This window comes from Pristiophorus japonicus, chromosome 7, assembly GCF_044704955.1.
Source record: "Pristiophorus japonicus isolate sPriJap1 chromosome 7, sPriJap1.hap1, whole genome shotgun sequence".
Lineage (NCBI taxonomy): Eukaryota > Metazoa > Chordata > Chondrichthyes > Pristiophoridae > Pristiophorus > Pristiophorus japonicus.
Genome location: NC_091983.1, coordinates 110,561,552 through 110,633,640, shown reverse-complemented (window position 1 = coordinate 110,633,640; position 72,089 = coordinate 110,561,552). Strand labels below are relative to the sequence as shown.

At 46.5% G+C, this 72,089-nt stretch overlaps 3 pseudogenes; all 3 read right to left on the bottom strand.

Annotated features, from left to right (window-relative positions):
* Window positions 1-6,554, bottom strand: part of LOC139266610 (trace amine-associated receptor 4-like) — a 7,761-nt pseudogene extending 1,207 nt beyond the window's left edge.
* Window positions 6,555-27,333: 20,779 nt separating this feature from the next.
* Window positions 27,334-44,601, bottom strand: LOC139266609 (trace amine-associated receptor 13c-like; annotated as a pseudogene).
* Window positions 44,602-52,701: 8,100 nt separating this feature from the next.
* LOC139266608 (trace amine-associated receptor 4-like) lies at window positions 52,702-53,673 on the bottom strand (annotated as a pseudogene).
* Between the last annotated feature and the right edge of the window lie 18,416 nt (window positions 53,674-72,089).

The following is a 72,089-nucleotide window of genomic DNA, read 5'->3' as shown; positions in this document are numbered from 1 at the left end:
TGGCAAATGGAATTTAATTCAGCGAAGTGTGAGGTAATGCACTTTGGGAGGGCTAATAAGGAAAGGGTATACATATTAAGCAGTAGGCCACTTAATAGTGTAAATGAACAAAGGGACCTTGGAGTGCTTGTCCTCAGATCCCTGACAGTTGCAGACCAGATGGATAAGGTGGTAAAGAAGGCATACAGAATGCTTGCCTTTATTGACCGAGGCATAGAATTTAAGAGCAGGGAGGTTATGCTTAGGATACTTTGGTTAGGCCACAGCTGGAGTACTGTGTGCAGTTCTGGTTGCCGTATTATAGGAAGGACGTGATTGCACGAGAGAGGGTGCAGAGGAGATTTACTAGGATTCTGCCTGGAATGGAGAATCTTAGTTATGAGGACAGATTAGATAGGCTGGGTTTGTTCTCATTGGATCAGAGGAAGTTGAGAGGAGACCTCATTGAGATGTACAAAATATTGAGCGGCCTGGACATTGTGGATAGTAAGGGCCTATTTCCATTGGTGGAGGCGTCTATTACAAGGGGGCACGGTTTTAAGGTAGTTGGTGGAAGGTTTAGAGGGGATTTGAGGGGGATCCTTCTTTACGCAGAGGGTTGTGGCGATCTGGAACTCGCTGCCTGGAAGAGTGATGGATGCAGAAACCCTCACCACTTTTAAGAGATGGTTGGATGGGCACTTAAAGTGCCATAACCTGCAGGGTTACTGACCTAGAGCTGGTAATTGGGATTAGACTGGATAACCTTTTGTTGGCCGGTACAGATATAATGGTAAGTACTGCAAGGAATTGAATATGGCGAGGGTGATCTTCTGGACTAGTTTCGATCGGCTGGATGGGTCGGTGAGGAATTTTCCCAAATTTTTTTCTCCCTAAATTGGTCTGGGTTTTTATCTGGTTTTTGCCTCTCCCAGGAGATCACATAGCTCCGGTTGGGGTGGAGTGTAGAATGTTTCAGTATAAGGGCTGTCATAGTTGTGTGAGGTGGACTGGTTGAGCTGGGTGCTCTTTGCCTTTCCATGGGTTTATATGTAACCTTCAGGGCTGCTGACCAATGGCTGTGTGGCTCTTTGTTGGCCGGCGCGGACACGATGGGCCGTAATGGCCTCCTTCTGCGCTGTAAATTTCTATGTTTCTATATTTCTATGCTGAATTCATTATTTTCCTATTTTTGACTAAAATCCTTGGATCAAACTGATATGAGAGGAAACAGTTCTTAATTCTCTTTTCGTTATGGTTGGTCTGCAGCTCCTGTGGAGAGAATTTTTTAAAAAGCCTCTCACTATCTATTGTGGAGCCTGGCATTGTTGTACTTACCAAATAATACAATTAAACATAGAAACATAGAAAACAGGTGCAGGAGTAGGTCATTTGGCCCTTCAAGCCTGCACCACCATTCAATAAGATCATGGGAGATCATTCACCTCAGTACCCCTTTTCTGCTTTCTCTCCATACCCCTTGATCCCTTTAGACATAAGGGCCACATCCAACTCCCTCTTGAATGTACCTAATGAACTGGCATCAACAACTCTCTGCGGAAGAGAATTTCACAGTTTGACAACTCTCTGAGTGAAGACATTTCTCGTCATCTCGGTCCTAAATGGCTTCGCAATTATCCTTAGACTGTGACCCCTGGTTCTGGACTCCCCCAACATTGGGAACATTCTTCCTGCATCTAGCCTGTCCAGTCACGTCAGAATTTTATATGTTTCTATGAGATCCCCTCTCATTCTTTTAAACTCCAGTGAATACAGGCCCAGTCGATCCAGTCTCTCCTCATATGTCAGTCATGCCATCCCGGGCATCAGTCTGGTGAACCTTTGCTGCACTCCCTCAAGAGCAAGAACGTCGTTCCTCAGATTAGGAGACCAAAACTGAACACAATATTCCAGGTGAGGCCTCACCAAGGCCCTGTACAGCTGCAGCAAGACCTCCCTGCTCCTATACTGAAATCCCCTCGCTATGAAGGCCAACATGCCATTTGCCTTCTTCACCGACTGCTGTACCTGCATGCCAACGTTCAGTGACTAATGTACCATGACACCCAGGTCTCGTTGCACCTCCCCTTTTCCTAATCTGTCACCATTCAGATAATATTCTGTCTTCGCGTTTTTGCCACCAAAGTGGATAACCTCACACTTATCCATATTATACTGTATCTGCCATGCATTTGCCCACTCACCTAACCTGTCCAGGTCACCCTGCAGCCTCTTAGCATCCTCCTCACAGCTCACACCGCCACCCAGCTTAGTGTCATCTGCAAACTTGGAGATATTACTCTCAATGCCTTCATCTAAATCATTGATGTACATTGTAAATAGCTGGGGTCCCAGCACTGAGCCTTGCAGCACCCCACTAGTCACTGCCTGCCATTCTGAAAAGGACCTGTTTATCCCGACTCTCTGCTTCCTGTCTGCCAACCAGTTCTCTATCCACGTCGATACATTACCCCCAATACCATGTGCTTTAATTTTGCACACCAATCTCTTGTGTGGGACCTTGTCAAAAGCCTTTTGAAAGTCCAAATACACCACATCCACTGGTTCTCCCTTGCCCACTCTACTAGTTACATTCTCAAAAATTCTAGAAGATTTGTCAAGCATGATTTCCCTTTCATAAATCCATGCTGACTTGGATCGATCCTGTCACTGCTTTCCAAATGCGCTGCTTTCATCTTTATAATTGATTCCAACATTTTCTCCACTACCGATGTCAGGCTGACGGGTCTATAATTCCCCATTTGCTCTCTCCCTCCTTTTTTAAAAAGTGGTGTTACATTAGCTACCCTCCAGTCCATAGGAACTGATCCAGAGTCGATAGACTTTTGGAAAATGATCACCAATGCATCGACTATTTCTAGGGCCACTTCCTTAAGTACTCTGGGATGCAGACTATCAGGCCCTGGGGATTTATTGGCCTTCAATCCCATCAATTTCCCTAACACAATTTCCTGGCCAATTAAGGAATTCCTTCAGTTCCTCCTTCTCGCTAGACCCTCGGTCCCCTCGTATTTCCGGAACATTATTTCTGTCTTCCTTAGTGAAGACAGAACCAAAGTATTTGTTCAATTGGTCTGCCATTTCTTTGTTCTCCATTATAAATTCACCTCATTCTGACTGCAAGGGACCTACATTTGTCTTCACTAATATTTTCCTCTTCACATATGTATAGAAGCTTTTGCAGTCAGTTTTTATGTTCCCAGCAAGCTTCCTCTCATACTCTATTTTCCCCCTCCTAATTAAACCTTTGTTCTCCTCTGCTGAATTCTAAATTTCTCCCAGTCCTCAGGTTTGCTGCTTTTTCTGGCCAATTTATATGCCTCTTCCTTCGATTGAACACTATCCTTAATTTCCCTTGTTAGCCACGGTTGAGCCACCTTCCCCATTTTATTTTTACTCCAGACAGTAATGTACAATTATTGAAGTTCATCCATGTGATCTTTAAATGTTTGCCATTGCCTATCCACCGTCAACCCTTTAAGTATAATTCGGCAGTCTATTTTAGCCAAATCACGTCTCATACCATCGAAGTTACCTTTCCTTAAGTTAAGGAACCTAGTCTCTGAATTAACTGAGTCACTCTCCATCTTAATAAAGAATTCTACCATATTATGGTCACTCTTCCCCAAGGCACCTGTCATAACAAAATTGCTAATTCGTCCTTTCTCATTACACATCACCCAGTCGAGGATGGCCAGCCCTCTAGTTGGTTCCTCGACATATTAGTCTAGAAAACCATCCCTAATACACTCCCGGAAATCCTCCTCCACTGTACTGCTACCAGTTTGGTTAGCCCAATCTATATGTAGATTAAAGTCATCCATGATAACTGCTGTACCTTTATTGCACGTAATATATCCTTTCTACACAGTACAAATGCACACGAGGCCCATACTTGAGAGAAGGTCACTCTGTGACCAGTAACCTTTATTAGCCAGCACTGAAGTGGAGAAGATGGGTGGAGCTTCCCTTTTTATACCTGAAAGTCCAGGTTAGGAATGTCTCCCACAAGTTCATCACCTAGTGGTCAGTGTTCTCCCGGTGTACAACTTAGGTCAGTTTAAGTCTCTCTGGTGGTTTACGCTCCCTTGCAGAGCGTCTGAGTTGTGGCTCCAGTTGTTGAGCACTGGCCAGCTGTTTGTGGTACCTCAGGCCTGTCCGGACTGCCCACAGTGACTGGGCTCTCCTCCACTTGGTTCCGGTGTTCGGTCACCTATGGTGGAGTGAACTCTACATCGTGTTCTTCCTCTGCTTCTTCTATGGGGTTGTTGAATCTCATTTTTGTTTGATCCACATGTTTGCGGCAGATTTGTCCATTGGTAAGTTTAACTACCAGAATCCTATTCCTCTCTTTGGCAATCACAGTGCCTGCGAGCCATTTAGGCCCTGCAGCATAGTTGAGGACAAAGATAGGGTCATTGACATCAATACATCGCGCCCTCGCAGTCCCGTCATGGTAGTCACATTGTGACCGGTGCCTGCTCTCATCAATTTCTTTCATGGTAGGGTGTATAAGGGATAAGCTGGTTTTGAGCATCCTTTTCATTAGCAGCTCTGCGGGTGGAACCCCTGTGAGCGAGTGTGGTCAGGATCTATTGGTCAACAGGAGGCGTGATAAGCGGCTTTGTAAGGAACCCCCTTGGATTCTGAGCATCCCCTGTTTGATTATCTGCACTGCTTGTTCCACCTGGCCATTTGAGGCCGGCTTGAACGGTGCCGTTTTGACATGGTTGATACCATTTCCTGCCATGAAGTCCTGGAATTCAATGCTTGTAAAGCACGGGCCATTGTCACTGACCAAGACGTCGAGTAGACCATGGGTGGCGAACATTGCCTGTAGACTTTCTACCGTGGCAGAAGATGTGCTTGAATTGAGAATGTCACACTCGATCCATTTGGAGTAGGCGTCCACTACAACCAAGAACATTTTTCCCATGAAAGGACCTGCGTAGTCCACATGAATGCGTGACCATGGCTTGGCGGGCCAGGACCAGGGGCTAAGGGGGGCTTCCCTGGGCACATTGCCCAGCTGGGCACACGAGTTGCACCTGCGAACACAAAGTTCCAGGTCTGCATCTATCCCTGGCCACCAAATGTGTGACCTGGCAATTGCCTTCATCATGACAATGCCCGGGTGCTCATTGTGGAGTTCTCAGATGAACGCCTCTCTGCCCATCTGGGGCATGACAACTCAGTTTCCCCATAGTAGGCAATCGGCCTGAATTGAGAGTTCATTCTTGCGCCTGTGAAATGGTTTAAATTCCTCAGGGCATGCCCCGTACGTGGCTGCCCAGTCCCCATTCAGGACACATTTCTTGACTAAAGACAGTAGCGGGTCTCTATTTGTCCAGACTTTGATCTGACGGGCTGTCACAGGTGAGCCTTCGCTTTCGAAAGCTTCAACAGCCATGACCATCACAGCAGCATGGTCAGTTGCCCCCCTTGGTGGTGGCTAGTGGGAGCCTGATGAGTGCATCGGCGCAGTTTTCAGTGCCCGGTCTGTGCCGAATTATATAGTCATAGGCGGCTAACGTGAATGCCCACCTCTTTATGCGGGCTGACGCATTTGCATTGATGGCTTTGTTGTCGGCCAAAAGGGACATTAGGGGTTTGTAATCTGTCTCCAGCTCAAATTTCCTGCCAAACAGGTACTGGTGCATTTTTTTTTACTGCATATACACATGCAAGCACTTCCTTTCCTACCATCTCGTAGCCCCTTTCTGCCTGTGACAGACTTCTGGAGGCATAAGCTACCGGCTGTAACTGACCCTTGGCATTAATATGCTGCAACACACACCCGACCTCATAGGATGACGCATCGCACGTTAACACAAGTTTCTTACATGGGTCATATAGCGTTAACAGATTGTTGGAGCATAACAAATCGCTCTATCAAAAGCCCTTTCCTGGCTGTCCCCCCAGACCCATTCACGACCTTTGCGTAGGAGCACGTGTAGCGCCTCTAACAGCGTGCTCAATTTGGGAAGAAAGTTTCCAAAATAGTTCAGGCGCCCCAGGAACGAACGCAGCTCCATCGTGTTACGGGGTCTGGGTGCTCTCTGGATCGCTTCCGTTTTGGATGCAGTAGGTCTGATTCCGTAGGTGCTGCTACCCTCATCCCCAGGAATTCTACCTCTGGAGCTAGGAAGATGCACTTCGCCTTTTTCAGTCGCAGACCTACCCGATCCAGTCTGTGTAGCACCCCCTCCAGGCTGTGGAGGTGTTCTTCAGTATTGCAACCCGTGATGAGGATGTCATCTTGAAAAACCACCGTCCTTGGAATCGACTTGAGGAGACTTTCCATATTTCGTTGAAAGATCGCGACAGCCGAGCGAATCCCGAATGGACATCTGTTGTACTCATGGTGGCCTTGAAATCACCACATATCGTGACCGACCCATCCATCTTGAGCACCAGCACAATCTCGCTCGCCCAGTCACTGAATTCGACTGGCGAGATGATGCCTTCCCTCAGCAGGCGGTCCAATTCGCCTTCTATCTTTTCCCGCATCACGTACGGCACCGCTCTGGTCTTGTGGTGTACTGGCCTGGCATCCGGGCTTATGTGAATCACTACCTTCGTCCCCATGAAAGTATCAATGCCGGGTTGAAATAGTGAGTCAAATTTGTCCAGGACCTGTGAGCATGATATTCGCTCCACAGAAGAAATTGCATTGACATCGCCCCATTTCCAGTTCATGACAGCCAGCCAACTCCTCCCCTGCAGTGCGGGACCATCCCCTGGGAAAATCCAGAGTGGCAACCTGTTCTCCGAGTCTTTGTCGGTCACGACTACCGTGGCGCTGCCGAGCACCGGAATGATCTCCTTTGTATATGTCCGTAGCTGTACGTCAATCGGAAATAATTTTGGGCTCCTGGCCTTGGACGCCCACAATTTGTCAAACTGTTTGATACTCATCAGGGACTGGCTGGCCCCCTTGTCTAGCTCCATTGATACTGGGATGTCATTGAGGAGCACTTTCATCATTATCGGTGGCGTCCTGGTGTATGAACTGTATATGTGCTCCACATGAACTCGCTGAACTTCAGCTTCCAACGATTTCCCCCAGTTTCCATTTGGCCTCGTAGGGCTTGCATCGGGCCCGTCCTCCTCGTACATCAACCTGGCTGCAGGCTTCCTGCACATATGCGCCAAGTGACCGCTGACGTTGCAATTTCTGCAGGTATATTGCTGATACCTGCAAGCTCTGGCTGTGTGTTTGCCTCCACACCTCCAACATGAGCCGTTGTTGGAAACAAAAGCTCCATTACCAGTCGATCATCTCTGACCGTCTCTGTGACTGTCCTTAAGTGCACCATTGACAGGTGTTGATGGCCCCATTACTGGCCGCATTGTCCCTTGCGATGGCATGAATCGCCATTCAGCTCGCCATTGTCTCTGTTGAATTCCCCCTTTGGGTTCGACTACATGCTCAGGCATGTCTGATTGCCCCTGTCTGCCTTGAGAACTGTGTATCGCGTTAACAATGTTGACTGTCCATTTGCTGCATTTAAACCAAGATTTTTGTCAAGCATCATTCTGGTCTCTTCCTCCCCTGAGATAAATGTCTGAGCCATCAAAGCCGCCGTTTCCAGGGTCAAGTCTTTGGTCTCAATCATTTTCCTGAAAACACCAGTTTGCCCGATGGCCTCAATAAAAAAGTCTCGCAGCATTTCCGCTCTGCAAGCATCTGGGAACTTACATTGGCTCGCTAGTCGCCAGAGGTCTGCCACGAAGTCTGGAACGCTTTGCCCTTCTCGCTGCCATGTGTCTCACCATGTGCATACTGCTCGCCAGTTTAAAGTGTTCCCCGATCAACTTACTGAGCTCTTCAAAAGTCTTGTCCGCCGACTTCTCTGGCGCTAGAAGGTCCTTCATCAGGGATCCATAAACCGTCAGGAGATGAGCCCTGCGTTTGTCGGCCGAATCCTGTCCCAGCCATTCCTTAGTGACGAAACTTTGCTGTAGTCTCTCAATAAAATCGCCCCAATCATCACCAACACAGTACCTCTCGTCTATGCTGCTGGTGGCCATGCTTGCGTGGTTTAAATCCCAGTTTCTTGTCGCCAACAATATGTCCTTTCTATACAGTTCAAATGCACACGAGGCCCATACTAGAGAGAAGGTCACTCTGTGACCAATAACCTTTATTCCAGCACTGAAGTGAGGAAGATGGGTGGAGCTTCCCCTTTTATACCTGAAAGTCCAGGTTAGGAGTGTCTCCCAGAAGTTCACCACCTAGTGGTCAGTGTTCTCATGGTGTACAACTTAGGTCAGTTTATACATGGATTACAATGATCGTTGAATACATGACAGCATGCATTCCTAATTTCTTGTTTGATGCTGTCCCCAACCTCACTACTATTGTTTGGTGGTCTGTACACAACTCCCACTTGTGTTTTCTGCCCTTTGGTATTCCGCAGCTCTACCAATATAGATTCCACATCATCCAAGCTAATGTCCTTCCTTAACATTGCGTTAATTTCTTCTTTAACCAGCAACGCTACCCCACCTCCTTTTACTTTCTGTCTATCCTTCCTGAGTGTTGAATACCCTTGGATGTTGAGTTCCCATCCTTGGTTACCCTGGAGCCATGTCTCCGTAATCCCAATTATATCATATTCGTTAATAGCTGCCTGCGCAGTTAATTCGTCCACCTTATTACGAATACGCCTCGCATTGAGGCACAGAGCCTTCAGACTTGTCTTTTTGACACACTTTGTCGCTTTAGAATTTTGCTGTAATGTGGCCCTTTTTGATTTTTGCCTTGGGTTTCTCTTCTTTCTATCTTTTGCTTCTGCCTCCATTTTCCTTCCCTCTGTCTCCCTGGATAGGTTCCCATACCCCTGCCATATTAGTTTAACCCCTCCCCAACAGCACTAGCAAACACTCTCCCTCGGACATTGGTTCCGGTCCTGCCCAGCTGCAGACTGTCCGGTTTGTATTGGTCCCACCTCCCCCAGAACTGGTTCCAACGTCCCAGGAATTTGAATCCCTACCTCCTGCACCACTCCTCAAGCCACATATTCATCTTAGCTATCCTGCAATTCCTACTCTGACTAGCATGTGGCACTGGTAGCAATCATGAGATTACTACTTTTGAGGTCCTGCTTTATAATTTAACTCCTAGCTCCCTAAATTCAGCTTGTCGGACCTCACCCCGTTTTTTACCTATATCGTTGGTACCTATATGCGCCACGACAACTGGCTGTTCACCCTCCTCCTCCAAAATGTCCTCCAAAGCAGCCGCTCCAAGACATCCTTGAACCTTGCACCAGGGAGGCAACATTTAAAACATTAATAGCCAGTACACGTGTTTGTTTGCCCTGCTTATGCTGCCTTTTATGAACAGACCTTATTCAATTTCTGTCATAATACAGCTTTCATTGAAATATCTCAGCAGCAACAGTATGGACTCTTCACAAAACAGATCTGCAATTATTGTTAGTCTGCTAGAAGCTGATTCCAAGAACTGACATTTATCTGGATCCCAAACATCAGAGGCAGTATAAATATGGACCTACTTAAATAATGTCATCTACATTTTATTTTGTGCCCTGAATTTGCAGTCATACTCTCAGAGTACGGTGCCATACCGCCTTTGAAACTGACCGCTTGCGCATGTGCTGAATTCCAAACTTGCAATCTGTCAAGTTCCGACTGCACATCGGTTTCGCTGCGTCTTACACCTCCTCGTACAACTCAACCTGCTGGCGAGAAGTTGGGCTAATTGCCCAGCTACTGCAGTAATTATGCTGAAAATGTTTGAGTCTGGTGCACAGTGTGAAATGGACTGGATGAGAAAATTGTAATAGCAAAAGATCTGTAACAAGACAATGCTATAATGGGAGATTTGTTTTAAGAGGTTATCATAATGAAGTGTTTGCAAGCACATTGAATAAAGCATTAAATGATTGGTTTGTAACCTTTTTTTAATGAGAAGTTAATAATCAGAGTGTAAAGTAATGAGAGACTTGCATTGTCAGCATACGTTATAAGACGTTTGTAACAACTGATGTTTGTGAATTTTGAATAAACATACTTTGTTCTAATGAGAGATTTATAATAATAAATTATTACCATGGAAAGGTTACAGATACAGGGCTGCATTTTCAGTTCTGCTCATTTCGGGGCAGTAATGGTGGTGGGGCGGGTAACGTTTGTGCCTGGAACAATTTGCGCCTCAGTCTGGAAAATTAATCAACTGGGCCCTGAATGTGGAGCAGAGCGCTTAGGGAGGTGTTACACATCTCTCTTAGGACGCTAGCCTGACAGAGCAAGTGAAAATCCTGAGCTAAAAATGTTTCTGTGAGAGCTTGATGGGTTTTATTACCTTGGTGAGGTGTTCGGGCATAGAAGGTATCTCATACCTCAAATGTGTAATGTACTGCTGCGGGTTCGGTACCATGTTAACTGCCGTGAAGTGTATTGTGGATGGCTCTACAATGGGAAGGATGCACTCTTGTGCCACCTGAACTTCTGCGTGGGGTTTGAAGCAGAAAGTCGTATCGGTGACCGGGCACCAAGTGTTGTTGTGTACCCGGTACTGGTCCATGCTTGTCGGGCCAGGTTGCCCGCATATGCTACCTGAGGTGGAACGTGGCTCTGGGCCATCACCTCCATGGTGCAATTAATGGGCTCTGCACTTTGTGATTCAAACCTGCACATTGGCCGAGCTTTATTACAAACGGTGGAGCCCCATAATACCGCACATGCACCCTGTCCCGTAAGACGCCAATGTTCTCCACCCGGCTGTGGTGGCCCGCCCATTACCGGCATACGTAATACAATCCCCATTATTGTGTAATTGGACCGGCCGCAATCAACTGGGACTAGGTAGGCTTCGGAAGCAAATTGGAGCTGGCATGGACTCATCAAATTATCATATGGGCTGAGCGCTGCGAGGTGCCGGTTGCTAACCCACAATGGGACGCGACCTTGCTGTAGGTCCTCCAGATTACTGCATCCCTCGTTTAGCAACCAGGCCCCATATAACATGCACACATTATTCCTGGCTGCCTGTGCCAAGCCACTCCTGTCCTCATGTATTAACTCATTGACTGTTTTTGCATGTGTCTCCAGCTCAGCAAATACCTCCTTTAAATGAATGGTCATTGCCTGGTCCTCTTTTAGCTCCGAACTTACCACTTTGTTCCCTTCCCCCAGTATCTTTTGCAGCTGGTTTCTTAAACTATTAACCTGCATCTGCAGCTGGAAATCATCCAAACTATTGACGAGGGACGTGCCCATGCTAAAAGTTGTGGCCATGTCATTAAAGGTCCCTCGCCTCTGCCTACCTGGATTACTTCTATCGTACGCCCCCATGTCATACAGTTTCTCCTGACTCACATCTCAGTAACTGAGTTTGAAAACTGGGTTTTGAGCCACATGCCATTTCCCCTCTATTCCCAAAATCTTCAAGCTGGCCTGCATTACCTGCCCCGTGAAGTGGCTCCCCTGATCAGACTCCATGATCTGTGGCAGTCCCCAACTGGAGAACACTTCCCTTACTAAAATCCTCGCCGTCGCCAACGCCATGGCTGCTCAGCAAGGAAAGGCTTCCACTTACTTTGAAAACACATCCACGAGGACCAGGCAGTACTTGTGATCCCCCTTTGTGGTGGGCAGTGGCCCGATATAATCTACCTGGACGGACTGCCATGGTCTCTCTACCCTCCTCGTGTGATCTATGGGGGCCTTCCTTCATTGAAGATCGGGGTTATTCGCCGCACACATCAGACAATCTGCGCAAAAGTCGCGGAAATCCTCAGTTGTGGCCACCACCCTGCCTGTTCTACCCTCTGCCAGGTAGTTTCCGGCCTGGGTGTCCCGCTCCTGGGCCCCCATGGGCCAACTGGAGGAATTCCCTCTGGTGCAACTCGGGAACTACCCACCAATTCCCTTTAAACAACATCCCCTCTTTTACGGTAACGTCCGCTGCCCCGAATGGACCCTCTATCTGCTCGCCTTTCTCTTTCTTCCCCAGGATGTCCCTAAGGACATATCTTAGGTTTGGACTTGCCTTAAGTCCGGGGCCAAAGTTACCCCTAGTACCCCTTGTGATCCTCCCTTGTCAAAGATCACTGCTACCGGGCCTGACCCGTGTGGATCCCAGAACTCTCCTGCCCTGGCCCCCTCTTTTGCCAATTCGTCTGCCCTTTGGTTGCCTTCCTCTCTGGGCTCTGTCATTCAATTTTCCCGAGTATTTGCTCTGTTTTTTTTGGAGTAGGCTGCTTTTTCTGGCCTAACTTAAAAATCCCCAGTTTCCCCAATCAATTTTGCACCAGTGTAACTGACTTAGTTATGCTTTTTTTAGGTAAGTTTTTTTTTGCTCAAAAGGGGGCATTACCAGCCACCTATGCCAGTTCTGGCCATTTAGGAAACTTTGGCTAGCTAATAGTTACTCCATTACTCAAGGAGCAGCGAGGTCAGGGCGAAGGAGCGCCGAGAGATTGTAGAGGGACGTGATCGGAGCCCAGGAGAGGCGTGAGTCCGGGACCCAGAACAGGCAAGAGCCCAGGGGAAGCACGGGCCAGCCCACAATGCGATATGTGTGTGCACTAGGTCCGTGCAGCAGAGCTGGTCTCCAGTCGTCTTGGTTAATCCTTGCTACTGGACCAAGACCTAGCTCTGTCAAGCCCGTGTGGTGGCTGGTGTGCAACGGTCACCAAACGTTAAAAAAATCCAAGCACAGGCATCTTCCACCTTCAAGATTTAGTTCGGACCTGGAATTTTAGGTCCATCATTGAAACACTTGTGAACCTTTTGACGTGGAAGCAAATCTTCCTCGATTCGAGGAACTGCCTATGATGATGACTCCATTTCTACTTAGGCCAGTGTATGTGGCCACTCGAGAAAACCCTTGCGGACAGTTAAAGAAATCGTCGCAGGTAAGTACATCGGAGGCCATTCAGCCTGTGATAGGGGCGGGAAGCGGAGAGGATCTGGACCTGAACCAACCAAGCCTTAGCGATGTTAAATAAATCCACGAACAGTGCATTTGCAAACAAAAACTACAACAAGACATTGAAAAATAAAATCCATTCACTAGAAACACCATTTCTCAGAGGGAATGGATTTGCAAAACCATCCTTCGCAGAATTAAAATAATCAAGAAATAATCATTACCGCAATTTATAAGAAATAAAAAATTGAAATTGTACCTTCAGGATCAAACTCCAATTCACCTTTCTGCACTCGGCCCGGGAAGGCAGCGAGCCGGTGCGAGAGGCCACTCGGCCTGGGTTAAGGGTGGGAGAACGCACCGGGAGGCCACTCGGCCAGGGCTAAGGGCGGGACAACGCACCGGGAGGCTACGCGGCCTGGGCTAGGGGCGGGACAACGCACCGGGAGGCCACTCGGCCTGGGCTAGGGGCGGGAGAACGCACCGGGAGGCCACTCGGCCTGGGCTAGGGACAGGATAATGCAGCAGGAGGCCACTCGGCCTGGGTTAGGGGCGGGACAACGCACCGGGAGGCCACTCGGCCTGGGCTAGGGGCGGGAGAACGCACCAGGAGGCCACTCGGCCTGGGCTAGGGGCGGGACAACGCACCGGGAGGCCACGCGGCCTGAGCTAGGGGCAGGACAACGCACCGGGAGGCCACTCGGCCTGGGCTAGGGGCGGGACAACGCACCAGGAGGCTACGCGGCCTGGGCTAGGGGCGGGAGAACGCACCAGGAGGCTACGCGGCCTGGGCTAGGGGCGGGAGAACGCACTGGGAGGCCACTCGGCCTGGGCTAGGGGCGGGAGAACGCACCGGGAGGCCACTCGGCCTGGGCTAGGGGCAGGACAACGCACCGGGAGGCCACTCGGCCTGGGCTAGAGGCGGGACAACGCACCGGGAGGTCACTCGGCCTGGGCTAGGGGCGGGAGAACGCACTGGGAGGCTACGTGGCCTGGGCTAGGGGTGGGACAACGCACCGGGAGGCCACTCGGCCTGGGCTAGGGGCGGGACAACGCACCGGGAGGCCACGCGGCCTGGGCTAGGGCCGGGAGAATGCACCGGGAGGCCACTCGGCCTGGGCTAGGGACGGGAGAACGCACCGGGAGGCCACTCGGCCTGGGCTAGGGGCGGGACAACGCACTGGGAGGCCACGCGGCCTGGGCTAGGGGCGGAAGGGAGCGAACTGGCTGGCATCGGGGGTCACAGGGTGGCTGCAACTCAACGGAGAGGCTGGGCGGGGTTTGTAGGGGGGTGGGATGGGAGGGAGGGAGCGAACCCACCGGCATCGGGGGCCACAGAGTGGCTGCAACTCAACGGAGAGGCTGGGGGGTGGGCTGGGAGGGAGGTACTCACCGCAGCGGGCCAGAAAGTCACCTCACTCCTTTTGGCACGCAGACACAAGTAGCTCTTTAAAAATGCGCGACCATTTCAGAGACGTCAGGAAGTTCACTTTTTTCCACCGCACATGCGCAGACATCCCGGCACATTTTCCAACGCAGAACGCAGGCTCCACCCCCCAAGGCAACTGGCCACGCTGCGCGGCTGCAGAGAAGAGGCCAAACAGCATCTCCTGACATACCTCCCTCCCAGCCCACCCCCCGGCCTCTCCGTTGAGTTGCAGCCACTCTGTGGCCCCCGATGCCAATGAGTTCGCTCCCTCCCTCCCTCCCTCCCTCCCATCCCCAACCCCCACCCCCCCGCCCAGCCTCTCCGTTGAGTTGCAGCCACCCGGTGGCCCCTGATGCTGGCCAGTTTGCTCCCTTCCACCCCTAGCCCAGGCCGAGTGGCCTCCCGGTGCATTCTCCCGCCCCTCGCCCAACTCAAGTAAATATGCTAGAAAACGGGCTCAAGGGAAACTGAGCCCTTAGAGTCGGCCTTAACCTTGTGAATGTAAAAGTCCCTGTGTGACCTCCAGGATTTTCCTTAACAACAGTGCTGTTGCTAGGGGCTTCCCGTTTGCAGATTTGAAACTGCGCCGGACCCAGATGGCCAAGTATTCGGTGCACAAATTGCATATAAACATGGAATCCGAACAGATGGTATATGCATGGGTGGGAAACTCGCCGGGTTGAGTAACCACATACACCACCGCCAACAGTTTGCCGTGCTCAGCGCTCAGGGTGCTGGGGAGTTTAATGGCCCTCGCTATACTAGCCATAGGGTCATAAATCCCGCACCGGGTGAGACGCTCCCCGTTCACGACTGAACTGGACCCGTCTACATAAATCCCCTGGCCAGTCGGGTGTATCCAGGCCTGGAATCCTACGTCTACGTCCCACACCCCTTCCACCGTACATTTGTGAGCCATCCCTGGGTAGATCATATTGGCGGCCAACTTGGGCTCGGTCAGGCCCTGCACTCTCAGATTCATCTGCGAGAGCAATAAAGTTCAGTGAGCAATGTGGGCACTGCTCACTGTCCCGTCCTTTATTCTCCCATCTAACAACATCTGAGTGGGTCAGGATAACTACCAGGGATAATCCTGTAAAAAGCTGGGAGCATTTTATGGTCCAATGTGTGGCCAAGGGATGCCTCTCGGAATTGGCGTATCCCCGTTCTACATCCGTGAGAATCCTTGAGGAGTAGACCACGGGTCGCAGCTTGCCGTGCCACTCCTGGAGCAGCACCGCGCTCAAGTTGTCCCCACTGGCTGCTACCTCCAAAAATAATTCTTCCCCACCATTTATCGCCCCTAGTGTGGGTGCCTTCTGCAGGTCTTCTTTGAGGTGGATAAACGCTGCCTTGCAGTTCTCATCCCACTCCCATCCGACTCCCTTACGGAGGAGCCGAAGTAAAGGGGCTGCCATGGCTGCGTGATCCTCAATGAAATCCCTGCAGTACCCCGTGAGCCCTAGGGAGAATCTCACCCCGGTCACACTTGTGGGGGCTGGTAACTTCTGTACAGCCCTCCTGTTGACCTCATCAATAGCCCTTTCTCCAGCCCTCACGGTCAGCCCAAAGAATTTTACTTCCTCGTGTCCGATCTGAGCTTTCTTTGGGTTCACCTTGAACCCTGTCTCTTTCAGCAACTCCAGCAGCTCGGCCAGCAGTGGCCCATGCTTCTCCCCCTTGTCGGCGAAACAAAAGCAAATCGTCTATATAGTGGTCTAGCTGAGGTCTGCTAAACTCTTTTAAAGCATCTGCCGTGCACTGATGGAATATGGAGGGGCTATTATTGAATCCATGGGGAAGGCATGTCCATGTGTACTGCTGTCCGTTGACTGTATATTGGTCTTCTCATTTTAGCGGAATCGACCAAAACCCATCGATCCAGCACTGTAAAAGTGGTTCCAGATGCTGGAATGCTCCCTATCAGATCAGCAACAGCCGCGACTGTGGGCGCACAGGCTGGGATGTTTTTATTCAGCACCCAATAGTCCACTGTGGCTCTCCATGACTGATTGGGTTTCTTAACCGGCCAAAGTGGTGAGTTCACGTGTGTGGCTATCGGCCTCAATACCTCCTGTTCTACCAGGGATCCCAGTGCTGTTTCCAAGTCGGCTTCTGCCTCTCTGGGGAAACTACTGTTTCTGTGGCCGTGACATGGGGTCCCCTGGTACTCTGACTTCAACCACCGTCACCCGGCCACAGTCGTGCTTGTGCGTGGTGAACGATGCGAGATTGTCCCGCACATCCGCCTGGTACTTTGCTGGGGTATTACTGACCAATTGCTCCAGGTCGTAACTCCCCTTGGGTTTCATCATACACATGCTACTCTTTCCTTCCTCATTCTTAGGAATTAACATAACTTCTCCCTACCTATCGGAACCCACTGCTCCACAAAGGCAGTGATTCCTTAAATCCACAATTATTCTGTGAGCTAGCACAAAGTCTAGGGGCTAGATTTTACACTTTTGTGCTTATCGCCCAAAAATGGGCGTTATTTCCGGCGTGGGCAGTAAAAATGGGTTTTCAGATCGCCAGCTTCTTGTCCATTCTCAAAGCACCCAGTCTCCATTTTTGAAATTGGCCATCACTGCGAGCGATATGAAATGGGCGGTAGCGTTAAATCTCGCTGACCTTCTGCCGTAAAGTGTCGCTGTCCTTAGCAACGCTCGATTCCTGTCATTCAGGAGGTCAAGAATCATCATGACATGCGCAGAAGAGGAGGCAGAGAGAAAGGGAGCTGAGAGGGTCTGAAGGCACATGTGGTTGGGTGTGGTGTGGCTGCTTTGGGAGGAAGGAGGGAGACTTTAGAGCTTTACAGCAAATAGGGAAATAAAAATTAGGTGTTACCAGCCACATATTTGCCCAAATTTGGCCTATGATGGAGGGAGATGAGGAGGCATCAGAGCATACTGTGGAGACTGGTGCTGGTGAGAGCAGTGAGGTGGGAGAGGAGCACATTGGAGGGCGCAAAAGAGCGAGAAGGTTCTCAGACGAGGCAAATGCCTCCCTCCTGCAAGAGGTCGCGTTACAATGGGTGATTTGACACAGGGAGGGAATGGGAAGCTCACCCCAAAGGCCTACCAGTGGATATAGCAGAGGTGGTCTCGTCAGCAGTCAACGAGGTGCATGAAGGCAACCAATGCCGCAAACGATGGAATGACTTTGTGGGATCTGCAAGAGTATTACATTTATTTACATGTACTTATGTATTTATATAATTTGATTTGTAACAGTCATGAGTGACTATCAGCAGATGTGAGGTCTTGCACTTTTACCGGGAATGTTTTACGCAAAGCCTGCAGTCACGGTGCACGTCTTTAGGTAAAGAATGATAATTATCATAATAAGCATGATTACATCTGTCGGTTATGTGTTGTATCAGTCTCTGTGACAGTACCTAGCAATGATATCACGCAATGATCTCATGCCATGTCGTCCTGTCACCTTTTACAGAAGAAGCTATCGATGATGAGGTCCATGCAGAGGCGAATGGGTGGGGGGCCACCAACCCCCAGCGACATCACAGAGATGGAGGAGCGGGTGCTCGCACTCGTGGGGAAGCAGCCCTGGACAGCCACAGACACATCTGCAGACCCTGAAGTGATGCCACATGAGTAAAGCTTACACCATTGCATCATGTAAAGTCTATAGATGCCACACCCACTCATATCCGAACAATCATAAATGATAGATGATTTCTAAAATAGTCATATATATATAATGATGGCCGAATGAAAATTATTTCAATGCACAATGTGTTGATGGTCATGAAATGTGATGTCTGTGATGATTTTGAGAGCGGTGGTGTTTTTGTCGTGCATATGCTGTGTGTAGCGCTGGACTCAACTTGTGACCCTAGCACCACCTTCTCCTCTAATGATCTCATTTGTATTTTGCAGCTCAGCAAGCAGCGCGTCCCAAGGCTAGACCACAAAAGCCAGAAGGTGGGGGCACGGGACCCGACTCTCCGGACGATCCTGCATCTGCTGCTGTGGAGCTCCGATTGTCGCCCGTCAATCTGCTGGGTCTGTTCTTGACGGATGAGAGCGCCGGCTTCGAGGAACCTGCATCGCCACGCTCCAGAAGCCATTCCACCCCAAGGCCATCTAGTGCTCCTCCGGTCATTCCCACCTCCACTCTGGAGGTACCGGCACCCAGCACCTCACCACAGGGCACCCCATTTGTCCCCAGGACAGCGCCGATGTCACTGAGGCCTCGTGGATGCAGCAGGTGTCGTCCACCAGCACCACATGAGAGCGGAGAGATGGTACAGTTGTCCAAGAGGACTGTAGGACTGTAGACATTGGTGACCAACTCATCGAAGCACTGGGGGGCATATCCTGACAGCTGGCCACCATGACTGAGTACATTCTGCGCATGGCAGAGGCCCTGGATGCGATAGCCAGGAACACTGCTGGCACAGGCCTCCCAGTGGTCCCAGAGCGCGGCACTCCACCCCTAGGTTTCACACCACCACTGTGAACGACAGATGAGAGTAAGGACCAAGGTCCTGCTTCTGCATCAGAGAATGTTGCCCCCTCACAGCAGCCCAGTGAGGGCCCAACAAATAATTCAACAACACCAGCTTTCACACCGAGATGATCAACCAGGGCAAGAAGGACCCCAGATCGACTCACATTGTAAGTAGTTACACTATTTGGGGGTGAAGTGTTGTTATATATGTGGACTTGTATTTACTCTGTACAGCCACCAGAGAGCTCATCACCTGGAGTCCCAAGGGATCCCATAATACCTTGGGAGCATAAGTATTTAAGGAGGCTTCACAGGTTGGAGAGGCACTCTGGAGACCTGCAATAAAAGACTAAGTTCACACTTTACTTTGAGCTCACAGTGTTCAGTCTGACTCTTTCTCCATACACAATACACTGGACCAGCTCCCGTGAAGCACACAGCTTTTGACTAGAGATAATAAGGGGCCCTGGCTTGTCCAGGTTTTGATCTGCCGGGCAGTGACGGGTGATTGCTCACTCTCAAATGCTTCCATAACCATGGCGAGATCGCAGGCTGCGCCATTTCCACCTCCGTGGTGGGCAATGGCAGCCTACTGAGAGCATTGGCGCAGTTTTCTGTGCCTGGCCTCTGGCGGATGACATAGTTGTGTGCAGACAACGTGAGCACCCAACTCTGGTTGCGGGCCGATGCGTTAGTATTTATCCCTTTACTCTGGGAGAACAGGCATATAAGTGGCTTATGGTCAGTTTCCAATTCGAATTTTAGCCCAAACAGGTATTGAAGCATTTTCTTTACTCCATAGACACACGCTAATGCTTCTTTCTCAATCATGCTGTAGGCTCTCTCAGCCTTAGACAGACTCCTGGATGCATAAGCAACGGTTGCAGTTTCCTGAAATCATTAGCTTTTGCAATACACACCCGATGTCATATGACGATGCATCACATGCTAGTACCAAACGCTTACATGGATCATACAACACAAGCAATTTATTTGTTTGAGCATAACAATTTTCTCGCTTTTACAAAGGCATTTTCTTGGCTTTTGCCCCAAACCAATTTGTCCCCTTTTCATAGTAAGACATGCAGTTGTTCTATCAGTGTGCTGAGACCCGGTAAGAAGTTACCAAAGTAGTTCAGGAGTCCCAGAAACGACCGCAGCTCCATCACGTTCTGTGGCATCAGTGCGTTCTCGATTGCCACCGTCTTCGTGTTGGTGGGCCTGATGCCGTCCGCCGCAATTCTCCTTCCCAGGAACTCCACTTCAGGCGGCAGGAAAACGCACATCGAGCATTTTAACCTGAGCCCCACGTGGTTGACTCAACTAAGAACCTCCTCCAGGTTCTGCAGATGCTCGACTGTGTTCTGATCCGTGACCAAGATGTCGTCCTGGAACTCCACGATGTGCGGGACCGACTTCAGTAAGCTTTCCATGTTTCTCTGGAATATCGCCACTGCCGATCGGATTCCAAATGGGCATCTGTTATAAACAAAAAGACCTTTGTGCGTGTTGCTGCAGGTGAAGGCCTTCGAAGATTCCTCCAGTTCCTGTGTCATGTAGGCTGAGCGGCATTTCTTCTGCCAGCATTGCAAAGAGGCCGTCGGCCTTTGGTCATGGGTATTGGTCCTGCAGAGAAAAACGATTGATAGTCCCTTGAGGACTGGGACGATAGGACTGGCCCACTCGTTGAACTTGATCGGGGAAATGATGCCCTCTCTTTGCAGCCATTCGAGCTCAATCTCTACCCTTTCTCTCATCATGTACGGTACTGCTCTCACCTTGTGATGGATGGGTCGCGTCCCCGGAATTAGGTGGATCTGCACTTTTGCTCCTTGGAATTTCCTGATGCCTGATTCGAACAGCGAAGGAAATTTGTTTCAGACCTAGGCACACAAAGTGTCATCAGCGGGCGATAGCGCTCGGATGTCGTCCCTTTTCCAATGTATCCTTCCCAGCCAGCTCTTGCCGAGCAGCGTGGGACCATCACCCAGTACCACCCAGAATGGTAGCTTGTGCACCGCTCCATCGTAGGAGACCTTTACGGTAGCACTGCCGTTTACAAGAATAAGTTATTTCGTGTAAGTTCTTAGTTTCGAGTGAACTGGAGTTAAGCCTGGCCTTGAGGCCTTGTTGCACCACAACCTTTCGAAAGTCTTTTTGCCCATGATGGACTGGCTCACGCCCGTGTCCAGCTCCATTCACACCGGGAGTCCATTTAGTTCAACATTCAGCATTATCGGGGGACAATTCGTGGTGAATGTATGCACCCCATGTACCTCTGCCTCCTCGATCTGAGGCTCTGGTTCATCATGATCCTCCATGGATTTGTCCTCCTCGGCAACATGTTGGTTTGCAGGTTTAACAGGCTTTGCAGCTCGCCTGCACACTCGTTGGAGGTGTCCCATTGTTCCACAGCCCTTGCAAACATACTCTTTGAATCAGCATGAATGGAAACGATGATCACCCCCGCAGTGCCATCAAGGTATTCATGGCCTTGCATTCATCACCCTTGATGGTGGACTCTGAGACATGTGCGGACCTGTAGCTGCAGGTATTTGTGACCTGCCCTGTACATTACAATTCTAAAACAACATCACTTTGTTCACAGTACTTGTGGCAGCACTTGTGTGCTGAGAGATTTGCTTCGTATTGTCACTGGTGGAAATGAACGCCTGGGCTATTGCTATGGCTTTACTCAAGGTTGAGGTCTCTACAGTCAAAAGTTTGCGAAGTATGGTTTCATGGCCAATGCCAAGTATGAAAAGTCTCTGAGCATGTGCTCCAAATGACCTTCAAATTCGCAATGTCCTGCAAGGCGTCTTAGCTTGGCAACATAACTCGCCACTTCCTGGCCTTCAGACCTTTTGTAGGTGTAGAACCGGTACCACGCCATCAGAACGCTTCCCTTCCGGTTCAACTGCTCTTGGACCAATGTGCACAAATCGGCGTATGATTTCTCCATGGGTTTCGCTGGAGTGAGCAGATTCTTCATGAGGCCATACGTTGGTACCCAACAGACAGTGAGGAAGATGGCCCTTCGTTTGGCAGTGCTCTCTTCCCCATCTAGCTCGTTGGCCACGAAGTATTGGTCGAGTCACTCCACAAAAGTTTCCCAATCATCTCCCTCTGAGAATTTCTGCAGGATGCCCACTGTTCTCTGCATCTTTGGGTTTGCTATCTGTATTCGTCGCCAGGTGTTATGTATGGAGACAGAATCAAACTGAACACTGTGAGCTCAAAGCAAAGTGTGACCTTAGTCTTTTATTGCAGGTCTCCAGAGTGCCTCTCCAACCTGTGATGCCTCCTTAAATACCTGTGCTCCCAAGAGATTATGGGATCCCTTGGGACTCCAGGGGATGAGCCCTCTGGTGGCTGCACAGAGTCAATACAAGTTTTCATATATAATGGTGGGGATGTTGCATTTTATCAAGGAGGCTTTGAGGGTGTCCTTGAAATGTTTCCTCTGCCCACCTTGGCTCGCTTGCCGTGTAGGAGTTCCGAGTAGAGCGCTTGCTTTGAGAGTCTTGTGTCAGGCATGCGAACTCTGTGATCCGCCCAACGGAGCTGGTTGAATGTGGTCAGTGCTTTGATGCTGGGGATGTTGGCCTGATTGAGGACGCTCATTTAGAAAGAGAGACACAGCTAAGTAACCAACTCTTTTATCCATCAGACTACCCTTCTGAGCGAGTTTGATAGCATGTATGTATCCAAATAAATTATTTAATGCATCTGTCCTCCCAGGGATTTGCAGGATCTTGTGGAGACACCGTTGGTGGTATTTCTCCAGCGATTTGAGGTGTCTACTGTATATGGTCCACGTCTCTGAGCCATACAAGAGGGCAGTATCACTACAGCCCTGTAGACCATGAGCTTGGTGGCAGATTTGAGGGCCTGATCTTTGAACACTCTTTTCCTCAAGCGGCCAATGGCTGCACTGGCGCACTGGAGTCAGTGTTGAACCTCATCGTCAAGGTTCTAGGCTTACAGGAGCGGTCGGGATCACACTGCTCATGGCAGCATCTATCCTTCCCTTCTCTGCCCAAAAACTGTCCGAAGGTAGGCCGCCAGAATGTCAAGCGGTTCCCCCGTTGGCCCCTTCGTCTCAACAGGTCTTTCCGTGGGCACCGGAAGGCTCCCTTTGCCTTGCCCCTTTTTCTGGGTCAGGCACGCTTGCCTCCAGTGTCCCATCTTCCCACACCCAGAGCATGTCCTTGCCTTCTCTGCACTACCCCCTTCCTGACTCCATTCCTTCTTGCTACCCTCACTAGCCTTCATCTCATACACTCGGCCTTTACTTGGTTTAATCTCCTCTGAACCGGTTTTAAAAGCCAGGTTCATCCTATGGAGCATGGCGGCCTCTGTATTTGCGAGATTCTCGGAGTCAAACCAGGCCTCCGCCTTTACCCTGATTCATGGCAAACTGTTTGCCATGAGGATCCTGAGCCAGTGGTTCCTTGGCTCCCCTAGCAACTGCAATCTGTCGATCACCCCACTCGTGGCCTTTTTGTAGACAGGATTTCGCCAGCCAGCTGCATTGTTCTCTGCACGCAGGAGAACGACTGCCCTGAGAATGCCCCATGGCCCTCAGGATCGCTTCCTTCAACCCCGCGGTTGTCCACTGTCCCAACTTGGCAGCTGCGGACAAGTTCTGATTAAGTTTTCCCTCCAGGGAAAACAGTGGCAGCTTGTGAGCTTCACCCTCACCACGCCCATTGAACCCCCTATCTGTTCCGCGTCCGTGAAGTGGACGGAGGGGTCTCCCTCCTTTCTGAGTTTGGGCAAGTTTACTAACATCGCCTGCAGTTGTGGGGTGGTAAATGGGACCATGTAATCACCCTGCAGTGGGCCCAGCGCACCCTTGGGGCGGGCGGACTGAACCTCTGTTGCCACAGAGGACACATGGGTCCCGGTGGCGCTATCGGCGCCGGTCGGGCTTCCCTATCCCGGACCCAATCCTCAGTCTCTTGCCTTTCCTCTACCCGTCCACCCGAGCTTCCCCCGGGGCAATTAAACTAACCATCCCTCTGGCTTTGGACAGGGCCTGTGTTAGGCTCTGGATTCTTTCCTCACAGGGTCCGTGGTGCGAATCCTCGTATCCCCTGCTCCTAGCTACTCTGTACGCTATTTTGATGACTTTTAATTGCCCTTCCAACCCATCAACATTCCCTGTTAACCGGGCATTCTCATCTCGTGCAGCTTGCTCACTGAGCTTGGCCGCGGTGACCTAGCACTGCAAGTACTCCCTGGTATTGCGGAAGGTTTCTTCCTGAGTGCGCTTCTTCTGCCTTTCCTCGCGCAACTCCTCTACTAGTCTGTAACCGACTATCCCCCTCGTAGCAGACTGCTCTTCTGACTCTTTGAGCTCGGCCTGCAGTTTTCCAACTTGCTCCCGGAGTAGCTGGACCTGTTTCTGCTCCCTGTCCACTCTGCAGCCCTATCCTGAGGACTATCAGCCCGTAACAGATCTAACACCCATTGCTGGGTTACATTGACTTTGCCGAAAATGTATAGAAACATAGAAACATAGAAAATAGGTGCAGCAGTTGGCCATTCGGCCCATCGAGCCTGCACCACCATTCAATATGATCATGGCTAATCATGAGGAAATCCTATCCCCCATTGCTGATCTCTTGGCTTCTGGACCTTCCATGCTCTTCTGTTCCCTTAACCCGTGTCCTGCCATGGTCGTTAGATTCTGATTTCGAATCACCCTGGCCTATGGTTCTAGACACGGGAATTATTTGGGAGAACAGAAAACTGAGCCAGAGACAGGTCTTTCGGCCTCAACCGTACAATACTTTATTCGGTTCCACACATCCACACACACACACGCAGGTAAAAGTAATACCTGGTGGCATAAACAAAACAGTACAACAGTACAAAAAAAACTGGCCTGTCCTAACAGGCCCCTGTCAAGAATTAAGATGACTAAGAAAACACACTATTGTAATGTACAGGGTATAACTGGATTCATCCAACAAATCCCACCTTACACACACTATAATCACATGCAGCACCTCCCCACAAAACCCCAAAGGCTTGGTTTGGGACACACGACACCCGCTCACACTCGATTCGGTGGTCTTAATGGTGCCTGGGCTTGGATACTGCTCACCCAGATTACCCGTTGGCTTACTCGCTGTTTAGATTTAACGTTGACCACAGCATCAATTTTTAGTTTGTGCTTTATTGCCATTGACCGTTACTATGCTGCTTCTTCCTTGGGGAAAGCTTACTCTTCTGATTCCGTGCCGCAGTTGCAGCATTCAGGTCCTGGTCTCGAGGGTCCTTCCGAAGGTAGAATAGTGAGGCTCTTGGTCTCTCATTGACGGGTTTCCTCTCCGTCCCAGATGGAGTGCACAGTTCTTGAAGCGAAGAGAGATGAGAGAGAAATGGCAGCAAACTGCCTTCTCTTACACGTTACAGTCTATGCTTCTTCCTGCCAAAATAGAGTATTTCCTTTGTCTGGGCTAATTGTCTGAATGGCCCATTGTCCCAGATTTCACGTTCATGTATTCTGTTGATGGCTCCTGATGGCTTCTGCTTCCACTGGGTCTAGGACTTAATGGCAGTTCTTTGTTCGGTTTCCCGCCTTTCGGGGCTATATCACCCAGGTAATGGTGTAAATGGCCGTTGATGGGTTTCTGCTTCGCACCCAATCTTGGGCTAAGCGGTTTCCCATTACTGAACAATCCTGCCAATCACCTGGGATGAGTTTTCTCTCCTGGCTATTGTTACCCAGAGACCTCGGTTTGCTCCAGACATTAACACAAACAGGCTGCAAACAATGAATCACAATATGTCCAAAACTCCCAATCTTTAGGAAACAGTACAGGGTCCAGCATGTTCTTTAATAAAAACCTTCTGGCGTAATCACTTTGTCCATTATCCTTTAATATCTTCCTGGAGCCTGCGCCGATGCTTACAGCACTCATTCCAGTTGTGGCTTGGAATGATCTTGGTGCATAGAATGAAAGTGCAGCTGTAATGTTCATTCAACTGACAAAGCAGTCCTCCTAATGCTTCTAGGTTGCAGGACTGCTTTTACTAACTCATAGATCTCGGTTACAACTTCTTTGTGGAAATGCAGCCTTCTCTCATAGTCTGCATCACTCGGGTGCAGGTATGAATGCCTGTCTCGGTATACCTGACATGGGTAAGGCCTCCTGCCCATCATCCTACAAGCTCTGAGGTTCCTCATGCGATGACGTTGAATCATTCGTCTCCTCCGCAGCACCACCATACAGAAGGCTTGCACGAGGTAAAGTATTGTCAGTATTGCCCCCATGATTAAATTGTACCTTTGCAAGGAGTTCAAAACAGAAGGACAATGAGTTAAAGCTTCTTTGTTCTCTCTCTCCCCAAGGTCGACTCCCTAGTATGGACCACACCCAGGTCTGTGCATGCGCAATAGGCTTGCTTAGAACGGGAAGCTAGGCATTCAAATGAGGACATTTGGGCAACGAAGTCTAATGCAATTCTTTAATTTTAGATTTTTTTCAAAGAACCAGCCCAACGCCAACCGAAATGCCTCCTCACAGAGCTCGACGGTCGGTCGGCAGAATCACTTCCTTGCCCGGACAGAGGGGCTTGGCAAACACCTCCCCCCGCCCCGCGGGGTTCTTTTGATGGTGCTGCATAGTATAAAGGTTCTCATCCCTTCAATTCAGCTTCCACCCCCCCACCCCCCCCCACCCCCATTCCCCCTGGGCTGCTTTTGAAGCTGAGCCCCGAGCCCCTGTGTCCGGGCGAGTGACCGATTCTGCCGGTCGATGCTCCGACCCTTGAGCCCGGTTTGGAGATGTTTGGTGGTAGCGTGGCACTTTGAAAAACAAAATTTAAATTGTAGAATTGTATTCGACTTCCATTTTCTGTGTTTTAAGTTTGAAAAAATTAAGCTTCATCATGCATACTTAATGTGTTCTTGACTCGCTCCAAATCGCATAAAAACAATGGCGTCTTTCTGCGCCGATTTTTTAATGTGTGTTGGTTTTTCTGAAATGGCCAGAAGATTTTATGGGAGTGGTCACATACACCGCCCTCGGAAAAATGTAAGTTGCCCAAACTTGCATAAATGTGAAAAACTGGCGCAGACGTGAGGTTACGCCCCCTATGACGCAAAAGAAAAACTAACCTAAAGAAATCGTAACTAACTGAGTTACGCTGGCGCACAAACTTTGGCGAAACTTGGATATTTTAATTTCGGCCAAAAAAAGTGGCGCGCACCAAAAAACGGCGCATATAACTGGGGAAAATTGAGCCCTAAGATACTTGATTGGATTGGCTGAGAGCCTTTAAAAGGTTCAGTTTGTTCCCATGTGTAGCTGAAGCATTGTGAGTTTGCTTCCTGCTCATGGTCCCACTGCTTACTAAAATGTGATGTACAACTTCTTCCCAACTTCCATCTTTGCATTAATAGACCAACTCTAAATAAAACTACCCACAATGTAAATAAAGTGGCATTTAATATTTTCATTGCTGATGTAGACTGCAATAAAGATTGTGAAATCTTAGGTTTCAAGAAAATTTATTCAAGGAACAAATTAATCATGGAAGATTCAGACTGAAATATTTTAAAAGACAGGATAAGTATTAGTGCTTTGTGAAACCAAGGGTAAAAGAAACTATAAAGCATTGGGTTAAATGTGGAATTCAAATAACCAATCCGCCCAAAAAGATCAGATAAAACTGCTGGGGAGGTAAATGAATATATGGATCAAGAACACTGTTCACATAAAACGGAATCCAGAAGATTAAGAAGACACCTATTATTGTACCTAATTTTTTAGCAGCCCTGTGTTCTTTATTATATGAAATTCTGGTATTGGTTTCTTCTGTGAAGTGAATCTTGTTTGTCTTTCTTCCAATTACTTTGGCATGTTTCCTTGCTACGAAAAATATCTTGAGATATGCACCTACAATGATAAAACTAGGAATAAGAAATACAATTATTGTATCCAGATGCCCCCACAGCTTATGAGCACGCAGCTGCCTTGGCATGAAATACTAGCTATGTAGTCCCTCCATTCCATCTATAATGAAGTCTGAATAAACTAGACCAAACCCATAAACTATAGAAAACACCAAGTAAATGTAAGAAACATAGCAATTACAGCAATGTGATTTTGGTAGGGTAGAACAAAGGATCACACACAGCATAGTAACGGTCAGTGGCAATAAAACATAAACTAAAAATTGATGCTGTGGTCAACGTTAAACTTGAGTGGAGTTTACAAATATATCTCCAAAATATCAACAGGTTTCAACAGACCTGATCATGCTGTAAGGTAGTATCATGAGTCCCAGCAGAAAATCAGCAACAGCTAAGGAAAGGACAAGATAATTGGTTGGTGTCTGGAGTTGTCTGAAATGTGAAACTGAAGTCACATCTGGGGCACTAACAATGGCAGCAGAAGACCGAAAAAATCTCTGAATTTATTATAATGGTAGCCTTTTAGTGTTAGATTTTTTTCAATGCATAGTTTGTGACAATTAATTTTTACATAACAAATAGTTTGTAATAACAGAGGGCTAGAAATTCATTATAATTTGGGGGCGGTAACATCTGGGAGGTGGGACATTTTGTGCCACTGGAAGGAAGTGGAGCGTTCAAGCGGGCCACTTCTTTCCTGTGATGGTAAGGGGGCGCACACCTCGGCAGCGCTTCGCACTGGGCCGCATAGCTCTACCGCGTATGTGAGGCTATTCCCTCAATTAAAGTGTTATGTAATGATGTGTGTATCGTCCCAGTACCTTAAATGTATTGTAAGTACTATGCCACACTACAGAGGGCGCTGCGGTGGGAAACCCTGGTAGTACCTGTAACAAGGGCTATATAAGGTTGCAACCACACCTGGGAGGCACGCTGGAGCTGAACAATAAAGGACGAAGGTCACAGCAGTTAGATTTACACCAGACCGTGTGGAGTCAGTGATTTGTGTGCTACATACACCACATTGGCAACGAGGAAGCGGATGAACTCCACGCAACCATGGCTACTCTGGGCTCACTAAAGGATTTTACCGTGGGCAATGATTGGGAGGCCTTTACGGAAAGGCTCGAGTACTATTTCACAGCAAATGACCTGACGGAGGACACATACGCAATGAGAGAGAAGCGTAAGGCGATATTGCTCTCCAGTTGTGGAGATGAGGTTTACTGTCTCGTCAGGAATTTGCTGGCACCTGGGAGCGTCAGGGACAAGTCATACAAGGAGCTGACTGAACTCATTCATGACCAGTTGAAACCGAAGGAGAGCATCCTCACGGCCAGATACAAATTTTACCATCACTGCAGACCTGAGGGCCAGGATGTCACCAAATATGCTGCAGACCTCAGGAGACTCGCGGCACCGTGTGATTTTGGGGCACGCCTTGACGAGGCTTTGCGGGACGTTTTCGTTATGGGGATTGGCCACGAGGGCATCCTTCACAAGCTGCTGGCCACGGAACCCACAGTCACTCTGACAAAGGCCATCGCCATCAGCCGGGCATATATGACCTCGACTTGCAGCACCAAGCAAATGATCCACACAGTCTCGAACCCGGCAGGCACTGTCCACAGGATAGCGCCCACCACGGACAAAACTGCAGAACGTGGCTCTGCCCGGGGCAGAGAGCATGGACCTCGGGATCCTGGAGCTCAGAGTCCGCCGAGGGGGACCAATCAAGCAGCACCATGCTGGCGCTGTGGAGGAAGCCATGGGGCTCACCGGTGCAGGTTTGCGGAGTATACGTGCAATACCTGCCACGTTAAAGGCCACCTTCAGCGTATGTGTAAAAGAAATCGGACTCACCATGTGGCTGAGGAGATGGGGGATGATCCACTGTTCAGCGAGGAGCAGGTAGAAGAAGATGAGGTGCTTGGACTGTATACGTGCACCGACGATTCGCCCCCAGTGATAAGTGAAGTAAAAATCAACGGAGTCCCAGTGAGTATGGAAGTGGACACGGGCTCGGGTCCGTCGTTGATCAGTCAGAGAACTTTTGATAAACTGTGGTTAACCCAGCTGCACGACCCAAGCTGGTCCCGGTCACGTACTGCGTACCTACACCAGGGAACTGATACCTGTTCTCAGCAGAGCGATGGTGCAGGTATCCCAAGGGGCCGAGACGCACACTTTACCTCTGTGGGTCATTGCAGGCGATGGGCTGACACTCCTCGGCCGGAGGTGGATGGGGAAGGTCCGTGGGAGCTGGGAAGACTTCATTCCTCCACAGGCTGCTGCTCCCCGGGGTGCTGCCGTGCCCCGGGTCCCCAGAGAGCAGCGCCGACCGAGCTGGAGCTGCAGCCTCAATCCCCTCACAGGCAAGTCCCAGCCCCGGACCTCACACAGAGACCCTGCAGCCCCAGCCCCCACAGGCAAGTCCCAGCCCCGGACCTCACACAGAGACCCTGCAGCCCCAGCCTCCATAGGCAAGCAGCCCAGCACAGAGGGGCCTAAGGGGGGGGTGGGGGTTGAGCCGGCGGGGCACTGCAGGTGGGGTGCTGAGGGATCCAGGGGCCGACGGTTCGGAAGGGCCCCACAGAGGAAGAGGCCATTGGGCGGGCCCCGCCGAGGAGCTGGTAGCGTCGGTCGGCGGCCATGGCAGCCACAGGGGAGGCCGCAGGGGACGCGGCAAGTGCGGCCGCTGGAGAGGCCACGACAGCCGCAGGAGAAGCGGCAAGTCAGGTGGCAGCGGAGGGGAGCAGAGGCTGCAATGGCGGAGGGCATCCGGAGCGGCGGAAAAGAAGATGGCGGCGGCATCGTGTCGGAGCTGCAGAGCATCAAAGATGGCGGCGCCCAAGGAGAAGCCTCGTGGAATCCTCCTGCATCAAAGATGGCGCCTTAAAAAGGAAATGCACCCGGGAGTCTTAAAAGGGCCTTACAAAGAGGTGGTCCCTACAAAGGACTTTTGTTTGGCAGAGCGAGTCTAAAATGAGCTATGTTAATGTGAGATAGTGAATTTATAATAAGAATTACTTTTTTATGCTGAATGGCCACTGTATTTGTGTAAAATAATGGATGAAGTACAATTAATGATAACGGCTAACAAGGAAATCAAGGTTCCACTACCAGTCAATAACCAGATAATGTACCAGATAATATGTACCATACTAACGCACTGTCTATGCCCACCTGCCTTCCGTTGGACAAGTGTGATGTTATGTAATGATGTGTGTATCGTTGTCCTGCGTCCAGGTGTGGGGGGAAGGTGATGTTATGTAATGATGTGTGTATCGTCCCAGTATCTTAAATGTATTGTAAGTACTATGCCACACCACAGAGGGCGCTGCGGTGGGAAACCCTGGTATTATATAAGGCTGACCACCACACCTGGGAGGCACTCTGGAGCTGAACAATAAAGGACGAAGGTCACAGCAGTTAGACTTACACCAGACCATGTGGAGTCAGTGATTTGTGTGCTACATACACCACATAAAGGGAAGGGCCCAAGCTGCATTCTCTGCATACGAGGAACCCACCTATCTGGACCAGCAGGGAGCGGGCGTGCCGGCACTCAAGCAGAGTGCTGGACTGAGCCATCGTGGCACCGACCCCGTGACCAAAGCACGACTGGATTGGCAACAAAAATGGCACTTATTTTTTGCAGCAGCCAGCCACCTCCCCTTTAAATTTTGCCCCAGTAGCGGCCGGCCGCCCGGCACCCGTCTCCTGAAGCTGTCATTGTCATTGCCCAGCACAGCATCAGGGGGCGAAACCCAATTTAGGGGCCGGGCACTAACGGGGTGAGGTGCACGGCAATGATGTCACAATCTCCAGGCGCAGAAGATCGGGACATGATCTTCCACTTTTTCTATTGTACCTTATAATATGTTCTTGCAGATAAGCAGAACAGAATATTGAATAAATATGTTATTATACATTAGATCCATTACATTACATCTTTTGTTAATCTTGTTTCATTTATGTCATGTATGTAACCTTTATGTAACAACACTGCAATACTGTATATACGTAAGAAATGCACACCTTGACCATAGGGGGTGAACTTGTGGGAGACACTCCTCACCTGGTCATCCAGGTATGTAAAGGGAGGTCCCACGCAGGGCCATCACTTCTTGGTCCTGTGAATAAAGGTTCAGGCCATGGAGTGACCTTGTCCATAGAATGTGCCTCGTGTGGATTTGTGGTATTGTGTAAGGACTTTACAATTTATGTTTATTTTTGTCTATTATGAAGTTGTGTTATACATTTATGCTTTGAAAAACCAAAAATAATATATATTATTTAAACATCTCACTAAAAAGTAATCTTTTAACACATTATATTTGTATGTTTATAATTGAAAGAATTATTCTTTATGCAAGATTTGTTAACCTTTAAAACTTTCATTGATATGTTCATTCCATATCAGTTTTCATTATAATTTAGACAATAAAAAATGGCATCAATACTTTACATTGATATCTGACTTCTGTGTCACATTTGATCTTTTTCTGGGTTATCTAAATGGTGTTGACCCTCTCCACAGTATCCATGTTCTTCTAAAGTTAGACTTAATAAAATTCTACTGCAAAAACACTGTTTTATACCATTTTTCTGTGTAAACACATTTGACGTGTAGGTTGACTCAAGTCATTGGCTTTTATCTGCTATCTGTTGAAATTAGTTCAGTAATGTTTAACTGGAAGAATGTTACATTTCTAAATTCATGACAGTTAATAAAACAACAGTTAACATTCATTACTTCCTTCTTACAGGATTTTTTTCCAATGTATTCATAACTTCAACATTACTGTTCTTACATTTATATCATTCTCACATGTTTTGTACTCAACCTATGGAATTGATTCGGAATATATGTAAAAACAATTCTGTGTCAGAAAAATCCCACAAATGGCATTAAGATCATTGTGTTTTTGGTGGTATTGGTTGAGGGGAGAATGCTGGCCAGGACATAGGGAGAATGCTCTGCCGATCTCAAATAATAATATGGAATTGATAACATCCGCCTCAACAGATAGGTTGGACCTTAGTTTAATGTCTCACCTGAAGACTTGCATATCCAGCAATGCAACACTCTCTCCATACTACACCCGTGTGTCAGTTTAGATTGTAAGCTGAAGCTGTTAAAGGTTTGAACCCACAACTTTCAGATCTAGAGGCACCACTAGTGCCAAGCTTTGCAATAATTTAATAGCAAATCTACACAGATTATTCATCCAAATTATGAACTTATTTACAGGGGGTTGATTAATATTTTCATGTGAATATAAAATGCTAACAATTACTATGATTTTATATGCAACAAGAAGCTTCCTATAGCTTTACTACATTGATTTTGGTTGTGAATATGTTTTTTTTAGTCTTATTTTATGGATACTGTATATATTTTGTAGCATAAAATTTCAAATGTCTGCTAATGTAATAATCCATATTTTATATTCTATATAAACTATATAAAGTCCATAAAATACTGCTATCTTTAAAGAGCATTTCCCTAGTCTGGAGGTTCTTGCAACACTCCAGGTAAAGGACTAATATCCAGATCCTCTCTGAGTATTGATGATATGTCACTTTCTTACCAGATTTGTCTTGAAATGGATGAGGGTCAGTGCAAGTCTTCTCAAGCTTCAGTACAAACCTTACTGATGTCAGTATCAAGGTGAATAAAGTGCAGAATCTGAGTCTGGGTTTCCTTCATGGAGAATGAGGTAATTTTATTGAATGTGATAAATCCTCTGAGCCCAAATTCTCTGGCCAGCTCTGTCTTTTTGGAAGAGAAATCCAGTGTGCAATAGAAACAGTCACTCCCTTTGCTGGAAATAAACAGCAGAAAGCTACTGCCTCAGTATAATTTTCTTAAGTTTGTCATCTTTAAAATGTGAGTCAAAAATTAATTTACATGACTATCTTTTAAAATTGTTTTATTGCACGTTCTTAAAAGGATGCAGTAGGTGCACTATCTATGATGCCATAAATGAATAAAATACTCTTGCAGACCAACTAAACATGAAATTGTGAAGAAAACTATCTAAAAGAAACAAAAGAAAGAAGCAAAGAAGGATGCTTTTTCTCTCATGCTTTGCAATGAGGATTGAGAGGAAACCAAGTGCAATTCTGCTTACATTTCAGGGGCAGGAACCAGGGAGGTCTTACTACAGTTGTACAGGGCCTTAGTGAGGCCTCACCTGGAATATTGTGTTCAGTTTTGGTCTCCTAGTCTGAGGAAGGACGTTCTTGCTATTGAGGGGGTTCACCAGACTGATTCCAGGACTGTTCTATGTTTCTATGATTTTCGTAGGGATCATAGAAATATAGAAACATAGAAAATAGGTGCAGGAGTAGGATTATTTGGCCCTTCGAGCCTGCACCACCATTCAATAAGATCATGGCTGATCATTCCCTCAGTACCCCTTTCCTGCTTTCTCTCCATACCCCTTGATCCCTTTAGCCGTAAGAGCCATATCTAACTCCCTCTTGAATATATCTAATGAACTGGCATCAACAACTGTCTGCAGCAGAGAATGGCACAAGTTAACAACTCTCTGAGTGAAGAAGTTTCTCCTCATCTCAGTCCTAAATGGCTTATCCTTAGACTGTGACTCCTGGTTCTGGACTTCCCCAACATCGGGAACATTTTTCCTGCATCTACTCTGTCCAGTCCCGTCAGAATTTTATATGTTTCTATGAGATCCCCTCTCATTCTTCTAAACTCCAGTGAATACAGGCCCAGTCGATCTAGTTTCTCCACATATGTCAGTCCTGCCATCCCGGGCGTCAGTCTGGTGAACCTTTGCTACACTCCCTCAATAGCAAGAATGTCCTTCCTCAGAATAGGAAAACAAAACTGAACACAATATTCCAGGTGAGACCTCACCAAGGCCCTGTACAACTGCAGTAAGACCTTCCTGCTCCTATACACAAATCCCCTAGCTATGAAGGCCAACATGCCATTTGCCTTCTTCACAGCCTGCTGTACCTGTATGCCAACTTTCAATGACTGATGTACCATGACACCCAGGTCTCGTTGCACCTCCCCTTTTACTAATCTGTCACCATTCAGCTAATATTCTGCCTTCAAGTTTGTGCCACCAAAGTGGATAACCTCACATTTATCCACATTATGTTGCATCTGCCATGCATTTGCCCACTCACCTAACCTGTCCAAGTCACCCTGCAGCCTCTTAGCATCCTCCTCACAGCTCACAGCGTCACCCAGCTTAGTGTCATCTGCAAACTTGGAGATATTACATTCAATTCCTTCATCTAAATCATTGATGTATATTGTAAATAGCTGGGGTCCCAGCATTGATCCCTGCAGCACCCCACTAGTCACTGCCTGACATTCTGAAAAGGACCCATTTATCCCGACTCGCTACTTCCTGTCTGCCAACCCGTTCTCTATCCACGTCAGTACATTACCCCCAATACCATGTGCTTTAATTTTGCACACCAATCTCATGTGTGGGACCTTGTCAAAAGCCTTTTGAAAGTCCATATACACCACATCCACTGGTTCTCCCTTGTCCACTCTACTAGTTACATCCTCAAAAAATTCTAGAAGATTTGTCAAGCATGATTTCCCTTTCATAAATCCATGCTGACTTGGACTGATCCTGTCACTGCTTTCCAAATGCGCTGCTATTTCATCTATAATAATTGAATCCAAGATTTTCCCCACTACTGATGTCAGGCTAACCAGTCTATAATTCCCCGTTTTCTCTCTCCCTCCTTTTTTAAAAAGTGGTGTTACATTAGCTACCCTCCAGTCCATAGGAACTGATCCAGAGTAGATAGACTGTTGAAAAATGATCACCAATGCATCCATTATTTCTAGGGCCACTTCCTTAATACTCTGGGATGCAGACTATCAGGCCCTGGGGATTTATTGGCTTTCAATCTCATCAATTTCCCTAACACAATTTACTGACTAATAAGGATTTCCTTCAGTTCATCCTTCTCGCTAGACTCTTGGTCCCCTAGTATTTCCGGAAGGTTATTTGTGTCTTCCTTCATGAAGACAGAACCAAAGTATTTGTTCAATTGCTCTGCCATTTCTTTGTTCCCCATTATAAATTCACCTGATTCTGACTGCAAGGGACCTACGTTTGTCTTCACTAATGTTTTTCTCTTCACATATCTATAGAAGCTTTTGCAGTCAGTTTTTATGTTCCCAGCAAGCTTCCTCTCATATTCTATTTTCCCCCTCCTAAATAAACCCTTTGTCCTCCTCTGCTGAATTCTAAATTTCTCCCAGTCCTTAGGTTTGCTGCTTTTTCTGGCCAATTTATATGCCTCTTCCTTGGATTTAACACTGCCCTTAATTTCCCTTGTTTAGCCACGGTTGAGCCACCTTCCCCATTTTATTTTTACTCCAGACATGGATGTACAATTGTTGAAGTTTATCCATGTGATCTTTAAATGTTTGCCATTGCCTATCCACCATCAACCCTTTAAGTATCATTCGCCAATCTATTCTAGCCAATTCACATCTCATACCATCGAAGTTACTTTTCCTTTTCAGGACTCTAGTCTCTGAATTAACTGTTTCACTCTCCATCTTAATAAAGAATTCTATCATATTATGGCCCCTCTTCCCCATGAGGCCTCGCACAACAAGATTGTTAATTAATCCTTTCTCATTAGACATCACCCAGTCTAGGATGGCCAGCCCTCTGGTTGGTTCCTCGACATATTGGTCTCAAAAACCATTCCTAATACACTCCAGGAAATCCTCCTCCACCGTATTGCTACCAGTTTGGTTAGCCCAATCTATATGTAGATTAAAGTCGCCCATGATTACTGCTGTACTTTTATTGCACGCATCCCTAATTTCTTGTTTGATGCTTTCCCCAACACCACTGCTACTGTTTGGTGGTCTGTACACAACTCGCACTAGCGTTGATCAACTTGAAACCTTTTCTAGTAGAGGACCTGTCAGTTACAGTGGGACTAGGTTCCCAAGAGGACTTCTTGGGAGAAGGGAAGACTACATGGATTATTTTCCCATGAGTATGACAGATTTCAAACGGGAACAGGCTAATGACCCAGCTTTTCAGAATGTGAAAACCCAAGTATTATTGGTAACTGGACAAACCAGTTGCAGGGGCAGGGCGGTGAGTTCAGCAATGCTGCACCCGGGGCCTGTAAGCGGTTTTGATCCTAGCCCAATTGCTAGACTGACGGTTTGAATCGACCCGCCTTACAAAAGTTCTAGACCCGGGAATTATTATTCAGCATATAAATGAAATGAGTCATGGACAGAAAGGCTCCCTTGAAAATCGTACTTATATTTAGTTGGTCTAACATACACTGGATAAAACATGCCTAAAATGAAATCACTGTCTCTGTGGAGAATAAAATCCAGGTTACAAATAGCATACATACAGTACAGAAATGAGACCAATAACATGCAGTAATTCCCTGGTGGATTCTAACTCTACCCCTCCCAACGAATTACCCAGTCAATGCATCCTCCCCAGAATAACCCTGAAAAGCTTCACTTCTGAGAAAACCCTGAGCCCTTAGTCTCCCTCAGCTCGCATGGGATCTCTGGTTACCGGCTTAGGACACTCGCGATCATGCTCACCACTACACACATAGTTGGTTTCCTCGCTCAGCTCAGCTGTGGGAAGTCACTGGCTGATTTTCAGTCTCGGCGGCTTCTTCTGCGGAACTGTGGCTTCTTCCTCTGGTACATCGATCTTGGTGGAGCGAGAGCGAGAGGGAGAGAGAGCTCTCTCTAGATACAGGCTGCAAGCTGCAAGCTCCAAGCTCCAAGCTACAAGCTACAAGCTGCAAGCTGCAAGCTACAAGCTACAAGCTACAAGCTCCAAGCTCAAAGCTGCAAGCTGCAAGCTACAAGCTACAAGCTCCAAGCTCCAAGCTACAAGCTCCAAGCTCCAAGTTACAAGCTCCAAGCTACAAGCTACAAGCTACAAGCTACAAGCTCCAAGCTACAAGCTACAAGCTCCAAGCTACAAGCTGCAAGCTCCAAGCTCCAAGCTGCAAGCTGCAAGCTACAAGTAAAGTGGAAAGAGCCTGTCTTTATAGAAGTCGTGCTACCTGCTATCTTTCCCGTCAATCTTTAAAATCCTTTTGTTTCTCAGCATGGGTACTTAGTCAGTGATGGGCCATCCAACCCATGTGTATTGGACTAATTGCCCTTAGTCTGGGCGTTTCTCTCGGTCTTCATATTGGAAAAGACCTGGCTCCTCTTTGGCTGGCCAGGCTAGTGGGTTCATTGTTCTGTTCTTCTTCTGAGATGGAGGTGAGAGGTGCATTTGCATATTAGAGTGGCTTTGTCAATGGCTCCCCTTCCTGGTCGACAGCTCTTTTGTCAATGGATGACTGACAGTTCTTTTGTCACAGCTAACTGCCATGCGGTCTCTGGAGTTTTAACAAAAAACAGATTTTTCACTTATCTGCACAGGGTGACCCCAGCACAGGGAAAATACCCTCAGAAAAAAAATAAAATCTATGAAATATTCTCAATTCCATTCTTTAAACATAAACTTTGCGATTGCTTCAAGCAGTGCAGTATTGCCATGTTGAAAGGCTCCTTCCCTCCCTTAAAGGGAAGGGCCATCGCTGCAGGCTCTGTAAGATAAAAACAACTTCCCTGGACCACGACAGCATCCACAATCCCGCACGATCAGCCCGGCATTGAAGCAGATTGTGGGGCTGATCGATCGCGGGCAGGCACCCTCGAAAAAAGCTGGAAGAAAAAGGGCACATTATTTTTAGTTTACCTTGGCCACCTCACCTTTAAGTATTGGCCCCAAAGTGGCTGGCCACCTGATGCACACCTCCTGCAGCTGCCGGTGTTTTCACATGGCACTGCTGCAGGGAGCAAAAGGCAATTCCGTGTCCGGGGCGCTACTGAGCAATGCGCATGGCAATTATGTCACGATATCCGGGTGAAGGAGATTGGGGCTCAACAACTAATGGGTCGATTTTGAAGTATCAGGCTCAGTACGTCACTGTGTACCTAGATGATATCATAATCTACAGTGGCGAGTCCCAGCAACAAAAATTAGAAGTGATACTAGATAGCCTGAGATAGGCAGGTTTGACAACCCAGGGAAATGCCATTTGGTTAGATGGAGGTGCTTTATTTAGGGTATGTAGTCATGGGTAGACTAGTTAAGCCCCAAACCCAGATCTATGCCAAAAATCAAGTAAGAACTTTGCTGGGCCTTGTTGGTTTACATTGACTATTTATCCTAGGGCAGTCCCCTTGACAGATCTAATCAAATCTCGGTAGCCAAATATGGTCCTATGGACCCCTGGAGGGAAAACAGCATTTGGAGATTTTTGGGATGTCTTACGCTCATATCCAGTACTGATCGTTCTGGATTTTTCTTGGGAGTTCATCCTCCAGATGGATGCGTCAGACACGGCTAGGGGCATTCTATCCCAAATGATCGAAAGGGCCGAGCATTCTATAATGTAACTGAGTAGAAAATCACTACCTCAAGATTGGAACTATGCGATAATAGAGAAGCGGTGTTTAGTGATCAAGTGAGTGCTGGAGACACTAAGTGCTATTTATTCAGGTGAACCTTTTGGCTGGTAATGGGTCATACCCCTCCAAAGTGGATGCGGGTGAATAAGGAAAAGAATACCCAGGTGATATATTGGTTTCTTTTCCTCCAACTATCTGCCTTTACAGTTGAGCATATGGCCAGGTTGACACAATGGAATGAGGATGCCCTCTCCAAAATGTCGTGCCTTATCACAGAAATTGTTCGGGCTCCGATCTCTTTACTACTGAGGGAGTTATGTAACAGAGTGAGAGAAGGATGATATATGAGCAATAGGCTTTTGAGAGCTTTGTATGCATGATAGGGGGTACAATTTTAAGAAGTTATATAAAATATCAGAATGACCAACGCAAGACGGTATAGCTTTAAGAAATAGTTGACCTTAATTGCCTTTAATCAGGAACGACCCCCAGCCTGCAAGGATAAAAGGCAGGGAAATGTAATATAGAGCTCCCCCTAGCTGACTACTGCTCCACCTAGTGGACTACTGTGGCAATGCAACTAATACTCTATATAATAAAAGGATTATGTGACAGGTCACATGACAAGTTCCTATAGAGCCATCTTGTGTAAGTGTGTGTTTGTGATGTTGTAAAGAATATATCACGCTGGCGATGAAGATAGGATAATCGGATTCCCTAACTGAAATTTTTGTTGATGGATGATTTCAGCCAAACAACAGAGAGATTTTGAGAGGTTCTTTGTTTTGCAGCACAGCTAAAAATCCAAGGTAAATTTCAAGCACACTTGTTGACATTGCCAGAGTCCAGATGGCTGCGCCTGTGGGAATAATAGGTGAGTTCCAACACGACAGAGAGACTTTCGGAGCATATGTGGAGCAGCTAGAAATGTTTTTCACCGTAAATAGTATCGTCGAAGTCCCCGATGATGAAAACCGTAACCGGGTAATGTTAGAAAGAAAATTGGCTATTTTCCTAACTGAAGCAGGCCCCGAGGTGTATGAAACCCTGAAAAATGTGCTTATTCCCATCAAGCTGAACGTCACTACAATCCTGAGCCACTGGAAATTGCTGAAACTTATTGGTTTAGAACACAAAATCAATTAAAATGAGTACATTGTAGCATTAAAAAAGCTATCCATTCACTGTCATTTTGGAAACTTTCAGGACCGAGCATTGCTTGACAGCTTTGTTTGTGGGATGTAAAATGAAGTAATCAATTGTTGACAACCCCTAACTTGACTTTTGATTTAGTTTGTCCCAAGAATTTCATGCCTTTTCCAGTCATCAGACAACCAAGATGAATTTGTTTCAGGTTAAAAGTAAAAGGTAGTTGAGCCCCAAGGCCTCAGCAACTGGCAATGGTAACAGTTCATTGAAATCATGCTATCAGTGCCTGGGACAACATATTGCTCAAAGCTGTCCATATGTGAAGGCAGAGTGTTTCTTCTGCAAGAAAACTGGGCATCTGGCGAAGGCATGCCGACTGAAGGGTAAACCGATGTTCAATGCTATAAGTAGAAATTGCCAGACACTACATAACATTGAAGAGAAGCAACAGGATGAGGAGATTCTGGAGATACATGTCATCAGGAGCATGAGGGTACCTAACAACGATTCGTAAAATATCGCCATCCAAGTAGATGTTGCAGGAACAAGGATACCCATGGAAATTAACACTGGTGCATCAAGGAGCGTAGTACCAGTATCGCTATTGTTGTGTTCCTAACACAGATGAGACTGCACATAGGGAGGTTAAAATAACAGTGACCTCAGTATTTATTAAGACACTCCAAAGTGAGGAACAGGCCTTAGGGGCCAGCTTATATACAGTGCTCCCAAGGGATGCTGGGATCCCTTGGGACTTCAGGGGATGCACTCCCTGGTGGCGGAACATGGGTGTGCATGCTTTACAGATACACAACATCACTCCCCCTCAAAGTCAAAGTGAAACTATTTACAAGGTGAGGCGGTCGGGAGCCTTTCTTTCCTTGGTGGACCACCTCGGTACAAATGTCTGTTCTGGTGTGTTGGCTGTGCCCTCGCTGGGCTGGCGTGTTGTTGGCCCTGCAGGGCTGCTGGGTGAGCCTGGCCTTGCTAGGCTGTTGGGCGTGATGGGTTCGATTTCCTGGTCCGGCGTGGTGTATTTGATCCTTTGGGTGCGTGTTGTGGGCACGAAAAAGGTGGTGTTTGCTGTGGGTTGTTCAGGGCAGTCTGTGAACGGCAGCCTCGTGTGGTCCAGATGCTTTCTGCAAATTTGTCCATTGTTTAGTTTGACTACAAACACCCTACTCCCTTCTTTAGCTATCACCATCCCACGATCCACTTGGGACCATGTCCATAGTTTAGCACATACACAGGGTCATTCAGATCAATTTCCCGTGACACAGTGGCGCGAACATCGTTTACATTTTGTTGCTGCCGTCTGCTCTCTACCTGATCATGCAGGTTGGGGTGAATCAGCGAGAGTCTGGTTTTAAGTGTCCTTTTCATGAGTAGCTCAGCCGGGGGAACTCCTGTGAGCGAGTGGGGTCTCGTGCGGTAGCTGAGCAGTACTCGGGACAGGCGGGTTTGGACTGAGCCTTCTGTGACTCATTTGAGGCTCTGTTTGATTGTTTGTACTGCTGCTCTGCCTGCCCATGGAAGCTGGTTTAAATGAGGCCGAGGTGGCATGTTTGATCCCATTGCAGGTCATGAATTCTTTAAATTCGGCACTGGTGAAACATGGCCCGTTGTCACTGACCAGTATGTCAGGCAGGCCGTGGGTGGCAAACATGGCCCTCAGGCCTTCAATGGTGGCAGTGGCGGTGCTTCCTGACATTATTTCACATTCAATCCATTTTGAAAAAGCATCCACCACCACCAGGAACATTTTACCGAGAAACGGGCCTGCATAGTCGACATGGATCCTCGACCTTGGTCTGGAGGGCCAGGACCACAAACTTAGTGGTGCCTTTCTGGGCACGTTGCTCAACTGAGCACACATGTTGCATTGCCGTACACAGGACTCTAAGTCAGAGTCGATAACGAGCCACCACACGTGGGATCTGGCTATCGCTTTCATCATTACTATACCCGGGTGCGTGCTTGGAGATGAACGTCTCCCTGCCCTTTTTGGGTAGCACTATGCGGTTAACCCACAACAGGCAGTCTGCCTGAATGGACAGCGCGTCCTTTCACCGCTGGAACGGCTTGATTAGCTCTTACATTTCAATGGGGAAGCTGGCCCAGCTCTCATGCAGTACACATTTTTTACTAGGGACAGCAGAGGATCTTGGCTGGTCCAAGTCCTAATCTGAAAGGCCGTGACAGGTGATTTATCATTTTCAAACGCTTTCATGACCAACAACAATTCTGCAGGCTGCGCCACCATCAACAAGTTTGCAGGCTGCGCCATTTGCACCCCTATGGTGGGCAATGCTAGCCGACTGAGAGCATCCGCACAGTTCTCAGTGCTTGGCCTGTGGCGGATGGTATAGTTATACGCTGATAGCGCAAGTGTCCACCTTTGTATGCGGGCTGAGGCATTAGTATTTATCCCCTTGTTTTCAGCGAACAAGGATATGAGAGGCTTGTGATCTGTTTCCAGCTCAAACTTGAGGCCAAACAGATACTGATGCATTTTCTTTACCTCGAACACACACGCTAATGCCTCTTTCTCAATCATGCTGTAGGCCCTCTCAGCCTTAGACAAGCTCCTGGAGGCATAGGCGACAGGTTGCAACTTCCCCGCAACGTTAGCTTGTTGTAATACACACCCGACTTCGTACGACGACGCAGCACATGCTAGCACGAGTCTTTTACACGGGTTATACAATACAAGCAGCTTGTTGGAGCATAAAATGTTTCTGGCTTTCTCAAAAGCAATTACTTGTTTTTTTCCCCATACCCAGTTCTCACCTTTACGCAATAACACATGTAGGTGCTCTAAGAGGGTGCTTAACCCCGGTAGGAAGTTACCAAAATAGTTGAGGAGTCCCAGGAATGACCGCAGCACCGTGACGTTCTCTGGCCTGGGCGTGTTCCTGATAGCCTCTGTCTTGGCGTCTGTGGGCTGAATGCCGCCCGCCGTGATCTTTCTCCCCAAAAACTCCACTTCTGTTGCCATGAAGGTGGATTTCGACCTCTTCAGCCGCAGCCCTACGCGATCCAGTCGCTGGAGGACCTCCTCCAGCTTTTGTCGGTCCTCGACGGTGTTCCGATCCATGAACAATATGTCATCTGGACAAACCACTGTGCATGGTGCTGACTTGAGTAGGCTCTCCATGTTTCTCTGGAAGATCGCTGCAGCCAACCAAATTCCAAACAGACATCTGTTGTAGATGAACAGTCTCTTGTGCGTGTTGCTGCAGGTGAGGCCCTTCGAAGACTCCTCCAGCTCCTGAGTCACATAGGGCGATGTTAGGTCGAGCTTGGTGAACGTGTTGCCTCCTGCCAGCGTCGCAAATAGGTCGTCTGCCTTAGGTAACGGGTATTGGTCCTGTAGCGAGAAACGATTAATAGTTACTTTATAATCACCGCACATCCTGATCGTGCCATCACTTTTGAGTACTGGAACAATTGGGCTGACCCACTCACTGAATTCCACTGGGGAGATGATGCCCTCGCGTTGCAGCCTGTCCAGCTCAATTTCCATTCTCTTCCTCATCATGTGAAGTACCGCTCACGCCTTGTGGTGAATGGGTCGTGCTTCTGGGACCAAGTGGATCCGCACCTTCGCTCCGGAAAAGTTTCCAATACCTGGCTCAAAAAGAGAAGGAAATTTGTTTCGAACCTGGGTACATGAGGCCTCATCGACATGTGATAGCGCTCGGATGTCATCCCAGTTCCAGCGGATTTTGCCCAGCCAGCTCCTTCCAAGCAGTGTGGGGCCATTGCCCGGGACAATCCAGAGTGGCAGTTCAGGCACCGTGCCCTCCTAGGTGACCTTGACCATGGCGCTGCCCAGGACAGTGATAAGCTCTTTGGTGTACGTTCTCAGTATCGTGTGGATGGGGCTCAGGGCTGGTTTGAGTGCCTTGTTGCACCACAGTCTCTCAAACATCGTTTTACTCATGATGGATTGGCTAGCGCCAGTGTCCAGTTCCATGGCTACAGGTAAGCCATTCAATTTTACGTTTAGCATTATAGGTGGACATTTTGTCGAAAATGTGTGCACCCCGTGTACTTCAGCATCTGCCTCCTCTCTCTGAGGCTCGAAATTGCTTTGATCCATCATGGACCGATCTTCCTCTGCCACGTGGTGGTTAGCAGGTTTTGCAGAGCTTGTAGCACGTCCACAAGCGTGTTGGTGGTGCCCCATTGTTCCACAGCTCTTGCAAACGTACCCTTTGAAGCGGCATGAATAGGCTGAATGGAAGCCTCCACAACGCCAACAAGGTGTAAGTTGCCTTGCATTCATCCTTTGTTGCGGACTCTGAGTTATCTGGGTCACCTGAGGCCGGCTGGCAGTTGCAGACTCGTGATTTCTGCCCTGTACATTTCTGCTCGCAAACACAGTTCCAGTTAATTTATGAACATTGCTAGCACTTGTGTGCTGAGAGATTCGTTTGGTGTTATCACTGGTGGACATAAACACCTGTGCAATCGCACTGGCCTTACTGAGGGTCGGTGTCTCTACAGTCAAAAATTTTCATCGGATAGTCTCGTGGCCAATGCCCAGTACAAAAAAGTCTCTGAGCATTTGCTCCAGGTAGCCATCAAATTTACATTGTCCTACAAACCGCCTTAGCTCGGCGACGTAGCTCGCCACTTCCTGACCTTCAGATCGTTGGTATGTATAGAACCGATACCTCACCATCAGCATGCTCTCCCTCGGGTTAAGATGCTCCCGAACCAGTGCACACAACTCCTCATATGACTTATCTGTGGGTTTCACTGGAGCCAGATGATTCTTCATGAGGCTGTAGGTCGGTGCCCCGCAGACTGTGAGGAGGATCGCTCTCCTTTTTGCAGCGCTTCCTTCTCCGCCCAGCTCGTTGGCTACAAAGTACTGGTCTAGCCGTTCGACTAGTCCTCACCCTCCGAGAACTTCTCCAGATGCCCACAGTTTGCTGCATCTTTGCGTTGGATTCGTATACTCATCACCAGTTGCTGTGTTCCTAACACAGATGAGACTGCACACAGGGAGGTTAAAGTAACAGTGACCTCAGTCTTTATTAAGACACTCCAGAGTGAGGAACAGGCCTTAGGGACCAGCTTATATACAGTGCTCCCAAGGAATGCTGGGATCCCTTGGGACTTCAGGGGATGCGCTCCCTGATGGCGGAACATGGGAGTGCATGCTTTACAGTTACACAACAGCTATATCTTGACAAGTTGAGTGATTTTCCACTGGAGATTTCGAAGATAGAGCTGCGAGGCTATTCAGGAGAGAACATTGCTGTGTAGGACATATCACCATACTGGTGAAATATAAAGATCAGTTTCAGAGCTGCCTCTCTTAGTAGCGGCAGGAGACAAGCCTGCCTTAATACGTAGAAATTGGTTGGGATCACTAAAGCTGGATTGGAATGAAATTTTTTGTGTGGAAACAAAAATTTGCATCAAAAGATGATGTCATCAAGCAATATCCGAAGGTATTCCGCGAAATAGGCAGTCCGATCCAAGGTTTCAAAGCGAGTGTCAGGGTACAGAAGGACATTAGACCAGTTTACTGCAAGCCACGTCCTGTACCACATGTAGTCAAGGAGAAAGTTGAGCAAGAACTCAAACGAATAGAAACTGAGCACAAGTTACACCCAATAGGGAAGAAGTGTTCTATTTTTCATACATTGATGAACTGACAGTCACAGCTGAAGAGGTTGGTAGTATGACCCAGTTATATTAAAGGTGTATGATTACATTGCAAATGGCTGGTCAAACCAGGTATCAGAGAAAGATATTCATCCATTCTTCGTTCGTAGGAATGAAGTATCAGTGGATAAAGGTTGTATCATGTGGGCTGCAAGAGTAGATATTCTAAATAAGTTCAGGTCCAAATTATTAGATCTTCATGACCAGCACCTGGGAATGTGCTTGACCAAGAGTTTTGCACAGTTACTTATGGTGGCCAGGTTTAGATAAAGGTATAGAGTACATCGTTAATCAGTGTACAACATGTCAACCGGTAAGCAAGAAGCCACCATCAGTACCATTACAGCTATGGAAATGGCCTCCCAGGCAAAGGTTACATCTAGATTTAGTTGAGCTAGAAGGACAGCAATTGTTCATTGTGATTGATAGTCATTCGAAGTGGGAAGAAATATTTCCAATGTGGAAAATAACAAGTAAAACACTGGACAATTTGCGAAGATTGTATTCTTCATATGGCCTCCCAGAAGAAATTGTGTCTGATAATGAGCTGCAATTTTGTTCAGAAGAATTTTCACAGTTCCTGAGCAGAAACAGTGAAACATTCCAAAGTTCCACCATGTTACACGGCTTCAAATGGTGCAGCAGAGCGCACAGTACAAATTGTAAAACATGCCATCATCAAGCAACTGTTGGATCCAAATCCAAAGAAATGACAGTTGTCGTTGGACACAAACTGGCAAATTTTCTAATTACTTATCGTTATACAATTACTGGTACAATTACTCCTCATACAATTACTGGTAGAACACCAGCAGAGTTGTTTCTCAAACGACAGTCACGAATCAGGTTCTTGTTATTAATGCTAAACTTGGCACAGTCAGTAGAAGAGAAGTGATTAAAACAGAAAGAGAATCATGATAGAAGTAGAGTAAGAGAGAGAAGTTTGAAATTGAATCAGAAGGTTAGAGTGAAGAACCATCACCATAAATGGTTAAAGTGGTTACCAGAAAAAGTAGTGAAGATATGTGGCTCTCGCACATACTTGTTCAAGATGTTTGATCATAGAAAAGTTAGGTTTGTTCATATTGATCATATTTTACCTACAGATGTGGAAGAAGTTGAAAGTTGGAATGATTCAATTATTTATGATGAGTCAGACAGTCTTGTTACAAGTAGAGTACCAGTAGCAAATTCTATATAATCTAGGGGTTAAGTCATGGCAGGACAGCTCGGACATGTGTTATGCTCCTCCTGTACTATGTGGGAACTCAGGGACGCTTCCGGTGTCCCTGACGACTACGTGTGCAGAAAGTGTGTCTGCCTCCAGCTCCTGACGAACCACATTGCGGCACAGGAGCTGAGGGTGGATTCACTCTGGAGCATCCACGATGCTGAGAATGATGTGAATAGCACGTTTAGCGAGTTGGTCTTACCGCAGGTAAAGGGTACACAGCCAGATAGGGAATGGAAGACCAACAGGAAGAGCAGTGTGAGGAACGTAGTGCAGGGATCCCCTGCGGTCATCCCCCTGCAAAACAGATACACCGCTTTGGGTACTGTTGAGGGGGATGACTCATCAGGGGAGAGCAGCAACAGCAAGGTTCATGGCACTGTGGAGGGCTCTGCTGCACAGGAGGGCAGGAAAAAGAGTGGGAGAGCAATAGTGATAGGGGATTCGATTGTAAGGGGAATAGATAGGTGTTTCTGTGGCCGCAACCGAGACTCCAGGATAGTATGTTGCCTCCCTGGTGCAAGTGTCAAGGATGTCTCGGAGCAGGTGCAGGACATTCTGAAAAGGGAGGATGAACAGCCAGTTGTCGTGGTGCATATCGGTACCAACGATATAGGTAAAAAACAGGATGAGGTCCTACGAGATTAATTTAAGCAGCTAGGAGCTAAATTAAAAAGTAGGACCTCAAAAGTAGCAATCTCGGGATTGCTACCAGTGCCACGTGCTAGTCAGAGTATGAATCACAGGATAGCTCAGATGAATAGTGGCTTGAGCAGTGGTGCAGCAGGGAGGGATTCAAATTCCAGGGGCATTGGAACCAGTTCTGGGGGAGGTGGGACCAGTACAAACCGAACGGTCTGCACTTGGGCAGGACCGGAACCAATGTCCTAGGGGGAGTGTTTGCTCGTGCTGTTGGGGAGGAGTTAAACTAATATGGCAGGGAGACAGAGGGAAACAAAAATGGAGACAGAAGCAAAAGACAGAAAGGAGATGAGGAAAAGTGGAGGGCAGAGAAACCCAAGGCAAAAAATAAAAAGGGCCATTGAACAGTAAAATTCTAAAGGGCCAAAGTGTAATAAAAAGGCAAGCCTGAAAGCTCTGTGCCTCAATGCGAGGAGTATTCGGAGTAACCCTAACCCTAACCCTAAATGTCGAGGAAAGGGCTCTGAGCTAGTTAGAGTGGGTGAGAGCTCAGATGAACAGGACCCCAAGAACGAATGCAAAAGGCAGGAGGCAACAGAGCAGAGTAACACTGGGGTAAGGGTAAACCACAAGGTGATAGGAAGGGACAATATGTATAAATATAAGGGGGCTGCAGGAGGGGTCAAAACTAAAAATCATGGTTTAAAAGCTAGTATTAACACACTCTACCTAAACGCACGCAGCATTCGAAATAAAGTAAATGAGTTGACGGCACAAATCATTACAAATGGGTATGATTTGGTGGCCATTACAGAAACGTGATTGCAGGGTGGCCAAGACTGGGAATTAAACATACAGGGATATCTGACAATTCGGAAGGATAGACAAGAAGGGAAAGGAGGTGGGGTAACTCTGTTAATAAAGGATGATGTCAGGACAATTGTGAGAGATGATATTGGCTCTAATGAACAAAATGTTGAATCATTGTGGGTGGAGATTAGAGATAATAAAGGGAAAAAGTCACTGGTGGGCATAGTTTATAGGCCCCCAAATAATAACTTCACTGTGGGGCGGACAATAATCAAGGGAATAATGGAGGCATGTGAAAAAGGAACGGCAGTAATCATGGGGGATTTTAACCTACATATCGATTGGTCAAATCAAATCGCACGGAGTAGCCTTGAGGAGGAATTCATAGAATGCATACGGGATTGTTTCTTAGAACAGTATGTTACAGAACCTACAAGGGAGCAAGCTATCTTAGATCTGGTCCTGTGTAATGAGACAGGAATAATAAACGATCTCCTAATAAAAGATCCTCTCGGAATGAGTGATCACAGAATGGTTGAATTTGTAATTCAGATTGACGGTGAGGAAGTAGCGTCTCAAACGAGCATACTATGCTTAAACAAAGGGGACTACAGTGGGATGAGGGCAGAGTTGACTAAAGTAGACTGGGAACACAGACTAAACGGTGGCACAATTGAGGAACAGTGGAGGACTTTTAAGGAGCTCTTTCATAGTGCTCAACAAAAATATATTCCAGTGAAAAAGAAGGGCGGTAAGAGAAGGAATAACTAGCCGTGGATAACCAAGGAAATAAAGGAGAGTATCAAATTAAAAACCAATGCGTATAAGGTGGCCAAGGTTAGTGGGAAACTGGAAGATTGGGAAAATTTTAAATGACAGCAAAGAATGACTAAGAAAGCAATAAAGAAAGGAAAGATAGATTGTGAAAGTAAACTTGCGCAAAACATAAAAACACATAGTAAAAGCTTTTACCAATATATAAAACGGAAGAGAGTGACTAAAGTAAATGTTGGTCCCTTAGAAGATGAGAAGGGGAATTTAATAATGGGAAATGTGGAAATGGCTGAGACCTTAATCAATTATTTTGCTTCGGTCTCAAACAGTGGAAGACACAAAAACCATGCCAAAAATTGCTGGTCAAGGGAATGTGGGAAGGGAGGATCTTGAGACAATCACTATCACTAGGGAGGTAGTGCTGGACAGGCTAATGGAACTCAAGGTAGACAAGTCCCCTGGTCCTGATGAAATGCATCCCAGGGTATTAAAAGAGATGGCGGAAGTTATAGCAGATGCATTTGTTATAATCTACCAAAATTCTCTGGACTCTGGGGAGGTACCAGCGGATTAGAAAGCAGCTAATGTAACGCCTCTGTTTAAAAAAGGGGGCAGACAAAAGGCAGGTAACTATAGGCCGGTTAGTTTAACATCTGTAGTGGGGAAAATGCTCGAAGCTATCATTAAGGAAGAAATAGAGGGACATCTAGATAGGAATAGTGCAATCAAGCAGACGCAACATGGATTCATGAAGGGGAAATCATGTTTAACTAATTTACTGGGATTCTTTGAGGATATAACGAGCATGGTGGATAGAGGTGTACCAATGGATGTGGTGTATTTAGATTTCCAAAAGGCATTCGATAAGATGGCACACAAAAGATTACTGCAGAAGATAAAGGTACGCGGAGTCAGAGGAAATGTATTAGCATGGATAGAGAATTGGCTGGCTGACAGAAAGCAGAGAGTCGGGATAAATGGGTCCTTTTAGGGTTGGGAATTGGTGGTTAGTGGTGTGTCACAGGGATCGGTGCTGGGACCACAACTGTTTACAATATACATAGATGACCTGGAAGAGGGGACAGAGTGTAGTGTAACAAAATTTGCAGATGACACAAAGATTAGTGGGAAAGCGGGTTGTGTAGAGGACACAAAGAGGTTGCAAAGAGATTTAGATAGGTTAAGCGAATGGGCTAAGGTTTGGCAGATGGAATACAATGTCGGAAAATGTGAGGTCATCCACCTTGGAAAAAAAAATAGTAAAAGGGAATATTATTTGAATGGGGAGAAATTAAACATGCTGCGGTGCAGAGGGACCTTGGGGTCCTTGTGCATGAATCCCAAAAAGTTAGTTTGCAGGTGCAGCAGGTAATCAGGAAGGCGAATGGAATGTTGGCCTTCATTGCGAGAGGGATGGAGTACAAAAGCAGGGAGGTCCTGCTGCAACTATACAGGGTATTGGTGAGGCCGCACCTGGAGTACTGTGTGCAGTTTTTGTCACCTTACTTAAGGAAGGATATACTAGCTTTGGAGGGGGTACAGAGACGATTCACTAGGCTGATTCCGGAGTTGAGGGGTTAACTTATGATGATAGATTGAGTAGACTGGGTCTTTGCTCGTTGGAGTTCAGAAGAATGAGGGCTGATCTTATAGAAACATTTAAAATAATGAAAGGGATAGACAAGATAGAGTCAGAGAGGTTGTTTCCACTGGTCGGGGAGACTAGAACTAGGGGGCACAGCCTCAAAATATGGGGAGCCAATTTAAAATCGAGTTGAGAAGGAATTTCTTCTCCCAGAGGGTTGTGAATCTGTGGAATTCTCTGCCCAAGGAAGCAATTGAGGCTAGCTCATTGAATGTATTCAATCACAGATAGATAGATTTTTAAACAATTAGGGAATTCAGGGTTATGGGGAGCTGAGTCCATGGCCACATCAGCCATGATCTTTTTGAATGGCGGAGCAGACTTGAGGGGCTAGATGGCCTTCTCCTGTTCCTAATTCTTTTGTTCTTATGTATACTCGAAATATATCCAAGGGAAAGTCAGAATTTAGGTCTGAGTCCAAGTCAGGCATACCAACAGTCTAAAGTTGTAGAGAGTCCAAATGTCGATCAAGGGTTGCCTTTGGAGAAAAACTCTCCTCAGGCTCGGCCTAGAATGAGTCTAAATTCGACACCAAGTTTGGAAAGTTCTGTTCAAGAGCGAAGGCATCCTCTTCGATACAGAAAACCAGTCATTAAGTTTAATTTGTAAATATGGCAAAATTAAGGAGGGAGAAGTATAGAGCTTCCCCTAGTGGACTCCTGCTCCACCTTATGGACTACTGCGGTAATGCAACTAATGATGTCGATGATAAAAGAGCCATTTGACAGGTCACATGACAAGTTCCTATGAAGCCATCTTGTATATGTGTGTGTTTGTGATGTCGTAAAGAATATATCACAGGAAGTATTTTCATTGAGGTGAGCAGTTTGGAGAGGAAGAAACTGAGAATGAGAAGATGTCGGCTGGAAAGCAATCCCTGTTACTTATTGTTCATTGCTGCACTTAAGGGCACAACATCTGTGGGTGAATAAGCCTCACTTGTTCTCAGCATGTCTTATTGACCACTGGATCCTGCTTGCTTCAATCATTATATAACATAAAATCTTACAATAAAAAAAACTGGTCAAAAGCACGGTGAATTCAACACTGAAAACTTTATTTCCTCATGTTTTCACTTTAATTTTCTGATTACATCTGCAAATAGAAAGGGGGTTATAATGATAGGTACTGTGTGATTATCTACATTTAGAACAAACATGCAGTCAGGCCAGTCTAGATTAATAACAGATTCTTTCACTGAACCTGATTTGCTAATTATAGTAAATAGATCCAAAGTTTCAAGCTGAGCAACAAAAAGATGAGTTTTGTAGAGTAAAAATAGGATGCAAGAACATAATTATTATTTACAAATCTCCAGATATCAAAGTGTTTCTTACTAGTCTAAAGATTTATCACTAAGAAAGTCTTTAGAAAAATGACTGGGCTGAATATCAGATTGGACAAAGCATATTTTCTTTGCCTCTGAACCAATTTTTTTGGATCAAATCCATTCATTTTTGGTGCAAAGTTCTGAGAGTGGCTATTCTGGGAATAAATTAATTCTTGAAGAATCTGGGTTTAATATCTTTCAGGAAAGAATAAGTTTTAGTGATTTACGAAACCAGGGGTAAAAAAAAAATAAAGCATTGGGTTGAAAGCAGAATTAAAATACCCAAATCATACAAGTGTATCAAAAATAATTGGTAATGTGGAAAAATGTATAATTGGATCAATAAAAGTGGTAATAAAGAAAGGAATCCAGCAAATAAAAAAAAATGCCGATCACTATCCCCAGAGTTTTTACAGCCTTGCGTTCTTTACTTGAGATTCTGTTTTTATTTTCTTCCGCAGATTTAGTTTTCTTATTTGAATTCTCAATTGCTCTGGCATGTTTTGTTGCCACAAAAAATATTTTGATATAAATACTCAGCATTATGGTGCCTGGAATGAAAAATGCGATTGTTGGAGCCAATACTCCCCACAGTTCATTGAACAGAAGAATGCAACTACCTACACAAGAACTGGAAGCAATTAAATCCTCAATGCCCATCAAATTGATCTCCGAGAAGACTACACCAAATGCAAATAGCATAGGAATCACCCAACTAACTGTGACAAAAATGGCTATTACAAGAGGAGTAATTTTTGTAAGGTAGAGCAAAGGATCACACATAGCACAATAACGGTCAATTGCAATGAAGCATAAATGAAAAATAGATGCTGTACTCATCATCATATCTAAGCTTGAGTGAATTTTACAAAACGTTTTCCCAAAATACCAACATGTTTCAATGGCTCTCACCCGGCTGTACGGCATAACCAGGAAACCCACAAGAAAATTCGCAATAGCCAAGAAAAGTACAAGGTAGTTAGTGGGTGTCTGGAGTTGCCTAAATTGTGAGATTGAAATGACCACCATTAAGTTTCCAAACACTATGATCAGTATTGATGTTATCATAAAAATGTGAGTGTTGTTTGGATTGCTGTTGACCTGACAGCTTGGGGGCAGGATTCATTGACAAATTCAAAGCAGTATTGCACGCTTTCCACAATCGTACCAGAAGTTGAATTTGTCATTTCTTAGTTGATGACAAAGATGTATAAATCAGTTCTATTAAATTATCTTTGGCAGATTTCTATAGTCATAGTGCTGTTTTCTGGAGTTCCTAGAAAAGAAGATAAATTTTAACAGTTCAGTACATACGTTTCTTTAAATTTGCATGGTCAGACTTTGACTTTAACTTTGACACTAAACTGTTTAGAAACTTTAATATTCATAATTGCTCCAACTTGTACTCTACTTTGTGCATTTTATTAGTCATATTCTAGATTATTTTCTGTAGGGGAAGATATATGGAACTGGTTTATGATGTTTGAACATACTGTATACTGCTCAAAATTAGATTTTGAATAAAATTACACAATAGTGCAAGTTTCTTCTCCGCAGCCGCCCCACACACACACTCTTGAAGGTGCTGATTTATGTTGGGATGTGATTCCATAGATATCTGTAGACCTACTGGTACATAGGATTACATTTGATATACACCACAGAAACAGGCATTTGGCCCAACCAGTCCAAGCTGCCGTTTATGCTCCACTTCAGCCTCCTCCCGTCTTTCCTCATCTAACTCAATCAGCATAACCCCTTCTCCATCAAATGTTTATCTAGCCTCCCCTTAAATACATCTATACTATTTGCCTCAACTACCCCCTGTGGTAGCGAGTTCCACATTCTCATCACCCTCTGCATAAGAGGTTTCTTTTGAATTCGCGATTTGATTTTTTTGGTACCTACCTTATAGTGATGGCCTCTAGTTATGCCCTTCCCCACAAATGGAAACACACTTTCTTTATCTGCTCTAACCTTTCAAAATTTAAAGCAGTATTGCAGTATTGGTACCTTGAAAATTGGCCTGCTTCATATGTGACCCTGGATGATAATCATGGGGATGTTATTTGAACAAGCGTCATCACAGCTAACATTCTGTCTGCACCCAAATACTTTACTCCCACACGTTCCAGCATAGGTCATTAGAATCATTGGGGGTGAAATCCGGAAGCGGCCCATTTGGGAGCGGTAACCTTTATAAGGCGGGACTTCCTGCACCCGGCGTAGAAGTCCTGCACTATGACCTAAATTGGGATCACTGTCTCTGATAGGAAGTGGAGAGCAATGTTGGGCACTCCACTTCCTGTCGGGGTCAGCTTGGGGGCGCTACCTGGGTGAAAGTTGGAGCGCTACATGGTTTCTCCGTGTAACGCTGACACGTTCCAAGGGCATTCTCATTCCGTTAAAAGGGAGGGCACGCTGCAAGCTCTGCAGGGGTTTCTGGGGCCTACACTACGCCACCGGGGATGCGGGGTGCCGTGGCCACAGCCCAGCACTGAAACGGAGTGCCGGGCTGCACAATCGTGGCATGAGCCCCGTGAGAATTGACACGTAGGCCGGATCGGTAAGTCGGAAGGCAGCGCAAAATAGCGGAGTGCACCTCCCCTTTAAATTTTGCCCCATGAGTGGAGTGCGGCCCGGTTTGTGACCCGCGAGGCTGGTGCTGTCATCGCTCACGGCAGCCTCACGGAGCATTGCCCAATTTTTGCCACGGGATGAAAACAGGCCATTGAAGGGTGAAAAGGGGTCGCCGCGCACGGCGATTACGTCATCGCCGGAGGTGCAGCGGCCTGGGGCACTACCACCGGGGCACAGCGCTACTGTTTTCACACCTCCGCTAACTCCCGCAAATTTCGAAGGACCCTCTCGCGCTTCCCCCTCTGGGCGAAAACACTTTTGTGCTCCACTACCGCCACCTAGAGGTGCTAACGAGAGGTGCACGGCAGGGGAATTGTGCCCCCATCAAGTCATAGAATAGTGCAGCACAGGAGGCCTTTTAGCCCATCGAGTCTGCGCCGGCTCTTTCAAAGAGCAATCCAGTTAGACTCACTCCCCTGCTCTTTCCCCATATCCCTGCAATTTTTTTCTCCTTCAAGTATTTATCCAAATCCCTTTATAATCTCTATCCACCACCTTATCAGTCAGTGCATTCCAAATCCTACTCACTCGTTGTGTAAAAACATTTTCCTCATGTCGCCTCTGGTTCTTTTGCCAATCTTCTTAAATCCTTGCCCTCTGGTTATTGACCCTTTAACCAGTGGAAACAGTTTCTCTATATTTACTCCATCTAAACCCTTCATGATTTTAAACATCTCTATTACATCTCCTCTTAGCCTTCTCTGCTTCAATGAGAACGACTCCAGCTTCTCCAGTCTATCCACGTAACTGTATTCCTTCATCCCTGCAAACATTCTAATAAATCTCTTCTGTACCCTCTCCAAAACCTTCACTTCTTTCCTAAAATGTGATGCCTAGAAATGTGCACAATACACCAGCTGTGTCCGAGCTCGTGTTTTATATAGGTTTAGCATAACTTCCTGGCTTTTGTACTCTATTCATAAATGATTAAAATTGGAATTCTGTTTCTTCTACTCCTCAGCTCATGAATACTAATTCAATTATAGTTTAGTTGGTGATCAGCTAAATCACCAATAATGTAATTTCAATCCTAGCAAATTATGCTAAAAATGTATATTTTTGCAGCAGGATTATGAATCCTTTATGACTAGATTGTGAGATTGAGTTATGCTCAGGGGCTGTGTTTTAAAACAAAATTAATTTGCACAGGCTTTAAGGGAATGGTTGCAGGCTGCAAGCAATGGATATGCATATTGAAACCAGATGGGTCAGTTTATGGAATTCACAACTGTTACGATAAGGACCGATTATCTTATCCCAGGCCCATTAGTCATGCCCCTCATTCATCAAAAGAACAGCAGGAAATTTGTAGCCCAACAGGGGAGGAGAGGTAGCCGGTTTTATTGACAGGCTGGTTAGTGAATGCCCAGGAAGCTGGGAAGAAGTCAGGGCTTCAGCCCTCTGTTTGACTGGCAACACACATGGGGGTAATTTTTACCTTTACTGCTTGAGTGGTTAATCAGCAGATTTTAATTTCCATCAGGCAGGTTCTATAATGGATGGGTGAATCACTCCACAAGGGCTCCACAAGGAAATAACCAAAAGTAAAAAAATGTACCTCTTTGGGCTTCTTCTAATCCCGATGTTTCTTCCCGTTAGCTTAGCGTGACTGGGAAAACCATAACAGCTTCCCTGCTCAGGCCACTGATTTAAAAATAGCAGTCGGGCCCCAATGAGGTATTTGCGTATTTAAATAACAACCTCTCTGGTTTCCAGCAGGTGTCTTTCCCGCCTGCTTGGAAGAGCAGGTTAAAATTGAAGACTGCAAGGCGGGGGCAGCCTTCTGGGTGATTCTAACTGCCTCACACCCAGTTTCCACTGGGCGAGCAGGATTAAAATAGCCCCTTATATGTTCACGCGCTGTTTGTGAAACAAAGCAGCTTAATGATCCATGTCTAGCCTTGTCTGATCAAGTGTTTCTCAAAGATTGGCGAAGCACACTTGAAAGTACATGTGATCGACATGATAGATATCCAGTTCAGACCACAAGGGTTCCTATTATTACATCTCAGGGTAATACTGTCGTAGAACTAGATATTGGTCAGTATGGGCATATTCTTAAACATATGATCAGACCGCTTGCAGAATGACTCGCACTGCTGTATTCGAGAAAGTATCGAAGACAGACTGAAAACTTGTAATGTGGTAAGTATATGCCAGTACTGAGGAACCTTGGAAAGTCGATGGCAATGTGTGCATCTTCGATTTAGCTACACAGAGTTTGAATACAGTGTTTGCTCTCTAAAGCAAAAATATATACCTGATGTTTCATCATATTTTAAAATATATTTTGCTGTGCCTTAAAAACTGAACTGACAAAAAATTACCTTTTCTTTCATTGGAAGATACCGCAATAAATCTACATTCCAATTTTACCACAAGGCAATATCTTCCCCGATGAAACTTCTCCTCTCTGGATGGTGACAGTTTGTCTTGTTGATTCTCTTCAGCACATGCTGCCCAGATCTTTGCTTTCTTTAGATCCTGTGCTACTTTGCAAATGGCAGCAGGTTAAATTCAGTCTTTTAATTCAAGCAATAAACCCCAAACAATCGGATTGAAGAGTTCTTCTTGTAGGCTGAAGCTCTCACAGTCAACTTTAAAGATATTCGTATGGGGGGTGGGTGTATTTCATATTTACAGCTGAAATCAGTAGCCAATGAAGCAGTTTGTTGTAAATTACTCCCATATTTATCCTGCTAATGAGTCCTTAATATTCAAGAGCTTTTTTTGTACCTGCTATTGTTATGGATAACCATACTAATTATAGTAGTTAGAATTGAACTGGTGTGAAATTTTCTTTGCCTTCAAAATTTATTAGTTACATCTGAGTACAAATGATCTAGGAATAGAATGTACTAGAATATCTGACTCATATTTCATCCTTTTTGCTCTTGTGCTGTGTACAGATTCTGGTAATGCATTTAGCTCTGGGAGAACGATCAATGCTGAGTCTGGTAATTTGGGTTTTACTACATATATTCTGAAAGAAAATAATACTACTTTGATAACTTAGGGCACAATATTGTAAGTGAAAAATGTGAATTAAAAGGAAATACTTGTACTGGAACGTTAACACTGTCCCTTAGGTCAGTGTAGAATTAATATTGTCACTGTGATCATCACTCACGCTGCCGTCTTTCTAAGTTTCGATTTTAGAACTGGAACTGTCATGTATCCTACATGGCTACTGTTGGTACTATCACAAGGTGTGCCACCAGAGGGCACAACAGTGGGAGACTTGTAGGTTATCTGTACAGGTGTGCCTGGCCTAGTATCAAAGGCAGGCCACCAGGTGTGATCCTCAATCTGGAGTTAGCAAATAAAGGACAAAGGTCACTACAGTTCAAGAACAACACACTGCCTCGTGGAGTCATTATTAGAGCATCTAAGGACACAACTGTTATGTATTGTCCAGGCACATTAAATATATGGTTACAATGGGGCACCACAGAGGGCGTTGTGGTGGGAGACCTGAAAGTACCTGCAGGACAGAGTATAAAAGGCTGCCCACTACACCTGAGAGTCACTCTGGAGTTACACAATAAAGGACTAAGATCACAGCAGTTACTACAACACCAAACTGTGTGGAGTCAGTGATTAGAGTGCTACATACATCACATTGGCGACGAGGACACGGACGAGCTTCACGCAACCATGGCTACCCTGGGCTCGCTAAAGGATTTTAAGGTGGGTAATAATTGGAAGGCCTTTACAGAAAGGCTCGAGTACTACTTTATAGCAAACGACCTGACAGAGGACACAAACGCACTGAGAGAGAGGCGGTAAGGCGATATTGCTGTCCAGTTGTGGCGATGAGGTTTACTGTCTCGTCAGGAATTTGCTGGCACCCGCGAGCGTCAAGGACAAGTCATATGAGCAGCTGATTGAACTCATTTGTGACCAACTGAAACTGAAGGAGAGCATCCTCACGGCCAGGCACAAATTCTACCACCACTGCAGACTGGAGGGCCAGGATGTCACCAAATATGCTGCGGACATCAGGAGACTCGTGGCGACATGTGATTTTGGCACACACCTTGACGAGGTGTTGCGAGATGTTTTTGTTATGGGGATTGGCCATGAGGGTCTCCTTCACAAGCTGCTATCGACTGAACCTACGGCCTCGAACTCGGCAGGTACTATCCACAGGATAGCGGCCGTCACGGACAAAACTGCAGAACGTGGCTCTGCCCAGGGCAGAGAGCACGGACCTCAGGGTCCTGGAACTCAGAGTCCGCCGAGGGGGGCTAATCGAGTAGCACCATGCTGGTGCTGCAGAGGAAGCCATGGGGCTCACTGGTGCAGGTTTGCAGAGTATACGTGCAATACCTGCCACACGAAAGGCCACCTTCAGCGTATGTGCAAAAGAAACCTGACTCACCGTGTGGCTGAGGAGAGGGTAGATGATCCACCATCCAGCGAGGAACAGGCAGAAGATGAGGCGTTTGGACTGTATACTTGTACCGACGATTCAGCTCCAGTGGTTTTGGAAGTCAAGATTAACGGAGTCCCAGTGAATATGGAAGTGGACACTGGCTCGAGTCAGTCGCTGATGAGTCAGGAAACTTTTGATAAACTGTGGATCAACCCAGCTGCACGACCCAAGCTGGTCCCGGTCACGGCGAAGCTGCACACCTACACCTAGGAACTGATACCTGTTCTTGGCACAGCGGATGTGGAGTTATCTCATGGGGGTGAGACGCACTGTTTACCTTTGTGGATCATTGCAGGCGATGAGCCGACGCTACTTGGCAGGAGGTGGATGGTGAAGGTCCGTGGGAGCTGGGAAGACTTCATTCCTCCACAGACTGCTGTCCCCCGGGTTCTCAAAGAGCAGCGCAGACCAAGCTAGAGTCTTAAAAGGGCCTTACACCATTGGCGGTCCCCACAGAGACTTTTGTAAGGCAAGAGCGAGTCTAAATGAGTAATGTGATTTGTATGGTGACGTGATTTAAGACAGGAGTTAATATTTTGATGCTGAAATGATTACTGTGTTTAAAATGATGGGTGATTTACGAAGAGAGTTAATAACACGAGGTACAAGTAAAAGGGTTAATGGATCTGTGACTAACATGACTAATGGACTAATGCGATTGCCGATTTTATGTGATTCATGCAATGCTTCAGTGGTGGCAGATGAGCCGCAAAGGCGACTATTTTCTGAGAACAGAGGCAACGCACTAGTTGCCATACCCTGTCTCAGCGCAAGCCATTACCTCGGGCAAAAAGGGGCATTATGCCACCACCGTACCTCACCCAGTGGAACTGGGATTTAATAACTGTTCAGTGTACCTGCAATCTTTTGTTGTCATTCTTCAAAGCATCTATATGTACCATCCAAATGCACTGTCTATGTATACCTGCTTTCTGTTGGAGGTTATGCTCGTGTACTTCATCACCCATGTAAGGACTGCTAATACCACATGCTTGCACCGGATCGCAAGCATAATCTCTACATGGGGGGGAAGAGGGAAGTGGATGGTCATGGACTCACACTCACAAATCAACCAGGATGAACAAGGCCAAAGTTATCGCCAATGGCTTTTGGAACTGGGGGGGGGGGGGGGGGGGGCGGCGGTGGGGGAGTGAGATGTTATGCATTGTCCAGGTACATTTAATGTATAGTTACAATGGTGCACCACAGAGGGCTCTGTGGTGGGAGACCTGGAAGTACCTGCAAGACAGAGTATAAAAGACTGCCCACCACACCTGAGAGTCACTCTGGAGTTAGACAATAAAGGACTAAGGTCACAGCAGTTACTACAACACCAGACTGTGTGGAGTCAGTGATTTGAGTGCTACATACATCACAACAACAATTGGCGACGAGATTACGAACTTTCACGTGAAAATGACTACCCCGGTATGTTGCAGCAGTTCTCTGATGGTGATGATTGGGACGCCTTTGTGGAGAGGCTCGAACATTTCTTTACAGCAAACGACCTGGCAGGAGATGACCCGGCCACACTGGCTGATAAGCGCTGAGCTATCTTGCTAACCAGTTGTGGGCCCACCGTCTATGGCCTCGTCAGGGACTTGCTGGCACCAGCGAGGACAATGACCATGACATACAAGGAGCTTGTAACCCTGATCCATGAGCAACTCAAGCCCAAGGAGAGCATCCTCACAACCAGACACCGGTTCTACACCCACTGACAGCCCGACGGCCAGGAAATCGCGAAATACGCCGCAGACCTCAGGAGGCTGGCGGCACCGTATGAGTTTTGCACCCACCTCAACAAAGCGCTGCGGGACATTTTTGTCATTGGAATTGGCCATGAGGACCTTCTTCATAAGCTACTGTCGGCAGATACCACAGTCACACTGCAGAAGGCCATCTCTGTGAGCCAGGCATTCATGACCTCAAACTAGGCAGATGACTCACCCTCAGGATTCAAACCCGGCAGGTATTGCGCACAGAGTGGTGCCATTTACAGGCTGGACTGTAGAGTGCGAACCTTCTCAGGGAAGAGAGAGCAGGCCCCCCCGAGTCCCTTAACTCAGAGTCTGCCGAGGGGGGCTAATCGAGTAGCTCCATGCTGGCATTGTGGAGGGAATCACAGGGCTCACCAGTGCCGCTTTAAAGACTATGTATGCAAAGGCTGCAGCACAAAGGGCTGTGTGAGAGAAATATGACTCACTGTGTTGATGAAGAGTCTGCAGATGTCATGAATCCAGCGTGGATTATGAAACGATAGGCAGAGAGGCAGCTCAGCCCCATGATGATGTATATAGCATGTTTACCTGCACCACCGAATGTTTCCTGCTGAAGATGGAAGTTGAGATAGATGATGTTTCATGGAAGTGGACATGGGGGCGAGCCAGTCAGTAATGAATCAAGAAGCCTTTGAGAGGCTGTGGGACAATCAAGCTGAATGTATCTACACCAATGAAATTATCCCAGTCGTTGGCAGTGCGGATGTAAAGGTACTCCATTATGGTGTGGTGCACAAGTTACCTCTGTGGATTGTTGCAGGTGATGGACCAATGCTGCTCGGCCGAAGGTGGATGAGAAGATCCATTGGAAGTGGGAAGACTTCAACCCTCCAGCGATCGACATCCTCCACGTTCGGAGGCACAGCAAGCCCTCACTTGAGGGTGGAACCTGCACCAAAGAGCAGACTATGCTAAGGCGCAGTCCCCAGACCCCATCGCCACCGAGGCCATACCTGGAAATGAAGGATCACCCACTACAGTCCCCCCAAAAGGGATCGGGACCAGCTAGGATCCCAAACCAAACAAAGCCGAGGCCAGCGGGTCAGCTGTTCGCTGTGCTCTGCTAGACGACAGCTCCTCAGGGAGCAGCAGTGACCCAGGGTGCAAAGAAAGGACAGGGAGGTTACAGGTATCTATGAACTTGCCCGATGCTAGGAACCACGGCAACAAACCCAGGAGCAGGCAACTTGAGCCAACCGGGTTCCCACTGCCAGCACTGGGCACCACGCCGCCACCAGACTGCAGGGACACCATCCAGCAGTTCTGGAACTAGTTTGTCCTTACGCACCGGTCACTGCATCGATAATGTATCTCACCAGTCTAACGTACTTGTCTCACAACGGAACCACTAATATAATGCAACCTTCTTTTTCTGAACTTGAATATACCTGAATGCAATGAGCCTCCAGCATAATCTATATGTGGGGGCGGGGTGGGGAAGAATGGAGTGGTGAGGGAAGCACACAAACAGCAACCACCAGCACTCTACAGCATCAACCACTCACCCAAGATTGAAACGACCTGCCAAGGATCAATCGGATAGAGCCCAGATAGAGCAAAGCACAGAGCATAGTCAATGCAGAGGCGATTTGCACTAAAGGCTTAGGGGAGAGTGACGTCATGTATCCTACATGGCTACTGTTGTACTATCACAAGATGTGCCACCAGAGGGCACAGCATTGGGAGACTTGTAGGTTACCTGTACAGGTGTGCCTGGCCTAGTATAAAAGGCAGGCCACCAGGTGTGATCCTCACTCTGGAGTTAGCAAATAAAGGACTAAGGTCACTTCAGTTCAAGTACAACACATTGTCTTGTGGAGTCATTATTAGAGCATCTAAGGACACAACAGTAACCATACTATTTCTGTTCCTCTGCAGGGAGATTATTGTGATGTAGCTATATAACAGACTTTTCTATTTCAAATCATATGTTTTAAGTAGCACAAAAAAATCTGCAATTGTGTTTATAAGCTTGTGTGCAGGGATAATAGGATAAATCTGCATACAGGTAATGCATTGAATCAATCTATGATCAGCACTGATATATAGTTAAACTCATATTTTTATATTTTTTTCCAAGATATGTTGCAGTTCTTTAAGTTGAATGTACATAGGGTGCTCCCAGTAGGAGGCTTGCCCACCAGCAATGCATGTTGGAAATTCAGTTGTGATTTTCTGACCATTTAAAATGAATGATTGGCTGTATGTGCTTTCCTGATTGCACTGGAGCCGAGGGTGGATTCACTCTGGAGCATCCACGATGCTGAGAATGACGTGAATAGCACGTTTAGCGAGTTGGTCTTACCGCAGGTTAAATGTACACAGCCAGATAGGGGATGGGTGACCAACAGGCAGAGCAGTGCAAGGAAGGTAGTGCAGGGGTCCCCTGCGGTCATACCCTGCAAAACAGATACACAGCTTTGGGTACTGTTGAGGGGGATAACTCATCAGGGGAGAGCAGCAGCAGCCAAGTTCATGGCACCGTGGGTGGCTCTACTGCACAGGAGGGCAGGAAAAAGAGTGGGAGAGCTATAGTGATAGGGGATTCGATTGTAAGGGGAATAGATAGGCATTTCTGCGGCCGCAACCGAGACTCCAGGATGGTATGTTGCCTCTCTGGTGCAAAGGTCAAGGATGTCTCGGAGCGGGTGCAGGACATTCTGAAAAGGGAGGATGAACAGCCAGTTGTTGTGGTCCATATAGGTACCAAAGATATAGGTAAAAAACGGGATGAGGTCCTACGAGACGAATTTAGAGAGCTAGGAGCTAAATTAAAAAGTAGGACCTCAAAAGTAATCATCTCAGGATTGCTACCAGTGTCACATGCTAGTCAGAGTAGGAACCGCAGGATAGCTCAGATGAATACGTGGCTAGAGGAGTGGTGCAGAAGGGAGGGATTCAAATTCCTGGGACATTGGAACCGGTTCTGGGGGAGGTGGAACCAGTACAAACCGGACAGTCTGCACCTGGGCAGGACTGGAACCAATGTCCTAGGGGGAGTGTTTGCTAGTGCTGTTGGGGAGGAGTTAAACTAACATGGCAGGGCGATGGGAACCTATGCAGGGAGACAGAGGGAAACAAAATGAAGACAAGCAAAAGATAGAAAGGAGAATAGTAAAAGTGGAGGGCAGAGAAACCCAAGGCAAAAAATAAAAAGGACCACATTACAGCAAAATTCTAAAGGGGCAAAGTGTGTTATAAGGACAAGCCTGAAGGCTCTGTGGCTCAATGCGAGAAGTATTTGGAATAAGGTGGACGAATTAACTGCGCAGATAGCAGTTAACGGATATGATGTAATTGGCATCACGGAGACATGCCTCCAGGGTGACTAAGGCTGGGAACTCAACATCCAGGGGTATTCAACATTTAGGAAGGATAGAGAGAGAGGAAAAGGAGGCGGGTAGCGTTGGTGGTTAAAGAGGAAATTAATGCAATAGTAAGGAGGGACATTAGACTGGATGATGTGGAATTGGTATGGGTGGAGCTGCGGAATACCAAAGGGCAGAAAACACTAATGGGAGTTGTGTACAGACCACCAAACAGTTGTAGTGAGGTTGGGGACAGCATCAAACAAGAAATTAGGGATGTGTGCAATAAAGGTACAGCAGTTATAATGGGCGACTTTAATCTACATATTGATTGGGCTAACCAAACTGGTAGCAATGCGGTGGAGGAGGTTTTTCTGGAGTGTATTAGGGATGGTTTTCCAGACCAATATGTCGAGGAACCAACTAGAGAGCTGGCCATCCTAGACTGGGTGATGTGTAATGAGAAGGGACTAATTAGCAATCTTGTTGTGCGAGGCCTCTTGGGGAAGAGTGACCATAATATGGTAGAATTCTTTATTAAGATGGAGAGTCAATTCGGAAACTAGGGTCCTGAACTTAAGGAAAGGTAACTTTGACGGTCTGAGGTGTGAAATGGCTATAATAGACTGGCAAAGGACACTTAAATGGTTGACGGTGGATAAGCAATGGCATACATTTAAAGATCACATGGATGAACTTCAGCAATTGTACATCCCTGTCTGGAGTAAAAAATAAAACGGGGAAGGTGGCTCAACCATGGCTAACAAGGAAAATTAAGGATAGTGTTAAAACCAAGGAAGAGGCATATAAATTGGCTAGAAAAAGCAACAAACCTGAGGACTGGGAGAAATTTAGAATTCAACAGAGGAGGACAAAGGGTTTAATTGGAAGGGGAAAATAGAGTACGAGAGTAAGATTGCAGGTAACATAAAAACTGACTGCAAAAGCTTTTATAAATATGTGAAGAGAAAAAGATTAGTGAAGACAAACGTAGGTCCCTTGCAGTCAGATTCAGGTGAATTTATAATGGGGAACAAAGAAATGGCAGACCAATTGAACAAATATTTTGGTTCTGTCTTCATAAAAGGAAGACACAAATAATCTGAATGTACTAGGGGATAGTGCGTCGAGTGAGGAGGAACTGAAGGATATTCTTATTAGGCGGGAAATTGTGTTCGGGAAATTGATGGGATTGAAGGCCAATAAATCCCTGGGGCCTGATAATCTGCATCCCAGAGTACTTAAGGAAGTGGCCTGTGAAATAGTGGATGCATTGGTGGTCATTTTCCAACAGTCTATCGACTCTGGATCAGTTCCTATGGACTGGAGGGTAGCTAATGTAACACCACTTTTTAAAAAAGGAGGGAGAGAGAAAACATAATTATAGATTGGTTAGCCTGATATCAGTAGTGGGGGAAATGTTGGAATTAATCATTAAAGATGAAATAGCAGTGCATTTGGAAAGCAGTGACAGGATCGGTCCAAGTCAGCGTGGATTTATGAAAGGGAAATCATGCTTGACGAATCTTCTGGAATTTTTTGAGGATGTAACTGGTAGAGTGGACAAGGGAGAATCAGTGGAGGTGGTGTATTTGGACTTTCAAAAGGCTTTTGACAAGGTCCCGCACAAGAGATTGGTGTGCAAAATCAAAGCACATGGTATTGGAGGTAATGTACTGATGTGGATAGAGAACTGGTTGGCAGACAGGAAGCAGAGTGTCAGGAATAAATGGGTCCTTTTCAGAATGGCAGGCAGTGACTGGTGGAGTGCTGCAGGGTTCAGTGCTGGGACCCCAGCTCTTTACAATATACATTAACGATTTAGATGAAGGAATTGAGTGTAATATCTCCAAGTTTGCAGATGACACTAAGCTGGGTGGCGGTGTGAGCTGTGAGGAGGACGCTAAGAGGCTGCAGGGTGACTTGGACAGGTTAGGTGAGTGGGCAAATGCATGGCAGATGCAGTATAATGTGGATAAATGTGAGGTTATCCATTTTGGGGGCAAAAACACAAAGGCAGAATATTATCTGAATGGTGACTGGTTAGTAAAAGGGGAGGTGGCACGAGATCTGGGTGTCATGGTACATCAGTCATTGAAAGTTGGCATACAAGTACAGCAGGCAGTGTGTCATGTATTCAACCAGCATTGTAACCCATGTATAATCTAACCCAAGTTGTACACTGAGAACAATGACCACTAGGTGGTGAACTTGTGGGAGACACTCCGAACCTGGACCTTCAGGTATAAAAGGGGAAGCTCCACCCACTTCCATCACTTGAGTGCTAAGGAATAAAGGACAGGTCACAGACTGACCTTCTCTCAAGCATGGGCCTCGTGTGCATTTATACTGGTATAGTATGGACGTATCACAGTGAAGAAGGCAAATGGCATGTTGGCCTTCATAGCGAGAGGATTTGAGTATAGGAGCAGAGATGTCTTACTACTTATGTACAGGGCCTTGGTGAGACCACACCTTGAATATTGTGTTCAGTTTTGGTCTCCTAATCTGAGGAAGGACATTCTTGCTATTGAGGGAATACAGTGAAGGTTCACCAGATTGATTCCTGGGATGACAGGACTGACATAAGAAAGACAGGATCAATTAGGCTTCTATTCAATGGGATTTAGAAGAATGAGAAGGGATCTCATAGAAACATATAAAATTCTGACCGGATTGGACGCAGGTTCGATGCAGGAAGAATGTTCCCGATGTTGGTGAAGTCCAGAACCAGGGGTCACAGTCTAAGGATAAGGGGTAAGCCATTTAGGACTGAGATGAGGAGAAACTTCTTCACTCAGAGTTGTGAGCATGTGGAATTCTCTACCACAGAAAGTTGTTGAGGCCAGTTTGTTAAATATATTCAAAAGGGAGTTAGATGTGGCCCTTACGGCTAAAGGGATCAAGGGGTATGGAGAGAAAGCAGGAATGGGGTACTGAAATGCATGATCAGCCATGATCATATTTAATGGTGGTGCAGGCTCGAAGGGCCGAATGGCCTACTCCTGCACCTATTTTCTATGTTTCTATGTTTACTTCAATTGACAAAGCAGTCCTTATGACACTTCTAGGGTGCAGGTCTGCTTTTGCTAACTCTCAGATCTCAGTTACAACTTCTTTGTGGAAACACAGCCTTCTCACGCAGTCTGCATCACTCAGGTGCAGGTATGAATGTCTGTCCCAATATACCTGATGTGGGTAAGGCCTCCTGCCCATCATCCTATGTGTTCTGAGATTCCTCATGCGATGATGTCTATTCAATCTTCTCCTCTGCAGCACCATCATGCAGATGGCTTGCACGAGGTGTGGCATTGTAAATATTGCCCCCATAATTGTAGCTTTGCAAGAAGCTCAAAACAGCAGGACAAAGCAGTCAAACCTCCTGTCCTCTCTCTCTCGCTCCCCAAGGTCAACTCCCTAGTATGGACCACACCCTGGTCTGTGCATGCGCAATAGGCTTGCTTAGAATGGGAAGCTAGGCATTCCATGAAGACATTTGGGTTATCAAAGTCTAATGCAATTTTTAAAATTTTGATTTTTTCAAAGTACCATCCCACCACCGACCGAACGTTTCCTCACCGGGCTCGAGCGTCGGCCGGCAGAATCGCTCCCTCGCCCGGACACAAGGTCTCTGTGTCCAACACCACCCCCTGCCCTGGGCTTCTTTTGAAGCTGCTGTATAGTCTAAGGGTTCTCATTCCTTCAGTTTGGCTTCCACCCCACTTCCTCCCCTGGGCTTCTTTTGAAGCCGAGCCTCAAGCCCCTGTTTCCAGGCAAGGGAATGATTCTGTTGGCCGACGCTCTGACCCTCAAGCCCAGTGAGGAGACGTTCGGTGGTGGTGTGGTACTTTGAAAGAAATCAAAAATTAAAGAATTGCATTAGACTTCCAGTTTCTCCCTTTAGACTTTGAAAAAATTGAGCATCATGATGCATATGCTTTGTCTTCTTGACTCCCTCCAAAACTTTGCCTAAAAACAATGGCGTCTTTCTGTGCCAATTTTTTAATGTGCGCTGCTTTTTCTTAAGTGCCCAGAAGGTTTTTTGGGAGTGGTCACATACGCCGTCCTAGGAAAAATGTAAGTTGGCCAAACTTGCTTAAATGTGAAAAACCGGCGCAAAAAAAATGAACCTAAAAAAAATCGTAACTAACTGAGTTACGCTGGCACAGAAACTTTGGGGAAACTTGGATATTTTAATTGACGCCAAAAAAAACGGCGCGCGCCAAAAAAACGGCGCAGATAACTGGGAGAAATTGAGACCAAAACCTCAGCAATACCGGATCTTCCCTAATCTTCCAGTTACAAGAAAGGCTCAACATATTAATGACTTAGAGTTGGACATCACACTTTAAAATTTGCCTATATAATGCTCTTTATGTATATATCTATTTTGTACAGTACTGGGGGAAAGATCTAGCTGTGAATAGTAATTTAAAGAATATCAGATGGCCATCTGATTTTGTAATGGATTTGTTTGTATTGGAAAATGATTCTTTTCAGAACCTGGATAAGTTGAGACCTATCTATGTGAGCCGTTGTGCATCTCTACACACACTATGTAAGAAATTGGTGTCAGCCCAATGAACCTAAACCATCTAGTACCGTAACTCCCATCACAACATCCCATAATTGGATAACTGTAGTCTAGAAATTACCAGTAATAGAGTTAAATGTGCTTTACTTATATCGTTTCAGCATTGTGAAGCACACTGAATGAAAACAAAGCTTTCCAAACTTACATTCCTCTCTAAGGTCTAGAAAATGGTGCTATTTACCCAATTGTGTTCAAATCCTGTGAAACTGGCCTGGTCAAATTCACCAACAATATCCTCTGTGATTGTAACTATGGTAGTCTTCCCTCCTTGCCTTCCCTGATCTTGTTGTGGCTTTCAATATGGTCAGCCACTCCATCTCCTCTAATCCTTGGTGTACGTCCAATCTACCTCTTTTTCATGGTTCCACTTCTACCTGAACCTGCATAGTCTGCACATTTCCTGCAATGGCTTTTCCTTCTACACCTACGAGGTCATATCATGCATACCCCAAAATTCTACTCTCAACCCCACTTTGAGTTTGCTTATGGATGGAAACATCGTGCATGAATAAGGACTCAACAGTTAACAATTAGAATATAATTATTACAATCACATTGCTCTGTAATTTTGAATTTAAAATTTCCATTCATAATAAAATGTGACTGCAAAATGAAATGTGCAGCATAGTGTTAAGAAATAAATGCTATTGAACAAAGTATTATAACCATTGAACTAATTTGTGGATTGACTAAGTTTGGAAACAAATAACCTGGGAGAGTTTCTATACAGTGTTATTAACATATATTAATGAGGCTGAGGGCCACATTCACTAAGCTTTCATCTTTTCCTCCCTTGGTGAAGAAATGGTGATTTGTTTGGATTACTTGTTGTGACTGGGAGGAGTTGAAGATTAGAATACATAGCATAGCGAAGCACCACAATATGCCATATTCCAGTCCAAGCAAGTAGAACAAAAGTTAGACCTCGTAGAATAAAAAGCCAAACTACAATATTGGGAATCTTCATGTTAGTTCTTGTATTACACTGATTAAAGTTTGGCCAGTGGAGCTGACAATGAAATAAAAGGGGTGATATTGAGGCCTCTCGCCTGGTGGAAGCAAGGCGTAGAGACCCAAAACTGGTGGGGAATGACTTACTATCCATTGCCTGACATCGCAATCTTTCCCCCAGACATATTGTTAGGCAGCCAGAGCAGCCGCTTGAGACTGCAAATCGGGGTCCTATGATGTACTCTTGGGGATGGTTCCCAGCAATCGGCAGGAGAGGAGGAAGGTCAGCATTTGGGCTTGATGATGGGCGAACGGTTGGGGGGGGAGGTTGGGGGGTGGGGGAAAGAGAGGCTGCAATTGGCTGATGGGAGGCTGAAGACTTCCTTGAGGGGCCGGGGGGAGCACTCCTGCTCCTCCTGGTCCATAAGGAGTTCTGTAAAAAATCACTTACTTTGTGAAGCCGGCAGCTCTCATTTCCTTTTCACTGCCAAATTTCCGTACCTCTGGGGAAACCCGCGCGGCATCTGTAAAATTTAAATCGGGCTCACAATTGCAGTGTGGGAGCCCGATTTAAATATGTTAATGAAGTGTCCCGCTCACTCGGACACCACGAAACCCGCCGCCATAAAAACAGCAATTGGCATGTACGCAACAGGCTGGGGACGCGTTTCCCGTTCTTTCAATATTAACCCCCCCCAACCCTCTCCTCTTCGGTGTAATGGTGGGAGGTTAATATCCAGGCCAATGTCTCACTTACATATCAGTAACCAGAACTGGACACAGCATTCAAATTGTGGTGTCACCAGAACATTATACAGTTTGAACATGACTTCCTAAGACATGTACTCGATGAATTTCACCACATAGCTCACCATTCATTCTGTTTTGTTGATTGCTGCTGCACAGTGTTATTAGAGGTAATATTAATCTTGGGCAACAATGAATCAGCAGCCTATTTTACAAACCGTCCAATTTTCTTTTCAAACCAATTCACTATCGCCCAGTTTGCACTATCGCCCAGTTTGCACTATCGCCCTAGACGAATTTCACCCCATTGAGTGTCGACCAACTAAAACTTTTAATTGTGTTTCAACTTCATCCACAGCTATTTTTTATACAATTCATTGAGTACTTATTTCACCCTTTCCCCCACCCTGTGGATTTAGTTGTTTTAAATTCTATTAGTCTATTTAGATATCCCATCTCACTTACCCAAAGTTTTTAATTCTACTTGGATCATCATCATGTTGATCATGTCATCCCCAGTAAAGATTTGGAGGAAAGAATAACTTAGTGCATTAACTGTTGAATGCTCAGTTTCAACTCAAGTAGCATCTTTTAGAATTCTTATTGCTTCTCTGTTCATACTCCTGTTGTACTACTGGAGGAATTTCTAGCTCCTGTGTTTTGTGTCCACAGCTATGTGGTTTTCCTGATACCTCTTACTACCTTTGTAACATGTTTCTGCTGTTTCCATTTTCACTCCAGTGAACCTTTCACCTTTCTCCTTGTAGGATTGGTTAAAGTAACTTTCCTTCTTACTTTGCTTCTGATTAATTTGTTCATTCTCTTGAGGTTTACATGTGTTACATAGAAATATAGAAAATAGCTGTAGGAACAGGCCATTCGGCCCTTCGAGCCTGCACCACCATTCAATATGATCATGGCTGATCATGCAACCTCAGTACCCCATCCCTGCCTTCTCTCCATACCCACTGATCCCTTTAGCCGTAAGGGCCACATCTAACTCCCTTTTGAATATGTCCAACGAACTGGACTCAACAACTTTCTGTGGCAGAGAATTCCACAGGTTCACAATTCTCTGGGTGAAAAAGTTCCTCCTCATCTCGGTCCTATATGGCTTACCCCTTATCTTTAGATTGTGACCCCT